The 70,220-nt window shown below is 44.0% G+C and overlaps 7 protein-coding genes across 7 annotated transcripts; 6 read left to right on the top strand and 1 right to left on the bottom strand.

Annotated features, from left to right (window-relative positions):
• Nucleotides 1–6,790: 6,790 nt before the first annotated feature.
• LOC122405025 (39S ribosomal protein L2, mitochondrial) lies at nucleotides 6,791–8,927 on the top strand. Its single transcript, XM_043409475.1, has 2 exons — nucleotides 6,791–7,028; nucleotides 8,216–8,927. Exons 1-2 carry the CDS (start codon nucleotides 6,794–6,796, stop codon nucleotides 8,908–8,910), a joined length of 930 nt encoding a protein of 309 aa, XP_043265410.1. The 5' UTR covers nucleotides 6,791–6,793; the 3' UTR covers nucleotides 8,911–8,927.
• Nucleotides 8,928–9,193: 266 nt separating this feature from the next.
• Nucleotides 9,194–11,179, bottom strand: LOC122405024 (sideroflexin-1). Its single transcript, XM_043409473.1, has 4 exons — nucleotides 10,592–11,179; nucleotides 10,279–10,455; nucleotides 9,610–9,998; nucleotides 9,194–9,438 (listed from the first exon to the last, which is right to left on the bottom strand). Exons 1-4 carry the CDS (start codon nucleotides 10,774–10,776, stop codon nucleotides 9,194–9,196), a joined length of 996 nt encoding a protein of 331 aa, XP_043265408.1. The 5' UTR covers nucleotides 10,777–11,179.
• Nucleotides 11,180–20,505: 9,326 nt separating this feature from the next.
• On the top strand, nucleotides 20,506–23,907 carry LOC122405023. The gene is made up of 4 exons (XM_043409472.1): nucleotides 20,506–20,752; nucleotides 21,806–22,073; nucleotides 22,603–22,863; nucleotides 23,635–23,907. The coding sequence occupies exons 1-4, from the start codon at nucleotides 20,507–20,509 to the stop codon at nucleotides 23,724–23,726; spliced, it is 867 nt and encodes a 288-aa protein (XP_043265407.1). The 5' UTR covers nucleotide 20,506; the 3' UTR covers nucleotides 23,727–23,907.
• Nucleotides 23,908–33,673: 9,766 nt separating this feature from the next.
• On the top strand, nucleotides 33,674–37,929 carry LOC122405409. The gene is made up of 4 exons (XM_043410118.1): nucleotides 33,674–34,202; nucleotides 36,670–36,789; nucleotides 36,979–37,265; nucleotides 37,507–37,929. Exons 1-4 carry the CDS (start codon nucleotides 33,674–33,676, stop codon nucleotides 37,927–37,929), a joined length of 1,359 nt encoding a protein of 452 aa, XP_043266053.1.
• Nucleotides 37,930–42,341: 4,412 nt separating this feature from the next.
• On the top strand, nucleotides 42,342–44,644 carry LOC122405370. The gene is made up of 5 exons (XM_043410052.1): nucleotides 42,342–42,423; nucleotides 42,678–42,802; nucleotides 43,239–43,542; nucleotides 43,747–43,940; nucleotides 44,268–44,644. The coding sequence occupies exons 2-5, from the start codon at nucleotides 42,685–42,687 to the stop codon at nucleotides 44,642–44,644; spliced, it is 993 nt and encodes a 330-aa protein (XP_043265987.1). The 5' UTR covers nucleotides 42,342–42,423; nucleotides 42,678–42,684.
• A 9,790-nt stretch (nucleotides 44,645–54,434) lies between these two features.
• LOC122405449 lies at nucleotides 54,435–55,657 on the top strand. Its single transcript, XM_043410201.1, has 2 exons — nucleotides 54,435–54,942; nucleotides 55,299–55,657. The coding sequence occupies exons 1-2, from the start codon at nucleotides 54,435–54,437 to the stop codon at nucleotides 55,655–55,657; spliced, it is 867 nt and encodes a 288-aa protein (XP_043266136.1).
• A 7,382-nt stretch (nucleotides 55,658–63,039) lies between these two features.
• Nucleotides 63,040–64,120, top strand: LOC122405144. Its single transcript, XM_043409680.1, has 3 exons — nucleotides 63,040–63,493; nucleotides 63,579–63,686; nucleotides 63,849–64,120. The coding sequence occupies exons 1-3, from the start codon at nucleotides 63,040–63,042 to the stop codon at nucleotides 64,118–64,120; spliced, it is 834 nt and encodes a 277-aa protein (XP_043265615.1).
• Nucleotides 64,121–70,220: the final 6,100 nt, after the last annotated feature.

Here is a 70,220-nt window from a genome sequence, read left to right as displayed (position 1 = left end):
ATTCCCGGTAAGAGGAAAAGGACGGATCGTTAGGGAGGACGAGCCGACGGATTTGACTTGCATGCTTCTCTAAATGCTCGTCGACGGGGTACCACCCCCGGTGTATCGAAGAATCCGAGACTCCGGGGCTGACCAGGACTCGAACGGGGGGTGGAAAGCCAAAGACGGTCAAAAGTATTTTTTATCGGTCACCGGCCCGTGCTCCCACGAAAAGGTGTATCCGACCCCCCCCACCGGATGGTCCGGGATTCGGCGATCCGGGGCGACCTTTCGGTCGTCGGGGGTGCTCCGCAGTCCGCCACTACGTAGGTATCCACTTATAAACACGACCCTACTTACTCTTTCCGTAGTCCTGGCCTCGTAGGACTCGCGTCAGAGCGGTAAAAGGGTAGATAGATACACGGCACGGTATTAGTAGGTATTAGGTGTTGGCCTGGGAAAGGCTGCACGTGCTTGCGAGGAATCCCATCCCTCCTGCGAGTTCGGATAATTCTTTAAGTGCTTCCTTTCCCCCTTCGCGCCTCCTCCGATCTCGCCGCTCTTACCCGGGGGCCGATCCTCGGTCTCGACCTAACGCCCCCCCAAACCCCGCGCGCCCCTATCTCGCCCGCGTCCTCGAGTACCCCCGTCAGGCCGACGTGCTCGCGGTGCTACCGCTTTCGGAATCTATACACCCCCAGCTCGGATCTCTTTTCTTCGTCTTCGACCGGTCGCGCGATCCTCCGCAGCCAGCCCCAGACGGCTCTTAGCAATTTTACGTGTGCACGACTTCCGATTCGCCGTCCCCGTTCCGCTCGGACGCCGCCGCGTTCCGCGAGACACCCCCTTAATCTTCTTAACGCGAAGTTAAGCGTCCTCGGAGCTGGATGCGTCGACTTTAATGCATTCGATAATCGGATAGGCTCGAGTGGACGCCTAACGCGCGCTTCCTCGCTTCCTAGATTAATTATCTATTAGCAAAGGAGGGGAGCGAGGTGCGGAGAGTTAACACGTGGCGCGGTTGACGTATCGTTTCCGGTTAATTAGCCGGAAACGGGCGAGATTTTTATTCGTTGCTCGTTTAATGAAAATTGATGGGGCATTCTTTAAAAATGCGATCCATAAATGAGTGTCGAGTTTACTGCACGAAATCCGTGTTGTAGAAGGGTCGGTTGTACAGTGGGAATCGCGCAATCGAAAGTTGGAGGATCGATTGGGAAAGCACGAACGTTTCTCGTTAAGAGTGTCGAGGATCGAGACGGCAGCTCGCAGGCATGTTTTCGCGTGAAATTTCCCGACATTTCAGCCGATTTACGGATTCCCATTGCGGGCCACGGCTGGAGCGCGACGGCAACATAAATAGAGCGTTACTTTCGCAATTTGAAACGGCGAGCTTCGTAATTAGAATAATATTGCCGCACGCGAGACTCGTAATTCCCGTAACGCGACGCAGTTGAGCGACGCCGCGGCCAGTAAATGACATAATTATCGCTGAATGAGCGCCCGTATCGCACAGAGGCTCGCACAGAGGCAAAATTACTTCGTAACACCCAGTTTTCCGCTCGGAAGTTCGTGCATCTGGCTATGTGCGCGCGCGCTCGCTCGCTCGCTCGCCTCCTCGCTGCGACGAACAAAATAATCCTGCAGGAGACACGGGCGAGCTTACACCGCCCGGCATTTTGTTCGCGTTCGCGCGAACGAGTCCTCGACTTTGTCGACAAGGACATCTAGGAAGCCATTAAAAGGGGCGCGATGACGATCCGTCGTGGCGGAAAAGTCAACGAACCGTTCGAAGGTTCCCTAACATCTGGATGAAATTAACTATACCGGCTCTTCCGCAGACAGACTGTCTACCGCAGCCTCTCTCGTCTTCCAAGATATTTGTGTTGTCCTTTGACGACTACGACCGGCTTCCAAGTTCAACCGAGACCGCAGACACGACGATTTACCGGTCGATCGATCGATACCACCGGTTACAACCATCGATGAACGGTGGAATTTGTACTTTGACTCGAGGAGTCTTGATTCGAAGTGGTAGAACTGTATTTTAGAATCTTCTCTCAAGTATTTTGCATCATTGTCACTTTTTAGTTTCAAGATCCTCTTAAATTATAGACACGGGTGACGTTTATTCTGTATTTAGTGGATTCCTGAGTCAAAAGCGTTCGCAACTATGAATCATATGACAGGCAGCGTGTTAAGTAACTAATAAATGGACAAACGCCCAAGTTTATTTTGAATAGTAAGAACTCTTGCCAGAAGTTAAATTGTAATAGTCGACTACATTCTACGTATCCAAATGGCGGAGGAAACTTCAAAGTTTTCGATTACAAAACCAAGAGTGTTTGTATGATTTTAAATGTACCATTGGGAGAATTCAAGCCTTTTGCAATATCGAGGAACACAAAAAATCGTTCAATTTTTTGCCAACAACGATACTTGTCCGTTATATTCGATAACAGTTGAGAAATTAATTGTTCCGTTTGCGGTTCCTACAACGTCGACGTATCAACGAATTCGCGGTTCAACGATCCGTGGAGACGAGGACGATCCTCCGGGTCGTGGGGTCCCTCGAAACGTAACTTCATCAGCACGCCCGTTACGAATGAATGTTTAAAAACAGAGACGCGCGCAGACGGGCGAAACTTTTACATTCGAACTTCGCCCATGGCGGTGGACGGTGGTGAAAAAGTTTCGCGGTCGGGTGAAAAAAATGGCGTGGCGGCGGAATGTTTAAAATTCGGGTACGGCAGACCGGTCGAGAAATTGCTAATTCTGTTTTCCGATCGAAGACAATCGACGCTGCGGGACCGCGATGGCGGACAATGGCTCCGCCGGGCGTATGAAAAACGCGACGCCGCGACGCCGGGCTGGAAAAGCATTGAATTCGTCGCGTCGGATTTATAGGTAATTATTTTTCTCGAGCTGTTCGCGTGACAAAAACCGTCCCACGGATGACGGAGGCGGAAGGTGGAAGCAGGGGCGTCGAAGGGTGGGTGGCTGCGGACGTGTTTCGTCGAGCGAATATCTACGGGCGAACGAGAGCCATCGCTGGGCGTGGAAACTAAAGCCTGATCGTGTCGCGGATGTACATTTTCTACGGGGATCGTATTCAGAGAACGACGCAGCCCCGAGACGGGGGGGTCTGGGCGCGGAGAACGAGCTGATACAGTCGTCAGGGGGGCGCGAGGGTGTATAACGCGACAATTGTCGGATGCGACGATTCGCGCGAATCGCGCGCGGGGACTTAGGTAGGTGAATCTCCGTGAGGCCGAGTGGAACAGCGTGATCCAGGAGGATGAGGACGATGCAAGATACGGCGCAAGGGTAGAGGAAAGTGAGGGACGACGGGGGCGAGGGATTGTATAGATACATCCCTGCGGCGGTGGTTTGTAATATTATGATAACCCTCCCTGGCTGCCTGGCTGCCTCACCCCTACCTCGTTTCCCTCCTACGCGGCCGAGGCTGCGCGGCCACCCTCTTTCAGCGGCCATGTTGCCGGGAAATATGATTATTGTTATTATTTGCACCCTCCTTCGACCGCATCCTCCTGACTCCTCACCTCCTCGTAGCAATCCTCTCATCCTGGTGTTCTCTCCCCGCTGTCTGTCTTTCTTTCTCCAAGCCGTAACCGTCTCTGTTCCCGGTTTCCCGCTGTCTCGTCCTCTGCCCCTGTTGCACCCTCCGCGCTCATCCCTCGATCAAACTCCGATCCTCTCTCCTGCTGCGCGTCTCCTAGGTCCTGCGAGGCAGCTCTTCTACGCTAGGCGAATTGAGAGGAAACGAACGAGAACAGGTCCGAGGCAACCAGCCGTCAACGGAGCTTCTCTCTTTATCGTGCCCGTTTCCGTATCGCCTCTTTCTCGTCTAGCCTCGCGTCTCTACGCTCTATCGGCTCTTTCCACCGTCTCTCGTTCCGCGGTCGCTCGCGAAACTTTACGATGCGAAATGCCATCCCCTGCGTCGCACTTTTCAAACCCCCCTCTCGTCTCTCTGTGCCTCTCCGGTTCCCGGTCGTTTCTCTCTTCTTTTTTCCGAAGCGTTTTACTTTTTATTTCTCGTCGCTTCTTGTCTCTCTTTGTCTACCGCTCGCTTTCACCGTCAGCCTTTTTTCTTTCTGAACGCGCAGTTCATCCGCAACTAGTCCCCGCGGAAACGTTTCATCGACCGAGACCATCGCTCTCGTCTTTCTTTTTTCTCCTACTTTTCATTCGCCTCCGGGCTCTTCCGCGCCAATATTGAGAAGTATTCCTGACAAACGGAAACTTTCTTCTCGGGGCGGACGGGGAACGAGGATCCCTTTTGACCGTAATATTCCCGCCTGCATACACTCCGCTTACAACACCTACGATCTCTCGGTTCTCCCGTCGTAAACGCGAAATGAAAAGAAAAAGAAGGGAATAACCGGATCTTTGGACGGTTCGCCGCGAAATCCGAGAGTCAAACTTAAATATCCCTGGCGCGTTTCCTGTAGCGAGCGCCGCGGATACGGCGCCGACGTGCAGGCCATTTCCTGCAAATTCGACTAATCGTGTTATTCGAGTTCTTTCCCGCGTACATACGTATGTATATAACGCAGGGAGCGTTAAGTGTAACGAGAACCGTGGCGTGACGTAAGAAAGGAAGAAATAAACGAACAACCCGGAGGTGTAGGAGTAAAGGGATAGTGGTATGGGGAAGGCGGGCGCGAACGACGAAGGAACGAACGAGCCTGGCGGAAAGGAAAGGAAAAAGGAGGATAGCAAGGAGGTGGTGGTCTCGGTCTCGTAGCAGTCGCGAGAGTCGTGGTAATAAATGGGCAACACGAGCGCTTATAAGGGGTAGGTAATCTAAAGCTTTCGAGGCGGCAGCGCAGGGATGGGGAACGTCAGAGAAAGCGAGCTAGGTGGAGGTTTCAGTGGGGCCGAGAGACGCTCGGGGAGGGGGTTCAGGGGTTGGGGGGAGGGGGGAGAGCAGGGGGAGCGGTGTGTAGGATGAGAAGAACCGGCTGGAGGAGGAGACCGCGGAGGTAGGGGGATAAGGGTGGTTACGGTGAGGGTGTGAGATAAGGTATAAGGTGGGTAAGATGGCGGACAATTTGCCGCTCGACTACTCTTGCCCGCACCCCTCCCTCGACGATTCTACCCCTCCCCCGCTGGCCTATGTACCGGGTAATAGATGTTCCTCCTTCGCGACCAACAGAGAAACGTTGAACGCGCGCGCAAGCTGCCCCCGTACCCACCACCCCCGTAGCTTCTTTCTCTATCTCTCGTGGAGAACGCTCTGCGTAGGACGCGCGCGACGATGAGAGGGAATCACGCGTGCACGCGAGCGACACGAATACACACACGCACCCACACACACGCCGGAAGCTGGCTCCACGTCGGGTATTCACGTTCGCGGTACGTAGGTATTTTAAACGCTCTCCACACCGTCACCTGCCGCCGCCACTGCACGCCCCTCCCTCCGCGACCCCCGCCCCCGGCCGCCCCAACCGCCAGCCTACCCGCCAGACCGCACCAGCATGCTCTCTCTTAGCATTCCATCCGCCATCTTCTCACTTAATAAAATAATTACCCCAGGCCAATTAAGCGTTCCCTCCCCTCGCGCGATCCCCCCCTCTCCCCCGCGTACGCCCCCGCCCCCCGTTGCTGCGTCTCTTTCGCGCTCGACGGGCATCTCCCTCGTCACGTATTCCCGTACTCGCTTCTTCCAGTACCGCGACCTTCTTCCTGTCGCGAGCGATTTCAGCGTTTCGAAGGCCGTGTTATTATTTTAAACAGTTTGAATAGGGATACCATTAGGCGAAGGAAACGTAAGAAACGGGAACTTTGGTGCGCGTCGATTCAAACAATAATTTTGCGTACCCTGGAGGTAAGCGGATGAGCAGATAACGCTGTTATGCTTCCACTTATGGTCTTGTGCAGGGCGTAACAAAAATATTTATCGAGGCTCTCGGGGGCGAACCCATGTGTCTGAATCGATGGACATTCGTTGATAAGTCTTGTATGAAATACATCTTGGCTTGGAACTTGAAGATCCAAGTGCTTTTTATCCGTCAATTTTTAATTCGACTTTGGATATGTATGTGTTTGAACAAAATCGGTGACCCCAGAAGTATAATCTCTCTTGTCTCGACAAGCGTTTTTAAAAAAAGATTTTGAATCAATCGTTTGTTCGAATTTCGAACATTTCGAATGATTTCCAAGAGATTATAAAACCGGATGCGCGCGCGCTATGTTCAACGGCTCGCCACGCATTTTTCACATCCGTGTAGGGGAGATTTGACGCCAGTGCGTGATAATGCATTTTATATTTATGCGCCGACGAAAATTTAGCGTGAAACGACGGTGCATTGCTCGTCAGCACGGAAAATAATTTATTGATTTCCGATAACGGTGTTTTATCTTTCGTACAAATATAATGGACTCAGTGATGTACTCGACCAACACACCACCGACGAACATCTCCCTCGAACGTCGATCAATTATGTTTCCTTTGACCGGATCCAGGCGTTTGAAATTCGAACATCGTCGTAGAATTTTATTCTCTTTGAACGAGGAAGTTCGAAGTCTGTGAAGTTCGTGTCGATCGATTTGTCCAGGGAACTTTAACGATGTCCTTCGAAACACTTAACAACACACTCGTGATAACGAAAAACTGCACTTTATTTGAAATTGATAGAAAGTAAATCGAACACGCAATTCGTTAGGAACATGTTCAGCGACATCTGTGTACGGCAGTATGATCGAAAGATGTTTTCAACGGTAGGTCTTTCCGCGACGAAACGAAGGAGAACGCGATCAGACGGCAGCACAGTCGCGTCGAATCAAGATGTCCGCCGTGGCGTTGTTCCGTCGTGTTTTTGTGAAACAAATAGTCGATTATGGTATTTTAAACGCACCGGTGACGTGTCAAGCTCAACAAAGAAGGGACCAATGGAATCTTAAGAAACTTCCCAAGCCAGGAGTTAATGGGAAGAGTTTCCGGAGAATTGTTCATTTTAAAGACGAGTACACCGTCGAGCCTTTGGAGGTTACAAATTTGGCAGGCAGAGATCCTGTCTCAGGTGCGTATTGAATTAAAGTTTATCGATTCGCGACCATCATTATTGAAAAACAGAGCCAGCTGATATTAATTTCGACCATAGTAATTTAGTAATTCGAAGTTAGCTCTTAAAATGTGTACAATCGACTCATCTTTCGATACCGGCGCCACTAGTCGGTAAATAAGTTTTTTCGTGATTGGCATATCGCATCGATGTAAATTAATAATGTTGGAGAATTATCTTAATCGTAGAAGTCACGATTACTTCTTAACCTGTTAACTGAGGTAAGATGAGTTCATTCGTAGTTCGAGAAAACTCGAAGTAAGGCGAGTCACTTCGTCATCGAGAATTTAAAAATTATATTTGTACAGAGAGTTCTTATCTTCAACAGGAAACTTCATCAATTTTTAACTCGGTTCTATTAATTATGTGGATCATCTGTTACAGATCATGTATCATGTATTTATTCCTGAAAAAGTAAAGATCCAAAGACAAAATAAACAAAAGACTCAATGGGTAAAGTTATCTGCTAAATTGGGGTTACTGTGCCTATTGTATAGTTTCTAGTAATAAAGTTTGTGAAAATTCTTAGGAAATTCTCTTAGATTAGAAGAATGCGTGAGATCTTTGTTCAAATACGAGGCACAAAATATTTGACGGTGTCATATGTGTTTTATTCCAACTATGAAGGCATTGTATTTTTTATTCTTTGTTCGTCTTTAGCTCCTGCTTATGTATTCATGCCATAATAGTTAATTTAACAATTGCTTAACAGCACTAGTTATAAAGTAATAAAACAGCTCTTGTATGACTCTTACAAATAATTATCATGCTGGTATCCATATTCAGTGCCCGATTTTCAAGAAGAAACAGTATTTTTTCACATAGATAATTTTATCATAGATAAGACGAGTTAACCCTGTATTTATTTGGTATACTGAGTATTTCTGGTTGGGAAACTCAACCTGGTTAACAGGTTAAACATACTGATTGATGGAAATACGTTTCTGTAGTTAATAAAATATTGGTAAAAATAAATTCTATGTTTGCAGTCATCATTCATAAACGAGAATGTTTATGCATATGAAAAATTTTTTTACCAACTTGATCGATGTCACGTCACTCGCTTATCGAAAATTAATAAATATATCGTAGGTTTATAGAAAGTAGGATAATGAGAATATAAATGTATTTTATCGCTAAAACAGGAAGAGTAATAGCAAAAGGTATCGGTGGTGGTATTAAACACAAATACCATTGGATCGACTGGATCAGGGATGGACCCACCGACTTGACGGAAAAGCCAAGAGAGGACAGAGTGCTGGAGATATTCAAAGATGGATGCAGGACGAGCTTCGTTGCCTTAATTGGCGGCGGCCGCGAATTAAGGTACATTCTAGCCACGGAGAATATGAAAGTGGGCGATATTATCAAGACGCACAAGGGTATTCCACGCAATCGTGTCCGTGCTGCGGAAGGAGACGCTTATCCTTTGGGAGCATTGCCTTTCGGGACGATGGTGCACTGCGTAGAGAAATATCCAGGTCTAGGAGGTTTTCTCGTTCACGCTGCTGGAGGTTTCGGAACGATAGTGAGAGAGGAGGGAGACCGTGTAATTGTAAAGATGCCGAGCAAGAAGGAGTTCAGTTTGCACCAAACTTGCATGGCGACGGTCGGTAGGCTGTCGAACATCACGCACGGAACGACGCCTATTGGCAGTGCGCAGAAAAATCGAGAGCTCGGTAATCGGCCGAGGAGCGGTCTCTGGCAAAGGAAAACCGGTAAACACGGTCGGAAGATCAAACCTTTGCCTCCCGTACGAAGGTTCGATAAGGACGGTAAAATAATCGAGGATGAAGTACTTTCTTTTAACCTTAGAACGCTGAACACGGTCGAGCAATAAGTATCAGTACGCATAGAATAAACGATTCCTTTATTGAACTATATTTATTGTCTTCGTTACTTATTCTCAGACGATAATCGGTTCTCGGGCTTCGTCCACAGAGCTTGCCTTCAACGGATAAAACACGTAGATATGTTCTTAGAGTTTCTGTTACACGATGGCCGTAAGCCGGTTGCTCCGTCGAAAGAGTCGCGCGAGATTCTAAACGTTGGCGTATCGCTTCTCAGGCTCGCGATTCCTCGTTCGTGCGTTTCCTCGTAACAGTTTCGGTCTTCAGAGCCGTTCAAAGACCTTTGTTGTAGTACACCGTCTGCACGCTAGGATGAGTGGAACGTATTTGCTCCCGTACTTCCGGTTCCAGTTCGTTCACGTCGATCGGTACGCGTTGCACGAACAGGGCGCAGCAGAGGGGGGTAGCGAAGGTTAGGCACACTCCGCAAATCATGACTTGTATCGGCACGGTCGCCCATCTAGCCTTGGTCAACATTTTTCGTCGTTCCATGAAGTTCATCGCGACGGGCGCCAGTACTGTAACGAGCACAGAATGCAATGAAAATTAATCTGTTGGTATAAAATAGGGATGCTTCACGCGCGTTGGAACTGCTCGTAGCTTATTTTGACCTGCTAGCCTATAAACTGTAGCGTTAAGGAGTCCAACGCGTGGGAAGTGGTACTAGGATCGAAAACGTGGCCGCTTACTCATGCTCGGCGAAGCCATGAGAATACGCGAGAGGGTGACGGCAGTGATAGCCTTTTTAGCGGCGTATTTGCTGTTGCCAACCTTCGCGCCCTCCTCGGTCTGCAATTCGATACCATTCACCAGCTCGGACATCCTCATGAAGGGTATGTTGACGCAATTGGCAGCAGCCACCGCCGCCAATGGTACCAGTCTACCCACCAATGGCGGCGCGTTTCGAAAGAGTCGATTCAAACTCAGGGCGGTCATCACCGCGCCGCACGTTGCGATTCCATAGCTCTTCAGGATCGTGTCCGTCGGTATCGGGCTCGAACCGCTGCGATTCGTGTAATTGACCAGCGCGTTGAACGACTGGTTAACCCATTGCCAGGTTATCACGTGCGCCGTTGTCCTGTAGAATAAGTCTCTGTTAAATTCCTCGCGCTTCCGCGAATAACAATTACGTTAGTGGAACGCGTCTCGCGATAATACGGCGCTCTCAGACTTTATCTGCTCGTCGGTAAACGCGACCGTTGATCGTTAGTCTGTTGCTTAATTAGTCACGCGCGTGAGCTAGTTTCGAGATTTGACGGGGTGAAAAGGTTTCGTTCAGCTCGGTATCAGCTGTCTGCAAGGTCGCCGCGAGATAAGGTTCCATCGATCGAGTACAGTCTAACGAGAGAGATACGCACTTGTAGAACGTCAACATGCAGCCGGTTATCATCATGTTCATTGGCACCTGGGCGCTCATGCGTCCTATCAGCAACATTTTTTCGCCCGTGTCGGGGTGGAAAGCGCTGTCGTACAGGTACTTGCAGTTCCACAGCTCTTTCTCCGTGACGCCCAGTTGCTCCAGGGTACTCCCTTTCCTGTGTTAATATCGGAAGTCTGAGCGATAAACTGACGACTAGTTGAATGGGACCAGTCGATGCGGGAATTTTATGAATTTGACGTTGGCAGTCAATGCGTTGGAGGAAGTAAAATATGCTAATCGGATGTAAATACCTGTATTTGCTGACGACGTCCCGGGCATGTTCGAGGTTCTGGCTGCTAGCGAAGAGATTCGTAGGTTTCGTGACGGCAAGGAAGTGCAGTGCCCTTCCCTTGTAAGTGCTCTGATCCCAATAGGGCTTCTCGATGTCGATTTTCCGGTTGTCCGACCGATTGTTGACATCCTTGCTACTCGACATCTTGCAGATCCTTTCCGATCACGTAACCCGTTCTCTCTCCTACCACCGATGCTCACCTGCCCGTCACCGACCCTACCACCGTCTCCGCCCCACCACACACTGCTACCGGTTTCCTAGAGCCTCGACCGTACCTCGTCGGGCGTCGTCCTTTCGTTCGAGTTCGCGGATGATTCCTTGTTTCTGCGTGATCCTAGCCAGCCGGATACGAATACGCGAACGATACTGTATTCCGCGACACTGACCGATACGTTCTAGTCGTCACGGCACCGTCACTCCATCGATGACCCGGTCGTTTCCCTCGCCCCTTGCGGCTTTTCGATCCATCGCGCTGCACGCGTTTCCCTCTTCCCTTCGGCTCATCCCCAGCGCTTGGTTATCGATGAAAAGCTCGCGCGCGCGCAACCACCGCCCAACTTATCTGCGTTTGTTTCGGCCACCGAGAGATGGTGGCACGTTTCCCTCGAATCTGAAACGAAAAATGGAGTTTCTAGAGGCACCTGGGGGTGCAGAAACAGGAGAAGGGTCGTTTGGACAAATTTATCTTTGGAGATTTTGCAGGTTCTCCTCGATAATCCGAAGCCTGGAGCTATCGATCGTGGCGATGAAAGGGGTGGCTGCTTCAACCCCCAGACGTTGTGAGGACACTCCACGAGATGGTGACACTGTAGCCTCGGATACCGAAATATGATTACAACTTGTAGCATTGTTCGATAAGCTAGATTTCTTAACAATGAGAATATTCGGCGCCCAAGTCACGAACGGTGTCTAATGAATAAAAGAGTAAAGAGAAATAGCGATAGAGAAAGCACACCGCGCCTCGTCGAACCTTTGAACCGCGTCGTCGTGCAACAACTGCGTCGATATGCTAATTCGAGGACTCCGGTTGCAGTTGACGGACAACGTCTGTCGCTGTTACAAGTATCGCAAACATTGACGCGGATTTGACCTTGTTACAGGCTGGTTGGTGCGTTAACAAGGTCATTTTCGATTGCGAAGTTCAGTGACTGTATTGCGATTAAACGTCGAACTTTCTAAACGGTCGCTGGACGCGTCGGTCCAGTTTGGAGTGATAATGGTCACCGATGAGTACTTACGGGAAGCAATCCGATTCTAAGTGTCCAATTTAATCATTGCCACGAATTATTTCAGTTCCACTTAACCGTTCCTCAGCTTCCACTTTCTGCTCCAACTCGTCTTAACGATCAATGGTCCTTACTCTGACGCGCGACCCTGCTTGATTTTTAGCCCGATTATCCCAATTTATGGATCGGAAGCCTAGATCAAAGGCATCCGTGCCATTTTGTGGGCATTAATTTTTTGACCTATAATCTGTTTTGCTTGGTCATAGCGCGCCAATTGGCAGAATAATGATAGGAATTAATATTAGCTGCATACCGATGCGGCTGGAAGTCAATACGCAGCTGGTCCCATTTTCTTTCGATTTAATTTATACTTAGGATCAGTTCTCCACGCCTGACAGTAAAATATGATGTATCGACAAGCAGAGACCATGGGAGGGAATATTGATTGAGACTAGAGATTTATGACAGCGAGGAAAAGAGTCAACGAGACGATACTCCCAAAGAAATGTTTTGTCGGGTTAACGGTAACCATTCGAAGTCTTGCTACTCGATTTAAAATTTATTTAGTTTCCCAGCGTAGAGTATTGGTAATTGCGTTGTTCTTTTATCTCTCGTTCACCTTCCCCGAGTCAGGTAAAAAGATTATATTTGCACATCATTAGTTAATCGTGTCTTCAACGCGAGCCCCCAGCGATACTATATGCACAATATATGCAAATGATCGAGGCGAGGCTTATCTGCGTTTCAAGCGCGACAAGTTTGAATCTGTAATCTCAATCAAATCAGTCGGTCACTCAGGGGACTAGTGGAGACCTATCCTCATTACGCAGAAGTTAGGTTAATAACTGTACTTTATCTTCGTGCCATAAATATATAATATCCTTTTTTCTTATACTCTTGTAACAAAATAGACTACGTAGCGGAGATGAGCAATATTTTTATTCGATTAATAGATGATCAAGAAGATCCGCGTATAATAATTTCAGTTTGTAATTAAAACTTTTATCCTTTTTTTAAATGAGAATTTTCTCAGGCCGCGTAACTATAATATATAGTGCGATGCAAGTAAGTATGCATCGATGTTAGACGCCATGTAAACGCTGTTTAACACGCATGTTACAACATCGATGCAATAACTCAAAGACGTTCGACGAAGAGGCTCTTACCACATCGACGTAAAACAAATGTGTAAACGGCTGTGTAGCGGGTGGGTGGGTGGGAGACCAGCGACCTTGATCGGCCAATTGATTTCGCGCCAAATATAGAATCAGTTTGTTCGTTCGAGTTTTTCTTAACCGGTCGACATTTTGAATCAAGACGTATCTCCTCGCTAGACATTTATCTATTTCGCTCGGTGTGCCGTGCAAGTCCTCATACGGTGTCCCACTTGCGCGACGGGTGTTCGCACATGCAACTGAAACCGAAAACGAAAGGCACGACGCGCGCGCGAATCCAGTTTTCGCCATTACTGGGTGATCGCGAACTACGTTAGCGCCGATCGTTCACGAAAGTATGCTAATTCGACGAGGTTACTCGGTTACGTGTTGTTTACCGCGTGCTCCATTGGTAATTAATCGGTCGAGCCATTATCGTATTCTCACTGACGAGCTATAGGAATAGACCTTACACCTTATGGACTTTCGTGGCCCAATCCCGCCCTGAAAATTAGGTGACTTTAGCGTCATGGATATCATAGGTATCTATAATCTGTAGAGCTCATGGATACCTATAAAAAGTGTTAAACAAATTTATTAAAAATCATATATAAATTTTAAAGAAAAATCGACAGGGGGTAGGTGCCTAAATTTCTCGGCGAAAAAAAAAATTTCAAATCGTTCTGAAAAAATTATTCTCGATTGCAGGGGTCAATTACAATCACTTTTGGTGAATACACATACCTCCGAAATCCTAACAATTTTCGAGAAAAAAATTCGAGTAGGTGGACAAATTTTTCGGCGAAAAAAAAAATTTCAAATCGTTCTGAAAAAATTATTCTCGGTCACAGGGGTCAATTACAATCACTTTTGGTGAATACACGTACCTCCGAAATCCTAACCATTTTCGAGAAAAAAATTCGAGTAGGGGGACAAATTTTTCGGTGAAAAAAAAATTTCAAATCGTTCTGAAAAAATTATTCTCGGTTGCAGGGGACAATTACAATCATTTTTGGTGAATACGCATACCTCCGAAATCCTAACCATTTTCGAGAAAAAAATTCGAGTAGGTGGACAAATTTTTCGGTGAAAAAAAAAATTTCAAATCGTTCTGAAAAAATTATTCTCGGTCACAGGGGTCAATTACAATCACTTTTGGCGAATACATGTACCCCCGAAATCCTACGCAGTTTCGAGAAAAAAATTCATTATCTAATGTCTGACCAGGGCAAGAAGGTTTCCCTGAAATTTCATGCGTATGTTTAAGAAATCATAACTCTTGGCTGGATTAGAGGATCTTAATGTTTAAAATCTTACATTTCCACGCGTTTTATAAGGAAATATGAGTACTGTTAGGATGAAGTTTTCTAACTAGTCCAGGACTAGGGCCCTTCGGCGTTCGAGAACAGTATTTTTCAGTAGGGTGCGGTCTCCATGCTTCACCTAGTGGCATAAATCCGACGTCGCCGGTTATTGACGCGATAACAGAATCCGCTGGACTGTATAATTCAGCTCGTCAGAGGATGGAAGAGTAATTGACGTGCTGACGAGCGCGTTTAAGCGAGTCCGATACTTTCACCGGAATCGATTCCAGCGGATTCCGCTCTGTGCAGTGGCGTTCCAGCGAATCTAACATCGGTAATTGCATACCGGGAGAACCAGAAAACATCCTTGGTCTTCTCGCGAAATAGAGGCCACGGGGGTTCGGATAGGCGAACCGTAAACACCGGCTGACACGACGAATCACCCGGCCCGGTCTCCTTCTTTTTGATTGTTGCAAACAGTCGCTGCCCGCGTTCCATCGCAATTACTTGTCCGCGAAACAATAAAATTAGTCGCAAATTATGCAAAGCAGGAGTATGGAAATTACGGTGGTCAGGGGACCAGAAATTCTGCCGTCGTTTCGACTTTTCCCCGAAGCGTTCTTGGCGCAGGTCGTTCGACTTCAGTTTTTATTTTGCCAGCGAGATAGATTTTCTCCCAAACCTCTCTAGATATTACCATTAAATTTTGTCCATGAACTTTGCCAACGGCGATAATTATATTTTTGTAAACATTCTAAAAAAAAACAGTTACACGATGCTCGATTAATACATTGCAACGGTATTTAATTACGCGTGTCGAAATATTCTCGTGATTGCTCTTTGTTTCGCGTTAATCGGTCGTCGCGCTTTGAACCTCACGGTCGTTGATAGTATATACTTTCACGTGACGCTATCTACGGATAAGGCGATTCGTCTCTTTAACTTCGTCATTTTCTTCATTCACAAGTCGCTATCCAGTCTAATCTACGAGACGCTTAGTCTAATTATAATAGTTACTCTATATGGTGTATACATTCGTTGACAATATTTGTGAAACGAGTTGTACAGATATTTAATTAGGATATTTAATTCGAACGAATTTTATTTTCGCGTTGACCGGTTGTGTTACTATTATACACCCTGTATAAGAGTCGTGATGTAATCCTAATCGAGGGGATAATTGAAACGTTTACCTCAACGTGCTCGTGCGTTTCGAAGTCCCACTAATTGGATCTTCGTTTCGCTTCCTCCGATCGGCGATCGAAGATCAACGATACCACTGCTCCTAAATTTCCTTGTCACGCGTGATCACGACACGATCTGAACTGGATCCAACGCTCGATCGTCGGTTTTTTCGTCGCGTGTGCCTGGTCCGTTTACTTCTGAACGTCGCGTGGCCGCGCACCGAGCAAACTGGATCGGAATCGGTCGCAACGAGATCATCGATTCATATCCTGCCGATGACTCCTGGAAGTGGGCCATCGAATGATCAGGGTAAGCAGGTTACGTTCGAGGATTCGCCTCCAGGGCGCCGGTATCTGGTTCTTATCGAGCCAAAGACTGAAGCTGCTTCTGCGTGCACTTTTTGGGGATGCTCGTAACTGCGAGTGAAAGGCGCATCGTCCAGTCTTTTAATCGTCGAGTTTGCTTTATCTTCTCTTTCCAGGAAAATCATTGATGTTCCCGATGCCACGGAAACGAGTTTCGAGACGTTGGATCCAGATCTTCGGAAAACGATGGAAGAAAGTCTTCTCTCTGTTTAATTCGCGGCGAGGAATGTCCCTGGGTTTCGTGCGAGTTAGGAAAAGAATTTGAATTGATCACTTTCCGCGTCGAAAAGAAAATTCATAAGGATCCACGAAAATAAAAAATGAACAAGGTGGAATATAAAACAGAAGGGTCGTTTTAAATATCTCCAAATTCCTACATCCGTTTGCTAATTCTCTCAGCTCAGATTTGCAAAAAATTGTACCCGATTTTGTTACGGAGAATCGTGTCTTTCCAGGCCAAATTCCACCCGAATTTCTCTCAATTACTCGATGATCGTAAACTAAGGGAAAACTGATTTAACGTTTGGAAGAACGCGACGCGGCCGTGTCTGAGCAAAACGATGGAGGCCGGAAAAAATATACGACGTTCCGCGAACATTCTGAGCTGGATTTTGTGAAAGGTCGTTAACACGTTTATGCCAACGACATAGCCCATTCCGTTTAGAGACCATTCGAGACCTTGTTTCTCGCAGAAAATTGCAGGACCTTGAGAACGATTAGCGGCACGCTTAGCGATCGTTATCAATCACGGAACGTCCCGGAGATCATATCTGAAAGAGAAACTGTACGCGAGCGTTTCGTCTCGGTAATTCGAAATGGAGGGCAGGGGCGAACGAAATGGAAATAAAAGGTAACGTACGGGTACCGTTTTTTGACAAGACCGTGTACGCGTACACGAGGATCGAAAATGGAGGAACAAGTCTAACAGTATCTCGTTCTGAATCATTAAAGCCAGAAGGATGGAAATCGGGAGGAAAATATAGAATACCGAGTGCATAAGTAATGTCGGTTATAGGCATAATGGTCGTAAACGGCATTACGAGTCGTACAGGTGACGCTTGGAGCTTTTTACAGTTGAATAATTTACTCGTCGAACGTCTTAAGAAAGCTGGCATAGTCAGTCGAGAAACGATACGACTTGTAGACAGTAGGGAGAGTCTCTGTCACGATGATAAGCCAAAGTATGCCGATCAAAATGCGGTACATAGAGGCTCGTATGTGTTTTGAGTTGTTTGCCGTGCTATGCCTCGTTCTTATCCAGCGACTTCTAACTTTGATATAAATGAATGAGGTAGGAAAGAAAAGGAGTAGCCATCTGTGCCAGATTCGCGCGCAGATACGAGCTTCCGATTGGGACATACTTGGAATGCCCGCTCCAAGGTCCGTGGAGTTTAGTATAAATACTAGGGCCATAGTCGATCATTGTTTTAATCTATGCTCACAAGATTCAGAGTGTAAAACAATAATTGATTTAAGTCAAAATGGCGAGGCGATGAATGTAGTCTTCGATTTAGGGGCAGTTCAGAAACTGAAGATTTATTTATCGATCTTTCGTCTTCTTCTGGGTGAAATAGCAAAGTTTAATTCTTTATAACACAATGACTCTACACAGTGAAAACAGGGGCAGCATTTTTAAACCTTGCACGTAGGCGACTGACATTTCAAGGCATATCATAATTTTGAAGAAGCAATAGTTCCTTTTATAATTTAGGTGTTTTATCCGGAGCAAATATCTCTGGAATTCACATTGATTATAAGTAAAATAAGATTCCTAAGGTTTGCAATATCAGTATTATCGTAATCATCGAGTTTATTCGACCAAGAGGAATCGTGAAATCACTTAGACTTCGGGGAATATTGCTGCTCGGTAATCAAACCGTGCCAATGATTATGTTCAGATTGATAACGAAAAGTAAAGATTCAGACTTTACACGAAAGTAGACCTTCTAATGGAACCAGTTTTTGTTCCAACGTAACGCGTCGACTGTCGCCGTTCACACGCTTCTAAACATTAAATATTATTTTGTTCATGAAATATGAAGAAGCTCACAAAATAATTGGAGGGTGCACTATCGAGGTCTCAGCTTTGTGCCTAAAAAATGGCGTGGTGTTAAATTTTAATATCGGTGAAAAAAAATCGGCGTTTAATGGGTTACGAGTGAACGCTCGAATGCAAAGTGTTTACACCCCGGAAGATCGAAGTACGCGTTGTTCGATTTGTCGACTCGACCACCTGGTACGCAGACACTTACAAATTGGCAGAAGATCGTGAAACAGAGCCTGGAATTGGACGATGAAGGGTACAAACCGGCCCAGGAAAGAGGTTGCGCGAGCGCCATCAATTAGCTCACGCGCCACGTGGTAGAGGTGTCGGCGCGAAACGTATACCGGCATATTCGCCGACCGTTTCTGGCGACAGACACTTTTATTTCACATCGAGCATAATTATCCAAGCAGTTGGAATTATTGATCTGTTGAAAGTAGGCCTTGGGATCCAAACGATGACTACTGGATCGCGTCGAACTGGTCCAATTAGATTATACGCGAGCTGGCGAGTCGGTGTGAGACACTCGTGTGAAATTCATATTTAAACAGAATTTTTTGGAGACGTTATTCCCCATAAACTGACGTCTGATAACGTTTCTGTTGCGAGAAGGTGTTTTAATAGACTGCTTTCTACTTTACGAATTAGTTGGTATTCCATCGACGACGAAGTGCCATATTAAATACCGTCAAAACATGTTTTCTTCGGTGCAAAATCCGGGTCGCCTTCGATGTTTAAAATTTGTTTTATTTTATAGCGAAAAGTCCTGTGAAATTTTCTTTAGATTTTGTCCCACTGTGGTCATTGGATCCCATTGTATATTATCTGGCAAGAAGTGTTTCGCAACGGTTACCAGGTTTCGCATAAATAATAGACGAGTGGTTCAGACATCTGGGAGCGAATGATTGTTTATGCAAAATGAACGTCGCGTCGCAAAAAGGGGACACGCGTTTGCAATTACAGCTGCGGTTCCTTCGTTCCTGATAAATCCTGATTGTCTCCTGGCTATCAAAATGATTATGAAACGTGCACCGTTATCGTTCGTTTCTCGAACGAAGAGCGTTCCAGTTTCGATACGGAACAATGGTGTACGCGCCTAGGGACGTTTTATTGCGACCGCGGGATTAGGCGACACCTGAATTGGGTGGCGTTGGTAAATCGTCAGAATTAGCAAAAGAACGTTATTTATCGTGCATGCTATCAACTTAACCATTATATATCGTTGCGTGCTCGAGAGTTTCGTGTAATGAAACGCGACAGTTGATTTGTTACGGGATGAAATTTCATTTTGTAGGAGTTCTGAGAAACGAGGAAAACTCGCATTTTGTAGGTTAATAATACAGAATATAATATATTTTAGCATCTGTACTTGTGACGAAATACAGTTTTATAGGTTGGGTCACTCGAAACAGGTTACTTGGATAACCTACTCTTTGGTTATCGGAAATAATGCGTATTAAAAGAGCAATAAAGATCTTCACGTGTAAATTGGTTGGCATTAAGAGCGGCTGTAAATGCAAATTATTTTCATGATACTTTCGACGCGTTGGCCTTGATATAGGACCTCCTTAGGGAATTATGCATTTCGATGAATCATCTATTAGAAAATTGTCTGTCGAAACGATTAATCCTGATGAAACGTTCGCGTCATGATCTATTAGATTCGTCTCATCGATGAGATGTTATTCTCTAGAACTTATAGGTCCTAGATGAATCATAGTGATAATAATTCTGTGTAGTAAATACAAAATAATAAGGAAACGGTATCATTGCAAAATCACAAAGTATATTAGGAAAGTATAGATAATTCGTAATTCTAGAACCACCAACATGGAATCGTTTTGTGTGATATTATTTTATTTCGAATTTCATATTGATTTTGCAAGCCTAAATTCCTATTTTCTAAGGCCATTTGAAGGTCATAGTAGCATGGGGGTCATAGGCCATTCCTCGTTCAACCGAGACTGCAACTTTGCCAGCAAATCTTCTTCGTAAATGGTAGAGATAGTCCAAACAGCCTTAACTACTTTAAACTCAGGATTTCTCAACCTGCAACTCCAAACTTACAGATCACAGGTCCTTTTATCATCAGCACAGAACCGAAAACTCGACAATAATCCAACCCAATGCGCACAGAAATTGAAATAACAATAAAAATCGATTTTTCGAAGATCCTAGACTAGAATACACCCTCGGTAAAAATATTTTACAATCGTAGGAAATGTCCCCGACTCTCCATGTCGCTGGAATCCGGTGTTTGATAAACGCATTCATTGAGCGTGCGATCCTCGTACACTGGCGTCTTTTCAGATGTTGCATCGAGCTCCAGTCTCTGTGCAGCATTATCTAAGCCATGGACCGGTACCCCCACCGACCTAAATGCACCACGTATAAATGGTCAAGACACCTTCTAACCACTGTCAGTGAGCTTGTGGACCTAATCTCGTCTTCCCGCCTCGTTCGCGAAACGAGGCGAGGCGTGCACAGTCGCACCGGTGCGCGTAAACCTGACTTTTCTTCTGCGGCCATGACAACCGGTCGAAGGAATTCGCACGTTGGATAAAAGGGGATCGTTCGAACTCTGAACCGCGGAACGATGAAGTGTGATTTGGATACGGTATCGTGCAGCCACGATTTTTGGGCCACCGGTCGACCGGTGACGATCGGTTGCGTTCTTTTGGTGGCCCTTTGTTTCACGCGGCAAACGCTCGTCGTGGCTTTTGACAATTCGTCGAGCACGTTCCTCGAGCGTTGTCGAGCCGATTGCGGCGCGCAGAAGGATTTCGCGTCGTGTGGGAAGTACAGGGTCGTCAGGTGGCTTCACGATGTCGTGAGAGAGAAGGTACAGTTGGTTTGGCTTTATTAACGATGCGTGTCCGCGAATAAATACACGGTGCAGGGACGTCGAACGCTCGGAACGCGTTTACGTGTAGCGACGACGGCTTTGACAGCATAATCTTTTTCGTTACTGGGTCAAATAAAATTAGATAATACATGTGTGTCGCGACGAGCATCGCTCTCGAAGTATTTTAGACGTTTCGATGCTTTTTGCGACCCTCTTTAATAATTCACGGTCGTAGAATCTCGAAGAAAGACATCCGAGATTATTTCGAGAAGCGTGGGGACAATTTATGTGGTAAAATATTAACAGTGTCGAGATAAATCTCAAATTTATTTATATATTTCCGAACGGGTTTCGAACGATAAGTCGAGTGTCATATGCATCGATAGAGTTAGTAGGTTAACCACGATGATTAATATCTTGTAACGGTGTTAAACAATCATGGTCGACTATGTCTCTTGTTGTGAAAGGTATTAGAATAATTCCATTCAAGTAACGAACTGAACGTTTCAATTTGAAAATAAATCGTTCATTTTTAAATTTCCTTTCAAAGTCGAAATAGTTTTATGTCAAAATAAGCCTCTCTATCGATATACACGATTATTCTATAGAATAAGCGTGCAGATGGCTGTAACTCGGCGTGACGAATTTCGCTACAGGCTACTATTATCTCCCACGTTTGCTTAGAAGCGAGAGTATCGGCTCTCGGGAAAGACAGAGGCGATGATTTTACTTTCTTAAACTTTTATTTTTTAATTAAGATCGTTGAACATTTTAATAAACTGCGATTAAGTTTCCAGGACGCGGACGAAATTACAATAGTAGCCTGTGCTTGTTAAAATTTTACTCTCAAACTCGTTTTCACGAGCAGCTTCTCATTTTTCTGTCTCGATTTCAGTCGAGTGATCATCCATCGATCAATCGTAAAACAATTTAGTAATAGAGACATTAAAAATAAATTATGTACGGGAAGATTCGGGAAATTAATTGTCACGCCTCGGGGCGCTAACAAAATGGTCCCCCCTTGTAAAGTCACGTCTCGTTTCGCTTTAGGAGTTTGGCTACGGTCCGTTCCGCATAGTGAGGATACCCTCCATGCCAGGTCAAACGATCTTACCGAAATTGCGACAGTCCCGAGTGTTCAAAAGCGACGCGATCGAGGCCTTGAACTTCGTCAGGGACGCGATCGAGGATCTTCTGACCAAACGCGCCATCGTCTACACGATCGATAACTCCGCGAGCAGAAGGAGTTTCGGTAGCTTGCCGATGATCATGGACGAGGACGAATTAGAGCAAATGCAGACCAAGGAAGAATCGCAAGGTAATTTCCCGCGTCTAAAAACAGCTCGAGATTTAGAAAGATACACAGAGCTTGGTTGTTTTAAGTAATAACTAATATCAAGTAACCTCAAAGTGGAGTATGCAGGATAAAAACAAATTAAACTCCTTGAAAGCAAAAGCAAATTCGTCTCAGTTGGCTCCGAGGTGCAATCTCAGGACGAATCAAGAAGTTGTTTTTATCTTGAAGTAGCGTACGATGTAAGTATAAAAACTGAATATGCCGAGATAGAAGCGAAATATAAATCTTCTTGAAAGTAAATCAGCCCTGAGGTGCATTCTATTTTAGGACCAGCAAAGAAGAATTTGCTTTTACTTTCGAGGAGCTCGTTCACTTCTTATCCTCTGTTATATCATACTCCGTTTCAAGATTATAGTTTTATCAGAACCACTCCTTACTAACGGAAATCATAGTTAAAAGAATACTGCTAGTTTTTTGAAAATCCGAGTAAAGATTTATTTCTTCAACAACGTCGAATTCGTGCCCAAAACGATTGTCGATTGTTCGACAGGCGATTGGAGGATCTTCAAGAAGAAGAAATCTCTGATCCTCCCTATTCTGATCCTGTTGAACCTGATGAAGCTGAAGTTGCTGCTGCTGCCAATCTTCCTGGGCGTACATTTTATCAAGAAGCTGCTGGTGCTCGCCTCGCTGATCGTGCCGTCCATTTTGGCGCACCTGAAGATCTGCAAGGTGGCGCCACCCCCTCAGCCGGCTTATCCTTATCACACGTGGGCCACGGCGGCGGAAGCGCCCAGCGACTATCCAACAGGTAAAAAGTGGGGCACGTTCGTGCTTCGTTATTTCATACGGTAACGAATTACGTCAGTTACGAAACCCGATCATAGGCATTTCATAGACGTTCAAGTGACCGTGAACGGATCGTAATGGTAATAATGGAAATCGTCGAAAGGACGATCGATGACACGAAAACGAAACGTCCGCGTCTTTCCTTCGATTGCCATCAACTACAGTTACATAACACTCGACGACTACGCGACGCGACGCGGAATTACGGGCTGCACGAATGAAAGAATTCGATAATATTTCAAGCACGATGACTCGGCCACGTCGATGATTTCTGTAATTACGCGACGATCACCGGAGGCACAGATAAGTTTAATGTCGCTCGAGCGTGACAGTTGCTCGCTCGATGGCTCTGATGTCTAATAGTCCTCGTGCCATCTGTCACGAGAACGCTTAAAACTAGAATATTTGTAGCCTGGTAATTACAGTAATCCCCGGATAAGTGAAAACAAATCGAGCTCCAGGCGTATCAGTTACTCGGGTTGGGTCTTCGCCCAAGATCCGAGTTATGAAATATTCGACAACTATATTATTTATTTCACATTCTATACATGTTTCCGAGTGTGTACGCGTAATACGCGTGTTTCGTAACTTCTGCGCTGGCGGCGCTAGTAGTACACAACTCCATTTTGGTCCAATTTTAATAGTCGAAACGCGATCAGGGTGGTTTTAAAACGTGCAAAAAGAAATATTCCCATCTTGATAAGAAAATAATTAACAATGGTTTTCCTCGTAGGTTACGGACAGGAGGATGCGTGGGCCCACAGGAACGATTACCTAGGAGTCCCATACCTCGGTTATCATGGCTACCGCAACCCCTACGGATGAGGTCCAAGTATCTTGACGCATCCCTGACCCGAGTCGTCTCGTTCGTTGCTCCGAACATCCTCGATCGAATCGTAGGCGACAGGTCCCGAGCAAACGAACGATAATCGTACTCCTTCCCCTTTCTTTTTTCTCGGGTGACTTTCGAACGCGTTCTCTGCGTGCCAATAGTCTCCTTTTGGCGCCTCGCTAATCTCGTTTCGTCGCTTCTAAGCACCCCGACGCGATAATTGGCAAACGTAGAAACTACGTTTAACGGCAATTATCGCCAGTTAGTCGTCGCGAATGATTCCTGGCGAATTAACTTTCACGTGGTGTACCGTTAGCGGCGGTGGGGGTCGAGATATCGACGAAAATTTATTATCGAGGGTTCGTTGGGTCAGAGTGGCTTCGTATAGTGTCATTTTTGCGATTCGTATCGAGTACTCGATACCGCGTGGACGCGGTTGATGTATGCAACGAGTACATTCAGACATTCGGAACTTTGACGAAGCGCATCTCGAGCTTTTGTGACTTCGATCCACTTAGACAGAGCGCATAAAGTTGGTTCACTAGATCGTTCTGTAACACTATCTTGTAAATATATCCTATCTTTGTAGACTCTATGAATGTTTCGATGTTGTGCATGGCATGCTCGATCCCATCGCTAGCCGTTAGCGAATGAAGTCACGGAACGCGTATTCAGCAGATTGCATCGTCTTCGTGATGTAGGCGTTGCAAACGAACTCGAGGCGCACGCGAGCCTTTGGTGGTGGTTCCAGGGTCGGCCATAAATATATTGGGTACCGTAAATCTGGCCAGCGGTGTTAGGAAATTTCGTCGAACATGGCGACAGCACCTCGCGTGATGTCAAAGACTTCCTGGATGGTAATGATCGTGCTACAAAGTATGCTTGCGAACCTAGACGCGTGCTACAGACGAAGATCGTTATAACCGGGGAGCTGCGACGACTTTTCGATACGATAAAACTGAACGTAGGAGAAAATGGGAAATTATTAAAGTCTTTGGATCTATGCATCAAAGATGAAGACGTCGAGGAAGTTTACGATCATTCGAGAGACTTATAGCGCAGATTCAATGTTCGCAAAGTGTAGTCTTTCAGGTAAAGATTTATGGCAGGTGGAGGTGATTAGGCGAGTAGTTGCATGAATGGTAAAAAGTTTTATTTCGACTATGCTTGTTGGACTTGCAGTCTGACTTACTATTTCTGGAATCTTGAATTACACCTCGACTCAAATAAATGTTTTGTTTACGTGGTTGCACTTTATTATAATTTCTACGTTATTTTAGACGACTTTAGAGTTCTTCTTGACACAACTCCGAGTTCTTCCAACCGCTTTGGCTATACTCTCGGACAGGCTAATAAATCCCTTGAATTTTTATGTCGAATCACGTTTGACTTTAGCAGTCTTTTACACTCGGAATGCTCCACTTTTCGCTTGCATTTCCATATCTTGAATACGGATCTGGTATCTGGTCACCGAGATACTTAAAGCAAAAGAAGTTAATCGAGGTAATATATCACTAACCTGCGGCTTCCGAGCATATCAACACTAAGTGATTCAAGATGAATATCTAACTTCATGTACCTTCGGTGATTAGACAAGTTTCATTCACAAATAACAGATAAAAATTTTAGGTTCATTAATTCAGATTCATTGTCCCTTCGTTTCACGTCAGTTGCGTTTAAATGTCCTCTCGTGATTGTTAAGTAACTTACCACCGTTTAAACCTAAGCAATACACATCGAGATACGACTAAGTGACCCTTCCATATGAATTTTAAACGTTGTTAACAATTCCTACGATTGCTTAGATTCCCTTAGTAATAATCGTGCGTTCTTCGAACATGAGTTTTGTAAACTACTACCTCGTTCTTATTAAACGGACTTTCCGTACATTTATTTCCTCGCATGTTTACGTAATAGGGTATACTTTCCTATAATGATAAATAAATAATAAAAATTGTCAAAAGGTAGTAGGCAGCACTTATACGAGCGAATGAGACTTGAGGCTGGGCAGTTGTTTTACTTTTATACAAATAAGTTTAATTTAAATATCTTAGAACATTAAATTATTGTATTTAAGTAATATAAGAATGTGTTTAGAAATATTCGGGCTCACAGGCTTCACCTTTGACCCTATCCTGGTCTTCCGGACTCCTTTTCTTAGCCTGGACGTCCCACAGATATACTTATTTCCATTTTGTAGAGGAAGTGTGCATGATTTATGTACGGTGAGTTGGTGATCCTTGCATAATTAAGAGGACGGCGCAGTCTGCTTAGTATTTAAAACTGTAGTCTTGGGAAAACGTGTCTCACCGCTAGGCACTTCTCATTCTGGAGCTTACGTTCCTGAGGAGTCTACTTCTAATCCTGTTCATATACTGTAAACTTTGCAATTTCTCCCCATCGGTCATAACAACTATAACGAAGAGTAACCCGATATGGTACAGAGTTTCGAGGATGTTAAACTCGACAGTGTCATAAAATATCTCATTAACCAGTCGCTATCTAACGGTTCATGCCATCTAATAGCTCCAAAGTGCTTCAATTACGCGTAATCAACGATGATCGACACTGTGGCACGAGCTGTCGCGGTGCACAGCTAATTTTTTGTATATCCACGATCTCCCATTTTGTAGACTGTTCTTTTGCAATTCCTTAGAATTGGAGAACATAGAAAAGGTACTCGATTTTTTTTATTTAACGCAACTGTAGGGCCCTACTCCACCCCAAGGACCCAAAACGAAGTCGTTGCGTTCACCAGAGCGAGCATAATACACGTTGGTCAAGGTCGAGCCAGTGGAAACTCGGAAAGAGGCGCGGATGACCTACTGACAGATTTGGACGCGGGCCCTGGCCCCGGTGCGTGCACGCACGCGTGCTGACCCGCACGCGGCCCGATCGACAGACCGTTATCGGGCCCACGGGCTGGCCGAGGCGGATGTGGTGCGCGTCTCCGCTCGCAAACGAGCATCGCGCCAGCCTGTATCGCGATAGCGAACGCCAACCATTCGCCTTATCGAAAATAGCCCTCGCAATACCGCGCCATTTTCTCTTACATCGATTATCGAGACGATGGGTGGGGGGTGGGAAGATGAACACTTACTTTCCACCCACCAATTAAAGACCTATAACGATTAATTCGGATTTCAAAAGCACCTAAAAACATTTGTAATATTTCTTGGCGGAGTAAATACTAAAAGTTATAGAACATTAAAATTTACGCTGGATTATGATTTTTATTTTAGGAATAGCGAATGATATGAGGTTCATTGTTTATTTGTTGTTTGAAATTTAGTTGGTTAGGGTACCAATACGCTTATGGCGACAATAGTCGATCCGCAAAGAGCGTACTGGTACGCTTATGCTTGTCTAGGGGTTAATAACAATGATCCAGTGGATCGATCGAATCGATGCGGCGGGGCGAAGAACGAGGCAGCGGACACGCAGCCTGAACTCGACCGTTACGTTCTTACCGAGCTGCAAGGGTGCATTAACATAACGGCACGTCGCGATGCGTACTCCCGGTGCTCGATATATGAGCCGTTCATTATGACTGTGATGCGTCTATTTCTCCTTCCTTTTTTTAAAGAAACACAGTATCTGCAATCGTGATGATTTTCGAAAACAAATTTCAGTATCGATTAGTTAAATTTTCACTCGTGACAGCGTTGAGTTAATTGACATTCATTTATCGTAAATCCATTAAAAGAAATCAACTTTCTGCTAATAGTATTTAAATTTCCTGTTTCCACTTCCTCTATAAAGTTTTGGTGTCAACTAGGCAAAACTTCTTCTCGCGAAGTGGGTTGACTTAGGCTCGGTTCTGCTAGTCAGAATGGAGATAGCGTTCGTTATGAAAACGGTGTAAATTCGCTCGAAGAAAAATTAACTTTCTGCAAACAATATTTAAATTGTATGTTCGTTTTCTTGATAAGGAAGTTTCGGTGTCAACGAGATGAAACTTCCTCGTGAACTGTGTTGACTTAAGCTCGATTCTGCTAACCAGAATGGAGAAAGCATTCAGTGTGAAAGTGGTGTAAGTCCATTTTCCTTTATAAATGAAGTTATGTGATAGATAATGTATGTTTCTGGTTCTGTAGCATCGCAAAATGTGGATTCAACACACAGAGATGATGAAGACGCGATGCTTTTGTAATGAAACATACCTTCGAAAAACAACCTTATGAAAAAATATCGAAGTCAAACGTGAAAATATATTGTTCAGATTTGTTGTCGCTTATAATCTATGTATCAAAGAGTAGTTAACACGAAGCTAGTCAATGTTCCTTCTAAGCAGCGCGTCTGAATAACAGTAAGTGATTAATAGCCACGTTCTTGTGAGTAATAGCTCAGTAAGCATCCGTGAATACCGAGCGTTTAGTTTGAATTATGCTTGTTTAGTTTCTGAAATTATACAATGTTGCAAGTAGGGTAGGATATAAGTACTATTCGAAGATAAGTAGCTGGCTGGTAGTATCGGTTATGTTATAATTTCCATCCTACAGTTCCAGGAAGGTTTACAGGAAGTAGATTATACCATCACCAATCAGACCAACTCTTAGACTACAACAAGAAATTTAATTATTCCTCATATTAAAAATTTGAGATTTCCAAGATTCCTAGTCGCAGTTATTAGAAATACAAATAGCTATATTAAAGTTTCGATGATTATTTAACGTTTATTAATAAAATTGTTTTTCCTCTCGTGGGCTGAAGTTTGAACATCGTTCGAAGATGATCGAGCATAAGGTTCGACCAAACGTAGAGTAATCGTAAAGCACTTTCTAAAACCGGTTTGTTTTTTGGTTTCTGGTCGCTCCTACTTCCGACTTCTTTCTTTTGGAATCGTGCTGCTTAACTTTGTCCCAGGTTCGATGAAGTAGGGTAAAGAGTCAGTTATGGATCATTGCTGGATCGCAGAACCTGGGTTTGTGATCTATGATGCTATGATGACTGTAACGAGTATTTCAGGTGAAATAATTTATGCATAGATTCTTAACCTAGTTGTTGACTGTTCGTTGATGGGGTAATTTTTCCAATGGTGTCTCGTCGATCTTCAACGATCAACGCGTTGTTCAGCCTGTTGATTAGCGTTCTTGTTAGTACCTAGTTATTACAATGGCCACTTGGAACTTTTTTGCAGAGTCCCGAATATCGGTAGCAAAGTAGGCCGGAGAAGTAAAAAATCTGCTACCAGGAAACTCCATAAGTATGCATCGAGGTTTATCATCGGCAATTGGTTGGCTATAAATGTTGGAATTCATTAACTGTTCTAAATTGTAGGAAGTCAGCCTAAATTTTTTGTGACATCCATTATTTTATGAATTGAAAGAAATTTAATTCGATGAAGAGTTGTATTAGGCATACCATTAATTATTTTTTAACATTGATCATGCTCGTTATAATGGACTCCAGACGCGAGAAGATTGAATTTCCATATTTACGATTGGTGATCTTATCTGGCGACACCAGGGAAAATCATGTCAATAGTCTCTTGCCTACTGTTTCGTAGCTGCGAGCGATCATTCGATAATATCCGGAGAACGTATCGCGCTTGCAACAATCATCGAACGGACGCGTAGCGCGTTACACACGAGAAATTCTTTAAAAATGAAGAAGGAGGGCAGCGTTCGCGTTGTGACCTTCTTTCCCGACGAAATACATTTTTAGTATGCTTAGGCGTAGCCGGGGCATTAACGTTGAACGATAACAGCGATCCAGGGGAGGGAAGGAGGCAAGATGGTGGGGCACAAACCGGAAACCTCGCTATCGTCGACAAATCGTTGTCGTACGTTGGCGAACATCATCGACTTACGGTGTCTCGAGACAGCCATCCTCACCGTGCAAAACCTGTAATTTTCACCATTTTCTACCAATTAATTTTCGAGCCTTTCTACGTTCCCAAATCTCTAAGAATTTAATTAACATGGTATTATTTAAAATTCATTTCTATTCCTGTAGATTAGAAGTCGTTATATAAGAAAAATTAAATATATTCCATGTGTAAAATGAAAAGAAATAACGTGATAAAACTTTGACGATGATCTATGCATTTTTAAAACGAATTGTAGATTTTCTACGATCGGACCGCTATTTTAAAACATCGCGACTGCGCGATGTCCCGTTCGTTTCTCGGACGTTTGTCACTGAGTCGTGTAATTACGACGCAAAGATGATCGACGCCACAAGAACATTGACGTGTGAATTTTTCTTATTGCATCTTTTCAACCGAACAACTCCTCTGAATAATCTTGCGATTAGTCGAACGACGTCCGGCTCGAAATTCAAAGCGTGTGCCTTTGACCGAGTTTTCCCGTGCCCTAACCGAAACGTGCGCGATCGATCGACGATTTCGAGGAATCGATGGGACAGCCCCGTGAATTTGGGACGAGGCTGCAGAGAAATCGTTGGTAAACGCGTGTGACGCACACTGGACTCGTGAAAAGTTTGTTTGGGTTTCAACGGGACATTTTTTTCTTGCCCAGATTTTTTTTTACAAATATAAAATGCAATTATTAATTTAATAGTAATGAAACCTATCCTAAGTCGTCCTTAGCGAAATTGCACTAAAATTGTTTTTATAAGATGTTGAGAGTCGTTAATCATGAGCTCACAGGCTGTCGCTGCAGGTTGACAATTTACTATCCTTCCAACATTTCAATCGCATGTTCAGCCAGCCATAACATTGGACTGGAGAATGTGATTGCCTTTAGGAGAACAGAAAAACGAAAATGGGTTGTTATAGTCGACGAGATAACGATCGTGATGTCAAAAGCTTTTGGCTATTTCTGCTGGCGTCGACATAGTTGTAAAGTTTGTTTCGCGATTCACGCTTATGTACGCAATCTTTTTGATTAGAGAAAAATGTAGACGAAACCGGATTAGCAACCCACTTATTAGATGTCTGAAGAAGAGGCTATCGAGATAACGTAACCGAGTTTTATAAACGTTTCCGATTATTAATATAATTCCTTCTTTTCTTCTCGAATCAAGTAATGTATTAATAAGAATGGTGTTTGATATCGAGATCAATAGGGATTATAGATGCTTCCTTTCGATGGTTTCTACTAGTATAATTAACTAATATAAATAATTATAGTTCAGACATGTAGGTATATAGTGTTATAAAACAGAAAATATTATTAAGTGTAATGAAACTTGTTATTTAGTCGATATTTGATGTTGGTTCGGCGATTGCACTATAACCATGCATTGAAATCACCAGGACGGCGTTTGTATTACTGTCACGTTCACGATTTCATTGCACAAAAATAAACCATAACACAGACCTCGACGCTTCACGTTCCCATTTACTGTTCATTCCAATTTCATTCTAAACCGTTAATGTCTTTTATCGCGAGAATTATAATCAACTAAAATGAATGTACTCGTATTATACTAGTTACGTTGAAGTTTGATTCACTTTCTACACATAAAAGGCAAGGGAATGTATATCGTAAAATTATACAAAGATCATCAGGGATTCCTTGACTTGATCATTTCATGAAACATCCTAATGTTTAACAATTTCTTTGTTTCTATATAAACAATTCATTCGGGTCAAATTTCACAGAATCAGAAACTCACTGCCACAGGGCAAAAGTCACATTTCTACTAGTTGAGCGATAATTTTGACGATACTGCATTAACATTCATGCCATTTTGCTAATTTATCCTAAATCGCTGTTCTCGGAACGGCGTTCAGAATATTCAATGAACGAACGGTAAATCGAAACACTGTCGCTATCGTTATCTCTAAATCAGTAACCTGAAACACGAGTGATTTATAAAATATCTGCATACTAGAATGTTGATTAAATTTTGAATAACGAATGAAAGATAAACATTTGGCTGAAAAAAATTTCTCAAAATGAAAAGATCTTATTTCTAGTTTTCGGTTTGTTTTTTCACGTAGAGTCATCCTTTCTCTATTGTACCATCGATATTGGAATACTCTAATTTTGTAGAATACTTAAAGAAGCCCGTCCATTTGTCAATAACTGACAATACACAGCTATCAAAGACAAGGCAGTACTTTTGTACTAACGCCAATTCCTAGACCCAGAAACCGATATATTTCATCTTTCTTTGCAAAAGATATAACAAACATTTAAAAAAATTGATTTACCAAAAGCATGACTGGCGCTCGAATGTCAGGAGCCGTTTAACGCGCGAGCGAAACGATCGAAGACGCCGTCGATCCATAAACAACGAAACGACAAGAAGTACACGATGAAAGGGAGGAGCGACGTACACGCGTAGCGTCGTCAACCGAAATTCCAGTCGGTGAAATCGGCCCGCTGACGTTAGACCCGCGTCGAATTCGATCGGATTTGAATGGAGGATGGCGTTCCGGCCGTTCTGGCCGTCGGTGGCAAAAAGAGACGGTGTGGATCCCAGTCGGCGGGAGCGGAACCAACGAACGAACAAACCTGGAAGAGAGGAAGGTGGAAAGGAACGGACAGACGGATGGCCGGGTAACCCAGATCGGATCAGTCCAGTCGATCCAGCGAGGACTCGCCAGTACCGAGTCGACCGTCGCGCACGATTCCGGCGTCCCGATCGTTCGTTCAGTACAGTGTCTCCGTGACAGGATCCCCGATCCCAGGAAACGGACCGTCTGGACCTGGACCACCGAACAACCGCCGGTTCGATCACTTCTTCCAGCCAGGATCGAGGGTATCGTCGCGACGTTGATGTCATCTACGCGCCGTGACAGTGAGTACATTGACCCTCGGCGAACGGAAGACGTTCCTTCCTCGAGTGATCGGCTTCCAGTTTCCCCACCGGCCACCAGTTTCGATTTTTAAGTGTCTCGAAACGTTCGCGTTCACGACGATCGACAGATCGTTAAGACTCACAGCGTGAATAGTCGATGTAGCTTGGAGGTTCGAAGATTGCAAAAAAGTAGAATATCAATGGATGTGGTTCGAGTGTGGAGGAGTGAGTGTGGGGGACGATCATTTTGGGGTAAATCAAACCGAGATCCGAGGGCTCTTTTGCAATTTAATATTTGGTAGAATTATTTTGCGATGGTCGATGATATTTTAGAGGCAATTTTTCAGTCATCGTATGGGGAAACATGTGCAAATGCACCATTGTTTATGTTTCTTCAGATGAAGTGGGTGCCAGCTGTCAAAATATAACACACGCTAATGCAAACTAAAAATTTGTTTACCGAGGTGGTCCATCAGTTTTATTGAAAATTAACACATTAGATGGCAGAGAAGTGATTGTAGTATTATTCTAACGTTCTGTTACCCGAACGGTATTGTCTCTCTAGTATGAGTAATAGAGGCTCCACTGTCAAAGCTTTTAGTATGCACTAGTGATTGTCATACTCTGTTGCGCTCACTCTCATCGTCGGACGATTCACGCGTGGCTGGAAAGGTCGATTCCTCGAACGAATTCATGACCAGCCCCGGCTATATGCAACTCTCTGTATCCATTTCTTGGCATATAGCCTATCACCCCTGCCAAGCGTTTCTGTACAAAATTTAGAATTAGTCTTAAATCAGAATTACCGAATGAAATCAGTAAACATTTCAAAAAACAAAAAATTTACTTCTTAACGAACATCTACTAACCCAGAGCGCAAAATTAGATCATTCTTTCTTATCGATTATCGTAGACAAATTTTAAAACTCTCAAGCAAATACTAGGAATAATACCGCCATGATTCCAAAGAAAGTTCCATCGAGAATACTTCGACAACTAATTTTCTTTCAAGTCTATTCTACTCGATCAAAGTTCATGTTATTCCAGCATCTCATTCAGGAACCATAACCGCCGCAATACGAGTTTTCTCGTTTCCAGGGGACGTCGAGCGAGCGCCGCGGACCGAGATGCAGCTATCCTTCGGCCGTAAAAGTAGCTAGCCGCTAGAGTGAGCCAGAGAGATAGCCCCAGACGATCGAGAGGACAGACCGAGTTAGAGGGGACCATGGGTGGATCGAGAGGCGGCGCGATCCTGGCGATCTTGGCCATCGCGTGGGTCAAGGACCACGTGGCGGCCTTGAACGTGACCGATCACGCGATACACGAGGACCCGATCGCGAACGAGGTGTCGTTCGCCAACGAGTTGCTCGACCATCCGCACAATATGCCCGGCAAACCGAGCAAGTTCGACTCGAACATGGGCCAGACGATCGAGACCGACGACATGTCGCGTTATCAGATCGAGGCGAGCGGTGCAGCGAACGCCACGATGTCCCCTACGGAATCGACGCGCAAGGACCTGTCGCAGATGTTGGACAGACTGTCCGGGATCGACGTGTACAACGTGACGGACTCCGTGCAGATAGTACGGAACGCGGACGACGGATTCGTCGCGAGGAGAGACGAAAAAGGTAACCCACGGACGGACGCGAGCCTACTCGATAAAGTTCGTCGGTACGCCAGAGAACACGTAGTAAAGATACGTCTGAGCCAGGACTTAATTCCTGCTAGAAAAGCTAGAACCTTCTTCAACGGTGAGTCCACGAAACCATCGAGTCACGCTTTCGTAACTTGCGTATGTGTGCACCAGCGTCGCGTGAACTCGGCTGACGATGTTGCTATGGACGCGAGCGAGCCGATTGCTTGTCGCTGGTTTCGCTGTGCGAGGAAGGTGGCGAATGTGGCTTGGGTCTTGATCGTGGGTCCGTTTATCGCGACGAAAGTACAAGTGTGCAACGAAATTGGGTCGAAGCATGGTGTCGTTCGAGCGGAAAATAGGGAAAGATCTCGCTGGAAGAAGTTCAATTCGAATCTCGAGTCGCCAGGCACTTTTCAAGGGCTGTAAGGGTTTTTTAAATTTAAACACAATGGAGTGAAATGTAGACATTGATCAATTTTGGATCTGAGAGATGCATCATTTTTTATTCGGGAGGCGACTTTCAAATAGCAACATCTTGGTCTATTAATTATCAAATTGATGTTGACTCTCTGTGAAAGGCTTCTGTAACGATCGTTGCACAGGCGGTATGGCAATAAGTCCATAATGTTTCTATATTTTCCCGATGTTAGTGGTCTAGGAACATCACATTGTCATGCTAGGAACATCGAAAGATTCTTGTTCTTAGACTTTCACGTGAGCACCACTTTCACAACGAATGCTTTTCTCATTCTGTTTAACAACTCAATTTCAGTCACCAGGATCAGAAGGAAATGTTACCTCTTTATAAAGCAACCTGTGTTGTTTGAGCATTCCCCGCAGAAAACCCTGTTTTTGAACCAACTTTCTCAAAACAAGAAACGTGAGAGGGCGAAGGAAGTGAAAGAGAAAAGAAGCTTAGAAACCTGCTTTCTGCCGGTTAACTTTTACACCTAAATTCTCAAATTTTCTACAGAAGTCTGGAAGACGGCAGGTTTTAATTAATAGGGCGTCTCAGAATATATTCTGAGCTTCAAAACTTTGATTTTCTAAGTTTCAATCTGTACAACGATAAAAGATCTAAAATAGGACAGGTGACATGCACGACCGACGCATTTCACAATTTAAGTTAATGAAATTGCCTTTCCAGATATTTTACACGTTTTTACATTTTGCTCGTGTCGTATCATAAAATGTAGCTACTATCTTGCAGAACAAAACAACTTGCCACCGGTTTGTTTTCCGCTTACAATTTCTAACCGTTTCTAATTAGATAAATTGACCCACAAAGCCTATGAATGGGATTAGAAATTAGAATTCTCTACCGTTTAAAAATGAGCTGATATTTTTATCCCGTTTCTAATTATAATTACTTGGGGGTTCCAGGAAACGTTACGCAATTCTAGTCGCGTCGCTTCTGTTTATTTTTGAACCGTCCATCGAAATAAAGCATAGGCATTGATACATTTTTGGGAGGCTCTTTTTGTTTCGATTCAGATAATGAATTCCATTTTCGATTTTAATCTCTAATCTTTGCAAATTTGTGTTACTATTTGTACTCTATCCAAAAACCATTGTAATAATTCTACAACTTCAACTACTTATTGCATAGCTAAAAAATTCATTAATTCTTGCATGTATGTTACTTGATTTTAGGTAAGAATAATTAAATTTCTGCATGACGGTTGAAAACCTTAATATTCAGTACTCTAAACATAGAGTTACTATGGTCAAGACCCAACTACGCTTAGAAACTAAAAAAAGAATCATGTACACTATCGTCCATAAGTCTAGTCGCATCGAGACTGTCGAATATTAAAATACATGAAGTATTTATACGGTTTGCAACAATTAATCAAGAGATATTGTTCTTTAACAGGCTATTTTTCGACTTATTGATACAGTATAAATAATTATTTAGTTTGGTAGTCTATAAAATATAAAATTTAATATGAAAACATTTAGGTAAAGTAGTGAGAGACAAAAGAATAATATTATATTTTTATATATTTTTGTAACCATTTCAATGTTCAAACTTTGTTAAACTTTATCTCCAATATATTTCAGCAACAATGATAAAATTTATCGTTTCAGTCTATTTCTAAATTGTATACCGTTAAAATGTAATCGACATACATGCGATTATGCTTACGAATGGTAATGTACGTGCACGCAGCTCCATGTTGGAAGAGCATAAAACCGCGTAACAAAAGTATAGTGCGTCGGTTGAAAAAATCGACGCACGCGAACGAACGCTTTTCACGTCACCGATTGGCTTTCTGTGTGTGCGCTAAAAACGGTTTAACGAGGCTTGGTCACCGCTGATTGGCAAATACAATACATAGGTTCGGCTTTTAACGAGTTAGAATTGGAATTGGTATCACGCCGATTCTAAATTTCGAGTGATTTTCAGCGAGACTTGGCTGGCAGTTTGGATCGCGAGAAAACCGAAGACGAGAGAATAGGCTGGCTGCAGCATGGCTTACAGGACTAACCGCAGGGCTTTAATTTGCTGGTACTTTTGCTTTCAGCCATCTTTCAGGGAAAGAGTACCTTTTTAACAGGATTCGGACTTGGTTTTCTAGCGTTCGGCCTGAAGAAGCTGTTCCTACCATTGATTTTCGGTGTGCAGATCATTAAGAGCATTCTGCTCGCACTTTTCCTGCCCAGCATCATCGGCAGTATCGGTAATATCCTTGGTAAAGGTACGTGGATCTTCTCAAACATCATCATAATATAAATTTTCGACCTCACAAATTATACTAGTTGCACAGCACGATTCTAGTACATTTTGCATCACGTACAGTTAATACGCTGTTACATAGTGGGAGATAAATAGTATTCTAATTGAATCGAAAGCGATGTTTGTTTTAATTAACGATCTCGTTTCACAGGCGTTTCCTCTTTCGCGCAATCGACGCAGACCACTGCGCAACCGGACGAGAATTTCGAGTTCAAGGACAATTCCGATCTCTACAACGACGACTACCTGACGCGGCAGCCAGTAGGAACGCTACCTGCCTCGGTGATGTACGACGAGAGCATGATGCAGAAAAACCCGGAAATTTCCTCGCGTTACTCGTTCGTCGATCCCAGAATAACCCACGCGAACGCCATTTCGGATCGGTACTACACCAGACACGTGGCTGCTAACGGGCTCTCGAAAAAACAAGACTTCAAGGTAACGTCTTTCATTTTTTATAGAATCTACAGTTGAAAGTTCCGTCAAACCATCTTTTTTCAAACAAAACTTACACAAAATTCTTAAACCTCATTTTCCACATCATAAAACACTAGGAAACTGACGTCACCAGATCACGCCACCTCCTCGAAACGAGCATTCTTTGTCCCCAAAAATTCCACCATAAAGTTCACTGTATCTGTTAGTAGTCTTTCTAAAAATGGTAATTCCCAAACGACAGGTCTTCCACGAGATCCCGACGAGCTCGCTGATGCTGACCAACTACGATCCCTTCTATTCTCCGTTGCTGTCGCGTCTCGACGCCGTCTTCTCGCGTCTCGGTCACACGACGGAGGGTTGCAGGGAGTACGCGGTGTGCGCGATGTATCGAAGCCCGGCACGATACGCGCCGTATTCGAACCTGGTCTCTGCCCAGCTGTCCAGGGAGCTGAACGAGCTACGGAGGCCCAGCAGCGACAATCCCGACGTCCTCCGGTTCTTCCGGTACATGAAGGCCGCGAAGGACGGCCAAGATGGCGTCAAGTGCGAGGACGCGTACACGAATTGCCCGGTAGCGCGCGAGGACGAGGCCCTCAGGCAGAATCAGGCCATTCTGGCGACCTACCAGGACATCGACAAACTAGTTCACGCGAGGAAGTTGTAAAAAAACACAAACCATAAGGACCATTTTTGACTCTTAAAAATGATTTGCAAGGGTGAACGATCTTACGGGAATTGATCCCAGGACTGAAAGCCTGATCAACGGGACGTTCGTGGTGTTGTGGGGTGTCGAAAATACGCCCACTCGCGTAGCATTGTCGAGGGACGGTATTTCTGTCGTCGGCACGCAGGTATGAGAAGTTTGGTAAAAGGTTTTTGGGATAATTATAGGATCGAGGCAACAGTTCGCGGAAGTAGCGCGGAACTGGGCCGATGATGTTATTTATAAGCGAGATTGACATAGTTGAGACGATTTGGAGCTAGATGCGACGGCTCGAGAGAGATTAGCGCTCTAGAAACCTGGCAACTCGAGTGTAGATAAACGCGTAATGGGACTGTCGGTTGTTTGGGAAGATTGCTCGAATTGGATATTTATTTAAATCTGTGGGACTCGCTTGGTACGTTAGTTTCGATGGCTGGGCGTACTTGGGCATTTGGTTATTTTGAGTATTTATGGTGTCTGACTAGTCCCAAGTTCTGTTCAGATATCCGTACGCTTATATTAAATATTTAGTGCACTGTTCTATGCAAGCATCGAAGTCTCCAAATGCATAGTCTCTACGGATAACTGTTCTCTGTAATAACGCTTAAACTACTCATTTAATTGAAAAATGATAAAGAGAAAATTTGTCCTATTCATTGCACACAACCTGATGAAATAAAGTCTCAATTTTTATTTTCATTTTTTCAAGGTTGTTTGGAGATTAAACTAGCTTTTTCAAACAATATACTACAACTTTTTGTTGGTAGTTTGTTAGGTTAAAAAAGACGAAGTCAACGTGTGTAATATTTGTCCTAACAGTTGTCCTAAGTATCGCTTACATCGAGACACCCTGTATGCTACTTATATGGAACGTCAACGCATTTGCATATCCAGTTATTCCAAGTATCAGAAGTTTCTCTTCTCAACTATTTATCCTGTTAGCGTTGTCGCTATTTAGATATTCGGTTATTCGTTTGCAGCGTTGTTTAAATATTCAGAACATTCCATCGTCCAGGCATCGAAGTCTCCATAAATACCTCGGGCGTTCGAATATACTCGAGTATCCAGTCATTTCGCTATTCATTTCGAGTACAAAGTCATCTCTTTATAGACGTCGTTGAATTAAAATGTCCCAGATTTAACATCTAAAACGTCGCATAGATCGAACGAATTTCAAAGACCACAGTTCCTCTTGAATCATCGTACCTGCGTACCGACATCAAGCTACCGAATCACGTGAAAATCCTCTCGGGATCGGTGCAACTGCGGTTGTCTTTGTGATCAATTATCGTTTGGACAATTAACGCGACTTCGAACAGAGTCGAAGACTCTCGCGTCGCCAGTGGCAAGATCGTTTCGCGCCGCCCGAGAGGTTAACAGTGAAACGAAGAAATGATAATGACTACATCGACCACGGTGATAACGGTACATCTATCCAGCTGGATTCGCGTATATACCTTTGCTGGCATTCAAATGTCCCGCTGTTGCGTAATAGCTGGCTTATTGCGAGCAGAAGTAGGTCCGACACGTGAACGTACGCGACCCAGGATTGTCGCGTAATTTGCTCGAACAAAATTCTAGGTAGCCTTCAGCGTGCATTATTATAACTGAATACCGGAATACGCGGAATCGAATGCTTCGAATTGCGTTGGACCTATCGTTTGTCCATACGAGCATGCCTTTATTCAAACTCCTCAGTGGAATTACACAATAATACCTAACAAACAATATTTTTCAAATATTGGGTATAGAAAAGAGTATATATTTTTCTTTCGAATTCTTTTTTATGTTCACGATTTACGAGAAATATGCTGGTTAGTTACTGCCAGAGCACCCTGAATGTTGACATCTGGGGTCTCCATGCGGGCATTGAAGTCTCCCATAAGTAGAGTGTCTGTATCATAAAGAATGTCTAAGTTACTGATTCAGTGACATAACGATAGAGGATATATTTGTTCCATTTTTAATGCATATATATTTTACAATCATAAAATATTATTCTCGTTTCTTTTAGATATTATTGTTTAATTCCAGCGAACAGGATCGAAATATCTCGTTGCATGGATTAACGATAGGTTTAGTTTGAGCAAACTAGAATTTACAGAAATCATTTTGTTTCGTATTACAGTTGGAGCCTCCTCTCGACTCGGCCGAGAATCTCACCGTCGCGGAACATCGTCGCGTCGCGACGTCGACGACGCCTCGATCTTCCAACGACGGGACGTAGCGACTTATGATTTAGCGATAATCACACTATCGTGACGAATCACAGTACTGCCTCTGTTCTTGCAGCGAAGTCAGGGCCGTAAGATTTCGTTTAGAGGTGGGATTGATTAGGTTGCAAGTATCCGGAACGCAGATCGATGCAAGAAGCGAGGCAGTACTGTATCGTACGACGCGGAGCCCGGGACAGTGGCGCCCTCTTAATTTATCACCGAACCACGCCCACCCTCTCCCCCTCCAGCGTCGCCCGGTGCTCCGCCAGATTAGTTTATTTATTTCGCGGACACGCAGCGACACGTTAATTTATTAATCGATCGTGCGGGACGTGCGAACGTTACCGCACGAATTAATTGTTTATTTATTTATTCGACCAGGTTCGGAGAGTCGACTCGACGCGTATCGAGCCGCGTGTATGTGTGTACAGTGCGCCAATAAATGCTGTGACTCCGAAACAATTTTTTTTTCTTTTTTTTTTTAATCATACAGTTCGTCGTTGCACAGAGGAAGGTAAATTTATTTCGATAATTAACGGGTCGACACTCAATTCTCCACACAACCAAATAATAACGTAAAAATATTTGAATTGGACGTAACGAAAAAATGTACATATAATATTGTGTATATAAGTAAGTAATTCTAATATTAAAATGCATTTCATGGTAGAGTTTGATAACGTTATGAATTCTGAGAATAAAAATGTTAAGGTACTATTACGTTTAATTTACATGTATCTTCATACTTTTATTCTCCGAGTTTATTTCCCTATCAAACTCTCTAATCAGCTGGTAGACCTCTCTGAACCAAAGCATAACTAAAATTTGGAAGTAATTACCGTAATCAAATTAAGTTATTCGTTCACACAGAAATTATTTTCCTACTCGGTGAAAGTGTCTTCCAAAAACCTTGAATATATTTGAAAACTACAAAACAGATCGAAAATCTAACTTAATCGATCAAGTGAATTCTTTCGATTCAAAAATAAAAATGAATTAACAGTACAGAAAAGAATACCTTCCTACGGATTAACGTTGGATTATCTCTATGTTTTACTACCAGAAAGCGAAGTGATTCAAATTACGCAATGCTTTCTAGGATTCCCTAATGTTATAAACTTCCAGTGAAATTTCAACAGAGGCCAAGGGACAGCGGGAAGAACACATAGGTAAGAGCATCAGAGAAAACGAAAGGGGCCCGATGACGCACGCCCGATCGTCGGATTACGAAGAAAAGTCCGTCTCATTTCTCTCTTGCTCGTTCCTCTTTGTTCAGAATCGCCCGGTTCCGGTCCTATGTCCGGGCGACTGCTTTCACTTTTAATTTTTAAACGTCTTTTTTCTCCCACAACAAACCCACGGATCTTGCCCCTCCATCGCGAACCACTCGGTGTTCGTATAAATGAGACGGTTGGACGCGACTGGTTGCGTCTCATTGCTCCAAGTTCATTCTTCCGGTGTTATTGGCCGCGGATTTACTCTGTGGTACGAACACGGGCTTTCCTTAACTGCGATCTAACAAAAAAAGGTGAGAATAAGGGATGATTTACGCTTCTCGGGTAAAATTTTACTTCGTCAACGGACGAATACAATATTCTGTAACACGCAAAGATCCATTTGCAACGTTTGTTCGATGAGCTGCCTCGATGCAATTATTTGGCGCCATATTAGGAAATTTAAATAGTCCTTTTCAAATATATAAACTATCTTAATTTAAAATTTGTATATTTATCTCGTTGATTAAGTTTCTGTTAGCATATCTAAATCGAGATGTGGTGGATATTATCTATGGCGCCCGTAGCGTAAGTGTCTCGAAAAGTATTGAATATTTGCAAATGGGATAACGAAATCTATCGATACTCGGAGTCTCAATTGAATAGTGGGCTCCTTTTTCGAGCCTGCTGTGTTTCAAAATCGATTTCGTTCGTAACCAATTATTTAAATAAAATTTCACCCGCCTCTGACGTCGATCTCTACGTGGTCGGTGTAACGAATGCCATGGCCGCGCGACTGGAATACAAGGTTACGGACCCGGTTCCTTTCCAACGGAGCATCCTCATTGGTCGTTCTGGCTAACGGCACTTTGGTGTCCATGAAACGGTCGCGATCGAAGCCGTGCATCCGACAGACGCTCGACCGCCGTTCGTGAATCACGAGTGTCGTTTTTTTCCCCCCCCGAAATCGTGAAACGATGTCGTTCGTCGACGCGACGCGGAAGCTGGCCAGTTGACGGAGTTCGGTAAGAGATCAATGCCCGATTTTTGTTATCCGGAACCGCACAGTTTCGTCGAGACCAGCGTGTCTCGTTGCCTCCTTTCCGATGACATAGTTACGCGCCTCGATGCTACGATCTATTTTCTTTTATCGTTACGATGACGGGTCTGTGAATCGAGGTAACGTTTCGCGACATCGGACGCTTACGAGGCGTAATCGTTTGTCTTATAACGAGTGTTGTAGTTTGAGAATGGCGTCGATAAGAGTATGTGATCGTAGGTACAACATGCGACTGGCGCCGTTGCTGGTAAACCATGGTCTGGTGTTGTTGTGGATGCTGTTGGTACCATGTGGTTCTGTCACCTTCGAGGATGGACCTACCAGCGAGCAGACCGAGGGACGCGGTGAGTCTAGTGATTTAGTTTCACCTTTCCCTTCGAGGAATTTAAATCTCATCTCGATTACTGGGTATCCCCTTTCTATATTTTTTTTTAACACTGTTTCTACTTAAAACTTGAAATTATTAAAAGAGTTTGGAGGTTCTGAATCCCCACTCTTTAGATCATTAGTAATTTATGTTACCAAATTATAATAATTTCTGAGATCTTCTAAATGCTAGCTGACGAGGTCCTACCAAACACCATGGCACACAGTGTTCTATAACTTCGTTATTTTGTAACATTAAATTACAAAATTCCTACGAAAATTAAGTTAAAACATTATCTAATATGCTACTTGAAAGTTAGCCCAGGGAAGAGTCTAGAATTGGTCTATGGTTATAGATCATCAGGGCACCCTTCACCTGTGTTGACATATACTGATTAGAATCGATTCTTTCAGACAACCAGGTCCCAGAGCCCCAGGAGCAGGTGCCATTCAACAGGACGCGACAGGGGAAGGGAATTTTCGACTGGATCGGTCTGGGAACCGGGCGAAACGTGGACCCCTACATGGCGAAGACGAACAAGGGTTGTTTGAATGGAGATCTAGCCGAATGTTTCAAGTCCCAGGCGTTGAGTTACTTCACCGACTTCTTCGACCAGCCCCACTACGATATGAACGATTACGTAAAAGTCGTGAGGATGTCCAGGGACGTGGTGAAGGAGGTTGGTCGTCAGCCGTACGAATACTCGAACGAACCAAGGTACCAGACATTCCAAAGTCCTTTCACAGGCACTTAAAACCCGCAGGGAATGAAATATGACGTTCAGAACATCGATGATACAATATAGTTCTTATTGTTGAGGCTTTTGAGTATAGGTCCCTATCCCTGAGTTGCTTAGAGACCATTCCCTCTAATTACTGTAAGCTGTAGAAGCCATCAAATTGTGTTCGTCCTGTATTTTAGGTCCAGTGATTCCGAGTGGGACCAACTCACGAAGTTCGCCATGAGGAAGGCCGAGAAGTTCGTGAAAACCGTGGCCATTGAGTTGCACATACCATCCGAAGAAACTGGAGACAACGATGTCTACGCCCCCAGGTTCCTGGATGAAATTGCAGACGAGATTGATACTCTGGAGAACAAAAAGGACACCCTCTTCTGTGAGCACTCTATCCTCTATAAAGAAAACTATTTCCTCCATTTTTAAAGGTTGTGGTTGAAATGACGGATACGTGCAAAATTTTGTTAACAGACTCAAACTTCGATCAGTCATCTTATACAATGAACACTTTTTAATAAACGTCTGGAAGCAGAACTAAATTATTATCTAATGTAGATACATTACAACCATTTCTTTAGAATCGATGGTTTCACGTTTGCACAAATAATTATAAATAATATTTGCCATTTTTTTGTTAAACGATCATTTCACCACGCCCCATCGAGCAATTTTTAATTGAGAGTTCTACTAATACCGAGTTTTACAGCCCGCCATCAGCTGAAGAAGCTCCTGATCCCGATGCTGATCGTTCTGAAGCTGTTCAAGCTCAAACTACTGTTGTTCTTGCCCCTGATTTTGGGCCTGGCGTCCTTTAAAAAGTTCCTCGGCTTCCTCGCGATCGTGATACCGGGTCTGATTGGCTTCTTCAAGCTCTATAAGCCGCTCACTCAAAATTATCATCCTCCGGTGTATAGTCAGAGCGGGATTGGCTACCCTCCTTACTACAAGGAGAATGCTAATAATTATCCTTATGCGGAGCAGGGTGCTCATCCAGCTCCTGAGTACCAAGGTGGTTACCACGGGGATAGCGTGTCCTTTGGCCAGGACCTCGCTTATCGAGGCTACCAGGAGTACCAGTCATAAGGATGCTCCATAATCGAAAGATCGTTTAAATTTTTAATTGGTTCCACGACATAGAAAATGTCTTTTTTCGTTTTTAGATGGGAACAACGTCAAAGTAAAAAAAATACTCTTTGGGCGAAATCGAGTAATTGAATTCTATAAAATTATCAACATATTTAGAGTTGTGTTATCAAAACAATACATGGAACTTTGGTATATTTGAATAACACAATTTTAAATAATTATCGATTAATTTGGAACTGCGTTGTTAGAAAGAGAAATAGAATTTTGATGCATTTAAGCAACTCTGTTCCAAATAATTGTCAATAAATTTATAATCGTGTTGTTCACATGTATAAAAGTTCTCAAAATCTAGAGTTGTTCAAATACGTAAAAGAATATTGCATTTAATGTTGTTTTAATTGGTTCTGTTGGGCGTGGAGAACCTGATAGTATTATGGAAATTGTGTTGCTATACTAGACAGGAGATTTGTTGCTATTTTCGAGGTCTTTGCTTCTGTTACCAGATATTAGAGTAGATTGGTCTTGGATGTGTCAATATTTCTACTGTTTATTCTAGTAATCACATTTTAGTCGTAAGTTGTGTGGTGTGTCGTTGAAATCGAATGTACAAAATTGTTCATACTTGTGATTCACTCAAGAGCTACGTCGAGGGCCGAGAAACCTCTCGAATTGTCTCTATTCGTATGTTTTAGTATGCTCTCTCATATTTCACTCGATCGTGGTGAAATTATCACTCAAACGTCTGAAAGATTGCGTGGTTACGTACGCTGCCATTTTTGAACGGTGTGTTATCTAAGAATTAGGTGATATGTATAAATAATAGCCATGTTCCGATACGTAAACTGTCGAAGACGCTGTTAGGTTGTATATATTACTTAATCGTGTATGTAGTTACTTATAAAACTGTTAAAAAGTACAGTTTACTTCTGCGCGCGTGAGGATTATTTATTGTCTAGGTTATTTAAACATTTTTATGTAAAATATTTTAGCAACTACTGTCAATAAATCCAAGCAATTGGTGCATTTCATCCAACAATTTGCGTCGTCTACCTGGAAAGATAACAGTGATAATTTTAATTTCTTGACAGGTGGAACATTTGTGACGATATAAGTTAACAATAATAGTCTTCTTAGCTAGGATGGATGTAGAAATTAATTTACAGACTTTGTCTACCCTTTGTGCAAACACCACTGGATGGAATTGTGCACAATAATTAGTAACTAATTAAATAAGAAAAAACCCATGCTTCTGAATTCCACTTTAGGTGAATTTCCTTATACAGAGTTATTAACCAATAAAACAAAATCGAATTCTCCACCGATGTCCCTAATTTCTGCTTTGCTTCTTTTCTACATTACGCTTCACTTGTTTATACCGAAAGTATTTTGCTGTCATGTTGTGGAAAGTTAATTTCTCAAAGACACGCGATTAGTTCTCGTTTTCTTAACGGGGGATTTGAAAAGTGGAATTTCCAGTTTCAAACATTTCCTTAAATTTTAAAACTTTGATCAGATGAAATTAACTTTCTACTAATTAAAAATTTCTGAGAAGCAAAATCAATGCCTACTTTTTATTATTCATATATTTTCCATCAGTTGTGCCATTTAATGGCACTCAGAGTCTCCTATTATGCGCATAATTGGTCCGAAAGCGATCCCGCGACGAGTTCCAGAAATATCTGACCTCCGCGAGCGCCTGGTTTCCCGTTTCTTCGCGTTTCTGCAGTCCCCCATTAATTTTCCCAACCGGAAGTGACGGGAAATGGGGCCGTCGACCGCGCAAACCGATTATCCTCGAACGCCACGCCCTCCCATTCCTTTTCTATCGCGCCGGGTTAACGTAAATTACGTCGTTGTCAATAAAATATTACACCAACAATGCTGGAATGGAGAGAAAACCGAGAACTCGCATACCTAGTTACCAGTTCTTCCCTTTTGAAGACAGCTCGCGTCGAAAGGCCAACGGTGATCCTTTCAGATTACTAACTGGAAGCTGAAATTAAGTAAATTTTACTAAAGCAAAAACAGCGTAAACATCAATTACGAGAAATGGTTCCTTGAATTTGTTAAATTAAGAATTTGAAATCAATATAGTCGCCTTAGAATATATTTAATAATCTCCGGGAATTATTTTAAAAGAAGAAGTGCAAAGCAAACCTCGCAAACGAAACCACAGTTATTCGTCGAAACATGGAAAGCAGACGAAAGCTTAAGAACTGCCGTTTTCATTTGCATCATTTTCCTGCATCCGGTTTTTGCATCTTTGCTCACCGCAAAATAGTATGTCAGCAGGAAAACACGCGACGCAAGACTGCGTACTTAGATATGACTCTACCAATAACATCAATTTCTCGTTCAAGTTCCCCTTTACTAAAATTTCTCTTAACAGAATTACTTTTCAAACTTTTCTCTACGTTGTTTCGCAATGTTAAATCATCGAAATTGGTCTCCGTTCCATCAGGTTGCGGATGACTTGGCCGATCTCGCGAACGCGTGAAACTTCCCACGATTTTATAACTGAAAAACGATGACAAATAACACTTATTGTACATTTGGTGTTTAGCCAATTTGTTTGGTATGAAATTACGAAGCAAATTGAGCTAACTAATACCAGCCATTCTGGGAATGTTAACTATTTCATAGTTGCATATTTATTGGCCAAGAAAATATTTAACTACGAGGCTTGTAGCCGACTTCACGGTTGTTCACCTTGGCCCTTTTTATTAATACATCTTTTTCAAGCAATCTAACGAATTCCCAGAGTTCTCGAACCGCCATGTTTCCATTCGTAACTACCCCAAGATACAAATATAGAAGCCTCAGCTTGGAAGGGGTGAAATATGTGAAGGTACATTTTCAAACGAATTTTCATTTCGTATTTGAGCAACTTAACCCAGTAGAATTCCATTGCCTTTTCGCCTAGAAGCCAACGGAATATTAATCGGTGTCGACGTCCAAGCTCCAACGGAGGATCGACGTCTGAATAGACACCGGCGTCGTTTACGTATTCTTTTTCTCTTTTCTCCGCGCGACAGCGGCGTGACAAGCGATTGGAAGCGACGATCAAACCGCGCGTGAAAATCTCGTCTCGTGTTTTCTCTCTCTTTCTCTCCGGTACGAAGGATGGAAGGAACGTGGACGCTGGGGCAACCGGTTCGATGCGATTCTCACTCGCGATCCAGAGAATCGGATGGAACGGATCTGTTGACCAAGTGGCCTCATTCGATCAGAAGACCGGAAGCGGTCTGCCCTCCCCGAGGCGGTACACAGAAAACACGGAAAGCAGTGGCTCGTTGCGTCGAGTGCGTGCCGCTGGCAAAAACCGGCGATTTTGCGAAACCAGTTTTGCACGCGGGATCCCACAATGAAATCGCGCGCTTCCGTCGCGATCACGGTGGTCTCAGGCCACGAGATTTGAAACGAAAGTAAGAACCATCGATTGGAAACAATTATTGCATTTACCGGGTCTCTGTTAGCCATCCTCAACCCTTAGATTTTGGTCCTCTTCGAAGCTTACGACAGTCAAGGAATAGAAATTTCGTTTGACACCAGAGAATGCTCGAGCGCGATCATAACTCACGGATCCCGTTGAAAACATATACCTCCGCACAGCGAATTAAGAAATACCATAATGTGTCCCACTTTAACAGTAATGATTGATTTTGTTTCTTTGAATTCCTGTGGCTCGACAAATCATAGTCTCTACGTGGAGAATTTATCGTGCAAAATCACCGTACCGAATTCCAATAGCTTACGCAAAAATTAAACGGTGCTCGATCGGAGGTAATAAGATAAAATTAAACACGCATTCGCGCCGGAATGCCAACGAGATAGCGATTAATCTTCTCCTATTTTCTTCTATCAAAGATTTATTCGAAGCGGTAGACTTTGTAGACGTTCGTCTTGCAAGTTGTTCGTTCAAGTTCAGGCAGAAGTGTTTGAGAAGCGCTGATTTAAACGAAGCTGTCTAGCATCAGGAACCGTACGGTGGCCGAGGATCGAGGATCGATCGCGATCGATCTGAAAAAAAAAAACAGAATGGCCACCGGCGAGGTTCGCCGGTTCGCGTTGTTCGAGTGTGTTGACGTCTACCTGTTTCGTTAACTTTCTCCCGGTAACCTTGTTCCCTCATTTTTTTCCCTGATGCGTTACCGTTCGTGTCGGCGGGTTTTAGCGCGCTTGTTTCGCGATTCGATCGGCCGTGTCGCAGGAAAGTTCGCGACACGAGTCTGCATCCCTCTGACAAGACGCGAAACAGCCTTTCTGGACGTAGGGGGCTCGCTGCTAAGGAAGACGCCATAGATGAGCTATACGACTAGGTGCCTAAATTTTTCGGCGAAAAAATAATTTTCAAATCGTTCTAAAAAAATTATTCTTAGTTGCGGGGGTCAATTATAAACATTTTTGGTGAACAGACATATCCCCGAAATCCTACCCACTTTCGAGAAAAAAATTCAGTAGCTGCCTAAATTTTTCGGCGAAAAAGAAAATTTTCAAATCGTTCTAAAAAAATTATTCCTAGCTGAAGGGGTCAATTATAATCATTTTTGGTGAACAGACATACCCCCGAAATCCTACCCATTTTCGAGAAAAAAATTCAGTAGCTGCCTACATTTTTCGGCGAAAAAGAAAATTTTCAAATCGTTCTAAAAAAATTATTCTTAGTTGCGGGGGTCAATTATAAACATTTTTGGTGAACAGACATATCCCCGAAATCTTGCGCACTTTCGAGAAAAAAATTCCTCACCGAAAGTTTAATGTCTGATCAGGATAGGAATGTTTCCCTGAAATGTCATGCGTATGTTTAAAACGTCATAACTCCTGAACGGATTGGAGGATTTTAATGTTTCAAAATGCAAACGACGCGTATTTTGGTCAAGAATATGTAGAAATCCTAAGAATATTCAGAAAGTTGTTCCTTAATTCTGTAAAGTATGAAAGACCCCATACAAATGGCTGAATTTTCACATGCACTTAATTTTTACGAATTTAGAAAAGAAACAAGAGTTGCAGAAGGTATGGTAAAGAAGATTGTTAGACTTTATGATTGAAATAAAAATATCAAAAACGATATTCGGTAAGAGGGTCACAGGGGACGGTCCGTTGCGTTTCCCATGACGCTCCTCCGCGGCCTTGATTTCGAGTCGTTAATTTCAATCATTGGATTAACGACAAAGTCCCCGTGTACTAATAGCCCGGTTAAAAGTGAAACTACAGGACTGGAAACGTGCAGATATCGAGGCGCTTATGCTATCCGTGCGAAGGATGTTGACAGTCCTCGTGGACTGCTAATAAATGGAGATGCTGATAAAGATTTTCATCGACGGCCACGGGAACAGGTTTGTCCTGTTTGTTGGTGATATTCGCAGAATGGAAAACACCGATCACTATGATATGGTGTTTGAAAATTCGATTTTTCTGCAAGTGTAATATAATTATTATTTTGGAGAAGCAAGATGGCCACCTGAAACTTAAGTGGCACCCTTCAGAAACAGTCACGGTGCTCTTGATCCAATATTAGTCCTCATATATTGTTGTCTTATTTTTATCTGTACATTAATGTGCAATAATTAATAAGAACGATGCCAGAAGTTAATAGTATAAGCTTGGTGGGAAACCAAGCTTTTTAAAAGCTTCGTATCGTTACGTTCAGCGGGACTTGATCCTACGAGAAACATGCGGCGCGAGATGTTCGACAAACGCCAATGAAAAACCAAGAAAAAGTGTGCCGACGCAGAATCGTATATGGTAACCGATTATTCGCCGTGGCCAGCTCGATCTCACGGTCTCGCGGAGGTGTTTTGGTACTCAGCGAACCGTTACGTGGAATTCCAATCGAACGATTCGTCAGGATCGCTATCTCTGGGCTTGTTTTGCCAGCCAGACAGCGTGGGTGACCGATTTCCGGTGACACCTATTCTTTCGAGCACTTAGAGCCCCAACGATTTGGAATTTGTCAAGAAAAACGACAGATGACAAGATTTGTATTTTTGCAAGGACACAAGAATTGTCATTCTTCAGTGACTCTGATAGAAAGTGCAAGCCAAGTAAAGCGAAGTACGTTTAGTTCCAAGTACAAAAGACACTTATATTGGCTTATATCCACTGTGAAAATGTGGTACTCAAGTAACACGGTGTAAATGTGTGAGACAAATCGTTATCCGACCTGAAAAACGATACAAAGAGTCGAATGATCGAAGGAACGTGTTTCATCTCTTCGTGGTCTACAGTCCGCTCCAAATTCCATCGCCATTACCACTTTCTACCTCAACATAGCTGACCACCCATCGAGCCGAGCGCAACAAAAGCATTCAAATTGCGGATGCTGATCCCTCGGTCGGGATTTTCGATTTGCACGCACGAAGGTACGCGTGGCCGATGGGTTCGACTACTCGTCCGGTTGCGAAAGTAGCCTCCATCGACGGGAACAGGCCTCCATTCAAGAATGAAAAGCGGACGTCGTTGTTTTTCTTCGCCTTCCGTGTCCTCCTCGTCGCCCTCTCTGCGACAAGAGTGCAACTCGACGCGGTCGTGCTGTCGTTTAATGGCCTCTCAAGAATTTCAGAAACGTCGACTCTTCTCGTGCAGAAACACTTATCTTTGCAGACAGAAACGTGACTCCCTCATGTTCCCCTGCTTTCTAGCGCGATTCCTTTTATTACTTTCCCGGCTGTTATTGAATTCTACTATGTTTCCCCGTCGTACATGACGGACGGCTGGGACTCAAAGAACCATTTCTCCACTTCAATTTATTTTCTTTACCTTTTGATAAGAACTTTGCAGAACGTAGGATGTAATGCATAGGTGACGTTTGATGGAGGACTTATCGCATGTTTACACAGGACAACGTCCTCGATTTATGGTAGATTGCTCAAAATTTGCCGTGTGGCATTTAAAATTTCCCGCGGTAACGTTCTGCAAAAAGGTTCCTTTTTTCTAATCGATACTGTTGCGTGGCCACGAAAGTGAATCAAGTATACGGAACAAATGGTCTGCGTTCACGTTCTCTTTTTCGTCCGATTGGGACCGGAGGCGCGCGCGAACCGCACCGCGGTGGAAAGTGTTCCATTGATTAAAACAGGAAGACCGCAGGATTCTTTTTGGAACGGTTCCACAGACCGCGAGGTTGCTTCGAAACGGCTCGGCTGATCTTTCGTCGGTTATGGTAATTTTACTTCCACCTGGTCGGGCGAGTCCGCCGAAGACCTTGAACCTTGTCACGGTTTTATTTAATCGATCAGAGAAATTCCGTGGGTAACTGTATTTTTATCGAGGCTTCGTGGACCGTACGTTTATAATATGGTGGAAGGAATCTAAAAATTATAATAATTGTGCATCAAAAAAATTTAGATACCAATAACTTTATTGGTCGTCTAATTTTTTTGTAAGATTTTCTTCAGATTTTAGTTTCGTTCTTGGTTACTTTTAGTGGAATATAGGGCCCAAGGGTTATCTTAGTTTCGAGCGGAGGGAATTGCGCTGATAATTGAGCGAAATTGCTTCCGCATAGCGGTGTTTTAATCGGACAATGCGGTTCCGTTCAATCGGGTCTGGCTCTCAGGCTGACTGGAGGCCATGCTCGAACTTGGCACACTTCGTCATACGTGGCCGACGAGCGCTGTTCCTACCTGGCGTAATTGTTCCTTGTTACGGCACGCTGTGCAGCGATATTTACTTTCTTTACGAGCGTAATATAACGCCGGCCCGTTGCTTTCTAGCGTGTTTTTCACCTCGATTTGAATCCGCGTACCCGACACGGAATCTGCCCCGTGCACGTGTCGCGAATCTCGATCGTTGTTTTTCTCAAGTTTCCCCGTAACTTGCCGCTAATCGTCCCGCCGGGGAACCGGATACAAAAATGCTCCCTTCTGGCATTAAACGCATAATGGCGCCCGACGTCCACACGATCAAACTTTATGTAGCAGGCTCTGCCTCGGAAACGGACGGATAATTACTATTATTACTAATAAACGTCTTCACTGCGCGAATGGAAACAAGAAGTATGGAAATGCACAAGTAGCGAAGCGTAGATGAAATTCTGTTATTAAGTCCTAGCCTCAAATGTTGGTCGAGGTGTACCGATCTGTTCTCGTGTGGATAAATAAAAACGAAAAGTGTGACAATGAGTAAGTGGTGTGGTTGAAATGCTGTGGTTAAAACCCAACCTCAAATGCTGGACGAGTTTTACTTATGGGTACTACTCTACCCTGTATGTTAAGTGTTCAATAAGGGCAAAACTGAGGACTTATTTTCTGAGGATGATTCCTTTTTGAACTGTGCATATGTTTTAAATACAGAATTAAATCGCATACGATCCAAAGAAAGTTTATTTTTATACGTTCCCTCTTTAAATTCGTGATCTAGCTTCAGTGCAAACGAAGTTAAAATTGTAATCTTGAATAAAATTCGCCCAACTTTGGCGAACGGCCATTTTGTCGGAGTGAGCCTGTTGGTCCTTCGTTTAAATACAAGTCGGCAATTTTCCATTCCCGTGTCGGGACACGGTGTCGTCGAACCCCCGTCCGAAGGAACGTTTTCCTGCGGGTCGATTCCAGGCGACGAGGATCGTGGCTCGTCGCGATCGTTGGGTCCAAACGGCGTGCGTGCTCTAGATCCGTGACACGGTTCTCGCGGTGGGTCGCGGCCCGCCCAATGTCCAGGAACCTCGGTGTGCGTGGCTGCAGCCCGTCCGTGCACGCAGGTCTCCGCCGATGGAGTCCTCGAAGGTGTCTCGGGGAACCTGTTTTGCGACGAGGGGAAGCCCTCGGGTCGGTTCTCTGTTCGAGCGAAGATCTGCGCGTAGAAGGAGGCAGTCGATCACGGGTCCCACCACCCGGTACCCGGCAACCAGTCAGCCGGCCAGCTCGTATCAAAGGCAAAAGTGGGCACCACCCGCTCCCCGTGGATCCCGCTGGGGGGTGGTGGGTCTCTTCTGCCGCACTCAACGCCGAGATCTACGTATATAAAGTGGCCGGGGGAGACACCGGGTTCAGAATTCTCGACACGCTCGATCCACGCATCGAGTCACGCACGCGCGAAGGGACGTCTGCCCGTGGTGTCCAGGTCCGTCCAGGAAGGAAGAGAGTGCCCTCGATCCACCGTTCTACGTATCCCAGGATCGAAATCAAGGTGCGTACCCTGGACGGTTTTTATAACGAAAATCCTGGGTCGTCGAACACCTTTGCATCCTTTCACGGTGGACATTTTGAAATACGAATTTCACGTTCCAGTATAAGGTTCTTTTGCATTCTGTTTGGAAACTTTTCATCCTTTATTTTACAAATTTGTCTATTGCTATTATTAGAATTACGTGACTGAAAGAAAGCTTGACTGGGTCAGAGTGCTTGCAGAGACAGAAGTACATCCTTAATTTTGTATTTTTTATTTTATCAAAATCCCTAATGTTGAATGAGAAACAGTTTAACGATAGTAATTTTTAATAATATGACTTCTTAAATTAAATATTTCTTCTCTTGATCGACTAATATGACGCCCTATCTGAGTTTTGGGGGTTTTGGGAATCCACGAGCTAGCTAAATCTTCAAGAGATTTTGATGAGTTCTTGACAGATTCAAATTTTATTCCCTGACTCACTTATAATATTATGGAAACAATTGTTAGCAATAAAATATAGAAAAATGTTAGTACTCCCAACAGTTATAGAATGCAATAGAAAAACCGTGTTTTGGGGTTCCTGAGAGACCTCCCTTGCAATGTTAAGGGTTAATGCAGCCATTCATTAATAACAAGGGACGATGTAAATGTACGATTGTCTGTTAGGAACACGATGAGGGCAATTCTGGTATATCTGTCGATCTCAAGCCTGGTCATGTGCCTGGCCAATCCGCTGGACAAGCTGGAGAAGCTGAACGTTCTCGAGCAGCAGTCAGGGACGTTGAACGACCGCGCCAAGTACGAGGAGGAGCTGCTACGTAAGCTGAACTCGAATTGCTCGCAGAACCATCTGAGCAGCTGCGTGATGCTGAAACTGGTGACGAACATGAACAAGTTTCTGAAGAAGGCGTCGATCGAGCTGACGGACGACATCGAGATCAGAAAAACCAGCCAGGCTACGGAGGAAGTCGTAACATTCGAGTCTGGCAGGAGCAAAGACGACGAGTCCGAGGTCCTCGACCTTGTCGCGAACAAGGTGTACGCGTTCATCAAGTCCAGGAGCATCAAATGGAGAATTCTGCCCGAGGACGACGTCGTCGTGTCTGCCTCCGAGGATGAGAACGGATCACTGAATCTCAGCTTGTCGATCGAGCGTGCTGACAACGCTGCGGTCCAAGATGGTAATTCTTTAACACGATCTTCTAGTTTTACGAGATTAGGTCATTAGATTGTACCAAATAACTTGACACATAGGCTCGGAACATCTTACAATCTTCCAGACCCATTTCATCCTCAATCTTAACCTTCATCCCCAATCGAGTCCAGAGATCTTAGTTCAAAGTAACACAGTTGACTCGACGTTAGGTCAAATAGACAATAGTTCTCGACACCTATTCCCACTCCGGTTAGGAGTTGTTGCACCTGGCAATTCGGTCACGCCCGACCGGGTGCCAGACTTTACAGCCATAGAAAGTCACCGCGTTTTACCTTCCCCGACGAAAGCGAGAACACGCTGATTCCTGGCATTTGCTTCCAGGTCGTGGGAAGAAGAACAACAACATGGGCCCGTTGATCGCGGCGGCGGTGCTGAAGATGGGCCTGATAGCGGGGCTGGCGTTCAAGGCCCTGGCGCTGCTGGTGGGCAAGGCGTTGCTACTGTCGAAGATAGCGCTTCTTCTCGCGGGCATAATCGGCTTGAAGAAGCTGTTCTCGCAGCAGAAGCACGTCACGTACGAGGTGGTCGCCCATCCTCATCACAGCTCCAGTCACACGGTGAGCTCGGACCACGGCCACGGGGACAGTTACTCGAGCGGATGGGCGAGGAGCTTCCATCAAGGGCCGATCCCCGGGCAGACGGACGCCCACGACTTGGCCTACTCGGCGCACGCAAAGTGAAACCGGACTTATGGCACCCGATGACGCTCCTCAGAGTCTGTTGGGTCTGGCTAGACCCTCGTCCGCCGATCCCCAGCACGTTCTTGCCGTTAGTTTTAATATTTGATTCCCGTCTTCCTGGTCTTCTTCGTTTCTGCCCCTTTCCTTTCTCTTCGTTTCTTCGCTTCTCAGGCGGGCCCGAATTACGCCTCTGACCATGAAACTCGCGACAAACACTCACGACGGACCTGACCACCATCGACGGACGCTACACTCTTCGCTCCATGAGCCTGATCTTTCGTTTTACCGTGACCTTTGACCCGTGGACCGAAAACCGTGAGACTCGCAAAACTCGATTACGCAACGAGGACTCGAGAAAGGTCGATTTTCTTTTTTTCATTTTATCGACCACCGGCGACGAATCGTGAAACGGTTCTGTCGGGTGTTCTGGAATTGCATTCTCACGATTCGTTTGGCAACCGAATCACGTTGACGGACGAGTGACTGACGCGACGCTCCCACTGACACCAAAATGACTCGGACGCACGAACGGGTAGAATTTTGTATCTATACTTCCGTCTCGACATAATTTATAATTAATTTATTCCTCTGCGAAAAGCAGACTGTACCATAATGTTACGCACGTGTTGTTTTTGTTTTTGTATAAATAAATATTTATTGTTTTCTTTTGTAACGCGCGTATATCCTGAATCCGCGCAAACAGTGCGAAATGCGAGCGAATCGAATTTCGTTCCGATTTCTTTCCTCGCCAACAGGTCATCCGCACGCTATGTTTCGATGGACATTATTGGGGTTTCTAATTGAATCATTCCGTTCAGCAGAGAATTGTTGTTCCTTTAAAAGTTCCTTTTCCTTGCTCTGTTGCATTTCACTGATTTAAATATTAGTTAAATTTCACCGATATTTCTTTTTACTATTGTAACTGTAAAATTTGTCCATAAAAGAAACGTTATATTACATTTTAAGATTTATTTTCGAACCACCGATACTTCTAGATACCTAACGATAAATAAAATTCGTCCGCTCACGTGTCGGTACTTTTTTGTTTACGACGTGCGTGAATAATTTCCTCTTCGATGCTATAATATTACGTTACGGCGATATTACACGCCACGTGCAATTTTTTATCCGTCGTTAATTACAGTTATTCCACGCCGTATTTATATCCGATGGAAAAAAGAAAGATTGCGATGAAACTCGTCCGATAGCTACACGGTTTTCGAGCATGACATCGTTTAGATAAATCTTTCTTATTGCGGAATAAATAGTGGAGCGATTTGAAATTGATACGCTGTGAAAAAGGATGCCAAATCGTCAGCACAATTAGTCACTCGAATATGGAAATAATTTAAATGTTGTACTACCGTGTCTGATTGAAGAAGTTCTGCGAATGAATATGTATGGAAACCGTATAATTACGCCATTAATTACGCAGGTCGTTCATTATCTTTGGATTTGGTCTGTTTACTGGAACGAAATCGCTGGAACGAAACTATTACATAGTTACCATTAACAACAATTTTCTGCTGGAGCATAGGTAATAGTCCAAGAATTTTGATATAAACACTAGCAATCACTAGCAATCAGCACTCGTAGCATGACCGATAATTTTGTATCCAACATCGTCTTTTATTAAAAAAGAAATTCTCTGTTGTCACAAAATTTCCCTCGTTCTCTTAATTTAATAAATGTATAGAAATTAGATATCGATATCGTAGCGCGACTAAAATCGCAATGACTGGGGCCAACGCGAAGTGGGTGATCGATGAAGTATTCCAAGCCATACCATACTAAAAAATATGCCGAATGTGTCGTATTCATTGCATCGTGATCCGCTTTGCGGAACTTAGCGGGACTTGAAGGCCAGGTGTGACAGTAACATCGAGCTACTCTAGGAATGTCATTCTACGTGGCAAATATCCAGATCGATTCTGACTGCTCCCAATAATTATTTTATGAAATCGAATCGTCCCTATAAAATAACATCGTGCTCAAAAGTTTTTAACGATAATGTTCCAAAGTTTGAGCCACCATTACGGTTCTTAAACTATCAGACACCCTCGTGTTCAGAATTGTCACGTGTACCAACAGAGGGAGAGTATTTAACTTCGAATATTTCATGGACGTACATATTCCTAAATTAGAGTACTTAAAATCTAATATTTAGTAAGTTTTTAATGCTCTTTGCTAGCTTTTAGTAACAGTTAGGGGTTTAACGAGGTAGCTGCAATAGGAAATGAAGAGAAAGGAGCAGATCACAATACTTTATACATTTTACAAAACTTTATTATTTCCTCAACTGTGTTTTTAAAGAAAAGAGAAAAATTACAAGCCTTTTTTTATTATTTACATGTAAAAAAGTTTTAGAGGTTAAAGGAATAGGTAACTATAATACGAGGTAGGGGTATAGCTGTTTCCTTGAACCTCCCGCTAGGGCGCGCCACTGTTAACGACGCATCAACGTATAGTCAAACTAATTAATTTTGTATTTATCTTAGGGAACACCCAAGCATCTTAATCTCAAATTACAATTTAATGTATTTCTGTTACCTCATCAATGCTTTCTATCGTACAGGTAACCAGTCGAGCTTCCCATACGAAACTATCCGCAATTGATCAGAGTAATTCCTTCTACGAAGAAGAAATAGGAACAAATTTTCGGGATCTCGTAATTAAAAATGTTTCACAGTGGATAACGTTCGAAGGCGTCAAAGTTGATCGAAGGGAAAACTACCGAGGACCTCGCGTTGCACGAGGCATCTTTCATTCAAATAAGTCGGCCTCGTTTCGTCCGACCGCTTTCTCCGCCTCGATTGGGAAGGATCGGAAAGAAGATGACGGCCCGATAAGGGACGCCTTAAGAGAAAGACGGTGTTCCTCCGGGAGATCAACTTTCGGTTTCGGGTACGCGCGGGAAGGAAGCGGGGTCGCCATGATCGTTGACCCAGTTTTCGAACCGCGATCCTCGTAAATCGGAAAAAAATCGACACGTGCCGCGGCGGTTCGCGAACGAAGCCGTCGAACCGGAAGACATTTTGTACCTGTTTACGGGCGGCACCGGAGAGGGAGCCTAACACCGTTCTAACGAAACAAAGGAATCGGGCTCTTTATTTCTTCCGCGCACGTATCGCGTTAATCTCTGCTTAACGATTTTTCTGACTCTTTTTTATGGAAATCGAGCAACGTACGAACGTTGCGCTACTTAATTTTAGATATTTCGTACGAGCGTAATATTCCAGTGATATTTTATCAAATTTAGAAATAGTTATATTTTAGCGATGATTAAATAATATGGAATGTTTCGTATAATCTTAATTCATGTCACTATTTTTCGTTAAGAACTTATAACGAACAATGGACCAGAATATAGTCGCCTATTACTAGCGCCGCCAGCGGAGAAACGATGAAACTCAGCTACTATACTGTGTTAGAGTTGGTAGGTGATGTACGGTATATTTCCTATATAAGTATAGTAGTTTCATCGTTTGTTCGCTAGTAGAACTAATAATAGAAGGGACAATATTTTTTCGCCAATTGTTTAATCTACCTTTCAGGAAAAGCGGGAAACAGAACTACTCAAAGACAAGTATCTTTGTTTTCCATCTTTCAGTAACAATGTGACTGTACTTGATACTTTTCACTATCTTTCTAAAAGAACATAATAACGTAACAATCGATAAAAGTATTACCAGAAGAAATAACAGTATTAAGGAAGTCTGACTATGAGGTCTGACCCAATACTACTCGCGACCCAATACTACTTTTCTCCGCAAGAGTACGTAACTTGGACCGCTTATTACTTCCACTGTCTTTCGGCGACAATGTATTTTCGAGTTTAAACCAATTTTTCTAAATAATCGACGTTCCGTTTCCCGTTCAAGCGGCGCGAATATTGTTTTTGACGGGGACCGTCGAACGAGGATTCTCGATCGGGACCCCGGTTGACCCGATTTCTTTTCAAGAGCACGTTTTCGCCAGGATTCGGAGAAATTTACCGCGAGTGGAGAAAGTGTCGGATATTGATTGAATCCTCGTATTACTGGCCACGAGGATGCGCGTCTGCTTCTGGTAACGGTGTCAGCGAGTCTGTGAATGATCGAACGCTCGGAGCGGCGAAGTCGACACACATTCCCGCGTATCGAGAGGAGAAAACACCTTTATGATGGACTTCTAACGTTCGCCACGCGGTTACGGAAGCGCGGAGAGAAAACGCGGACCGATTAGAAGCTCCCATTTTTACCCGGCAACGAGAAAACTTGCTGCCGGCTCGCATTAATTTATTCGTCGATAAGAAAATAATGCCACGAGGATAATTGCGATCGTGGAAGTTTGGAGAGAAACTGTGCGTTGATTGGAAGCTCGAGTCTTTATACGAGGAGCTAAAGAAACCTTCTCTTGGTATTAAGCTGACCTTGATTCGTTTAACACAGCGTATAAATCAATTCATGATCGTGGAAGTATTCGAGAGAAACCTTGACTCGATTATCCGATTACTAGCGTGGAATAACTGTGAACTAAATTTAATTTTAGTCTATTCGTGGTATAGAGAAATCAGAAGTCTTTTAACATTTCGGTTCGTTCGGTGGGATTCAATATGGCTACTGTAAATGAATTTGCAGTCGTGGAAATAAACTGCGAATCAGTTAGAAGCTTCAATTATTCTAGTCTGATAAAATACATAAATTATCACTGCAATAGTGGAGAGAGACTTGTAAACTGATTAGAGAATTTCTATAGAGAAGAGAAGATATTTTAACTGGGAATAGGAAAAATCTGGTATCTGTACATCTATTTATAAATCGATCTAGAAAGTGCAATATTAAAACTCGAAGCTAGTTTAAAAAATAAATATTATTTTGCCTCAGATTTTCCTAATTCCTAATTCAAAGGATCGAAAGAATGGCTGAGAAGAGAGGTCCCTCGGTACGAGTCGAGATACGCAATCGATCTATCGTTTGCGATTGTTTTCGATATCGAGAATCCCTCGAAACTCCCGTCAGCCCTCCTGCTATCGCAGAAAAGAACGAGGGGAGATCGAGGGAGGCCCCGGATCGAACGCGAGTGTCTCTTCTCGCGTGTCGATCGTCGATCTGGTTTCAAGGATACACGATCGTCCGTGTGGCGTGGCGTCGTCCCGAGGAACGAGCGAACGGTTTCGAATCGGGCCTAGTTATACCTACCAGCCGACGTTACGTATATATATACCGTATCGAAGACTATGCAAAGGGAAGTGGAACAGAAGAGAAAGGTATGAGAAGAGATGAACTAGTTTCCGTTGGCGATCTCGCCGGGAACGATCGAGCCAGACCGATCGTTCCTCCCACCTGTGGTTCCCGGATCGAGGAACAAGGACGTCCAGGCTAAGGGGTTGCTGCCATCCATCCCGTTGGACAACAGAAGAAAAGGGTGAAAGAGGCATACAGGAAACAGGGGGAAATTTAACTATAAATTTATATTCGTACTGTGATTTTTTTTTAATTTTCTCCTCACATTGTATCAAAATATAAATTTTTTGAGATCCACCCAGTAAACTCAGGGACCATCTGAGAGCATACAAGCTTTTCATTCTAGACTCGTCAAGTTCTAGCTTTCAAATATATGGAGAAATTCGTTGTCGATTCACTCAATGTATTTTTAAGGGTGGTTTTTAGATACCCCAAGGTATATTGTTACAATCTTTTGCCACAGATCTCGCGCATCAGGTGGCTCCGGTGACATAAACGCCATCTTTTACGACCCCCCACAGCCAGAAATCGCGCGTCGCGAGGTCTAGAGAGCGTCTGGCCATGCTAGAGGCCCTCCTCTTGCAATCCATCACTGCCAGTCGCATACATCTACCGGCCAGACGTGCATGGATAAGTCACGGACGTGTGCGTTAGAGGGTTAATCGAACATGGTTGAAAGTTTTTTAGAAATTATTCGAGTTACCTGAAATTAAAAACGGCCCGAACTAGGCCATGTTTGGATTCATTTTCACCCGGGAAAACTTCACAGCTTCGTCGGAAACGCTCCCGTAAAAATATCGTGCAAGACATTTTTTTTGACGATGGCTCGAGACTATTCCACGGAGTGAAATTTCAAATTTTTTTACTAAAAGTTATTTCATATTCTATGATAGTATCTTTCAAAGTGTGTCGATACTTTTCACTGGGAGTACTCTTCGTGGCTTTCCACGATTTTTCTTTCACTTCGTCTACGATAACGAATTTCTTCCTTTTTACTGTTTCCTTCGTTCGTAGGAGTAAAAAGCATACGCACGAAGCAAGATCCAGTGAACAGGGTCACAAGAAACCATGTTGTTTTTGCCACGAATCGGATAGACGAGAGAACATGGAAAAGCGGAGATCGGTTATTGGGCCATGACCATGCTTCCCGCCAACACGGATGTTGGGTGAAACTCTGGAAAGTAAGAGTATCAAGTCCGGTTCCACATTTAGTTTATCCTTGAAGATCTATTTGAATAAGTATATCGATCAGAATTAACTAGCTGTTCTCTTTTGATTAGATTTTATTCACACATAATATAGGAATCATAAAGTATTAACAACGACATTTCATCTTTCTTGAGTGATTCTCTTCGATTCCCAAGAGGAAGCCATCGACTCCAGTTTACCAAACAAGGCGTTTCGAATTTCCACGGCCTCTCCATTTGAAATCCGCGATCGAAGTAGGCTCCGCGTATTAGTGCACCCCGTGCGAGCAGTCAGCTCTCTCAAAAAGTCAAAAAACCGCAGGGAAAACGGCGATCCTGGCTAATTGGGCGCGGAAAGGCGCGCGGGAGGTGCGCAGACGATTCGAAATCGGCCACGTTCTCTTCCGCTCCACTAAAGCGCGGAAAGAGGGAAAGGAAGCCGGGACGGGCGGAACAGTATCAAGAGGCGCGTTGATATCCAGTGATCTAGAATAACCGGCGAGAGATGCTACAGGGGATACCAGGGAAAATCGTCGATGGTCGAAGGGGGACGGGATCGCGCGAGGCGTCGTCCGCGTGCGAGACGCAGACGGCCGCTCGCTCGGCCTCGCAGCCAACCGCGGCGTAACGCTCTGAAACGCCTCGAAAACAAGAATTAAAGGAATCGCGAGAGGATCGTCCGAGCGGACGAAAAATTGCAGGCTAATGCACACGCCGGGAACGGAGAATGCCTTGGTTGCTCTGCTGCCCCGATGCTCTCGTTGCTTTTTTCGTGGTACAATCACCGCGTGCAACTATATAAATGAGATTTGATGCCAGTCGCGATGCACCACTCGGACCTCCGCCGTAGGTTCCGCAGGATCAGTACACGGGTTTGGCTTTGTGTTTTGCGTCGCGTGTCGTCCATCGTTCTGATCGAGGTTCGCGTTGTTGTGTCGCACGTTGCACGTCAGATAATTCGGGACTCGAGATGGATTGGTTCGCGAGCAACCCCAGTCTGGGGTCACGACGTTCGTTGGCCGTTTGTCTGGTGATCGTCTGTGCGATGTCCGGCGTCCGGCGGGTCCTCGCCGCTGATGGCGACGACGCCAAGGACGCGTGGAACGGAATCTCCAACGGTTGCTCGGCCACCGACGCGAACAACGCGTCCGTGTCTTGCTACGGGGTGAGGATCGTCAGGAAGATCATGCACCAGCTGTTGGAGAAGTCCAACAAGGAGCCGAACATCGAGATCTTCGACGGCGTCAGCCTGGTGGAGGTGCCTGGCGGCGGGCCCACCAGGAAGGGCAAGCTCATGAAGGGATTCGGGAGCATGGGCTCGTTGGTGCAGTTCTTGGAGGGACGGGAGCTGAGAATCAAGCTGCCCAGCCTTCTGCCGCAGAACATCGAGACTGCCCTGCAGGAGAGTTTGCCGGCTGATCAAGGTTGGCTAGAGGATTCCAGGGGGTTGGTTAGGATCAGGGCGCGGGATCGTCATCGTGTAACTCGGTGCGTCTGTTCTGTTTTCAGCTAGGGCAGGCGGCGGTGGTGGTTATGGCGGTCTGGGAGGCGGAGGCGGTGGCGGTGGCGGCAAGAAGGGCGGCGGCGGAGGATACCTCATTATGGCGATGATGATGGGTGAGAAAGAATAATTTTATTGGCTGTAATCCTGAAGAGAATAAGATTTTAGTATCTCTGGAGGAGTTGTTGACTGGGTCCTCTGAATATTTTCCGCAAAACTGAGAAACAGGTTTTCTGAAATATCGTTGTACTTACCCCCTCCCGTTCTCTGGTACCCAGGAAAAATGATGGCGGCGATGGGATTCGGGGCTTTGGGTCTGCTGGCGATGAAGGCTCTGATGGTGTCGGCGATGGCGCTGATGCTGTCGCTGATCGTGGCCGTGAAGAAGCTGACGAGCGGCCATGACAGCGGCGGCGGCGGCCACCACGTGGTCTACGCTCAGGACGTCGGCCACCATCACTACCGCAAGAAGAGGTCACCCGGCGAGGTGGACCAAGATCTGCCCTACAGAGGATACGCGCACCTGTTCAACGATCTACGGTTGTCCTGATGCTCCTAATCTCCGACGTGGATCCTATTCGCTGGGTGAACAACTTGACACGAGTGGAGACATTTAACGATAGAGTTTAGACACGACAGGACGACTAATGACAGTGACTTGCATCGACGGTGACGAGGGGACGACAGGACGACGGACTCGGACGCAGAAAGTGACGACGTATCGCGTGATCGTGGGACATGTGATGAACTAGAACTCTAGACTCTTCCGGGATCCGGAGACTGGACTGAACGGACGCTGGAGAAACCAAAGTACACGTTCGAACGCCTTATTTATTACTTCATTCTTTACGCTCATCCAACATTCCTTCTTTTTGTATTTATTCATTTATTTATTGCGCAAGCCGAATAAAATGTGTAATCGTTGTGTAAAGGTCGGGTGTTGCGTTTATTGATACCGAAGTCGGTCTTTTACGATGGGAACTATCGAGTATTATTATTTTGAGTATTGTACTTCGATGTAACTGTAAAATTTTCCTCCTTATATTTAATCTTGATAAGGACAATCATAGATTCTTCTAAAACTCTTGCATTAGGTAAAGATTTGCTTCTATCGAGTAAAGATATGTTTACTGATGTTTCTCAAGGAATATTTATAGAAATCGTTACGTTAAAAATCGAGTTCCTCGTGTATCGAGGATCGATGGACCAGACGGGAGCGTGTTCGAGTAATCGCGATCCCCGAGCGCAGGAAAATCGAACATCGAATCGCGCCAACGAGGAAAGTGTGCCAACGAGTCGTCTGGCGTCGTGCGTTGCATATCTTCTTTACCCGAGCGTTTCCGAAGCACGCGATTAAACGGCCGCGTATCTCTCCTAATCGAACGGATTAACGATCGTGAAACTACAAAAAAATGCAACTTTGTCAGCCATCCATTTGTCTTTGTCTGTGGTAAGGCTGTGGTATTCGAATTCTTGAATAGTTTGAGCACTGACTATGTGTTTGGATATTCGTAATATTCGACTAGTGTACCGTGGCCCATCAATCAAAACTTCTAAGTTTATGTTAAACACTATTTGAACACTTTTCAAATATTTGAATACTTTGAATTCATCGATCGAAGAGTGAAATATTTGTTGAAAACTTACATTATTTCGTTTAACGAGTAATGTTTGAAATTATTACTCGAGTAAAGTATTTACCTTCTGCCTGCGAACAGCACGGTCGAGCAACAGAACGCAGAACGGTGGGTGAAGAGCAATTTACTCGTGTGCCGTATTTCCCGACCATGAAATCAGCCAATTAACCGCTCACCAATTAAATGCTTCGGCCAGAAATATCGAAACGTGAGAACCTGAACCGCGTTCTTGAAATCGTAGCATGGAAAATTGCAGCGAATCGACCTGTGTTCCGTGCTCTGGAAAACTTTCCATCGAAGACTTATCATGCTCAAGTGTCACTCAGCGATTCCACCCTAGGAAAACTGATCGCCGCGTTGATAATTCGAGTCTTTCTCGCGAAAGAAAGGCTCGCGACGAAGCTACAAGCTCTCTCGTAGCTTCGAATCGGAGGGGGGACGGTCTTCCTATGCACCTTTTCCCGTCACTGACCCCCCATACCACGTCGCCATCTTCCCCCACCGGTCTCCTCGATCTAGGCCCGTTCACTGCTCTTCTCGTTCGACTGGAGGGGGCAAGACCCACTGGCACACATTCCGACCGCTTCCTTTTTTACGTTTGGAATATCATAAAACGGGAAGATCCCGCTCGAAATCGGCTCAGACCGCGGCTGGACTTCCGCGCAGGCGCATCAGGACGATGAACCTGCGCGGGTGCGACCAGAGATGGACAGAATTCCTATCTGGATAAAGGTTTCCAATGAGGAATAAAAGATAAAGAACTTTTAACTTCGTTGAATGAAAGGTAGAGTTCGAATCATGGGATGAAATTGTATTTCATGTTGTATGTAACAACAAGCTTTTTATTATTTGCATTTTTAATTCATTGACTATTGAATATTGACTATGGTGAACAGGTTATGAGTACGTTCGTAATATTATCAAATAACAGTTGTAAACAGTAGATGCTCTGAAAGTACAGTTTACACCTGTTCATTCTGCAACAAGATCGAACTGGCGCTTTCGATATTAAATTATCGAGAGTAATGCAGCGATTCTCAAACTTGTTTTGCCCTGGTTTCATTTATTAAATATATATTAATGAATGTTAATAAAAATGAGGATACTCATAGTGGTTCCCCATAGTTCCACAATATTATTCGTTTACAGTGTCCAGCCTCTCAGTGACTCCCTCTAGTTCTCCAAGTTCGTTCACGACATCCACCTTCCTGATGACTTCCTGTTCTTCATCTATGCAATCTGATCTTTCTACCTGTGGTTCTCTTACGGGTTAATCCGCGACATTCAACCTTCTGAAGGATCTTTATAGTTCTACTATAGTTTCGATCAAGACATACAACATCTTATTGACCTTTTATACTGTTTCTATGCATTCATCTAGGATATTCTTCCTCCTAATGACTCCCAATAGTTCTACTACAGGTCATAGTCCACGACATCCAACCTTCTAAAGGATCTTTGTACTTCTACCATAGCTTCCATCAAGACATGCAACGTTCTATTAACTTTTTATATTGTTTCTACATTTTCGTCTACAATATTCATTTTTTTAAAACATGTTTCTAATGTCTCTATAATTATCCTCCACGTTTGTCCCAAGATATTCCATCCCATATTCTGGTCCCAACGTTATTCAAGTGCACGGAGTCTCATTTATGAATGATCATTCAGTGCTCCAAAATGGCTACAATCTCCATCGAGACTCGTAAACGCCGAGTACACCGAAAGCCTTTTAACGCCAAATATTTCCCCGTGTTATCAAAATCGGTGATTTCGGTTTCGCGACGCTTCCCCTCGACGAGTGACAGGGACGATTAAATTTATATAGCGCCGTAAACTCGAGCGCGGTCGTCTGACGTCACTGGCGTCGCCCAACGGAAATCGAAAGTTAGATCGTTTTCGTGAATGGACCCGTTGGCGAAGTGTAGCCCAGGAACAGGGCCGTGTCGTCCTCCAGGCCCGTTTCCGGCAGAACGGAAGCCTACGCTGGGAAATTTCTACTTCTCGAAATTCCGGACCACGCGCCAGGTGGCCTGCGGGTCGTTGCAACACACGACCGTATCAAACGGTCGTCGATCGAGTTCGTTCGTCTATTAATATCGCGGTTTCTGGCACAGAAGACGATCCCCGTCGCGAGAGGAGCCGTTACATTCCACGATCATTACCGATCGACCGACGGAAATTTAAAATTCAAATCCACGGCCACCGGTTGTATTGGCCGATTTTTTCGACGCCCAACGTCGACCGCGTCGATGATTCTTGCCGGGGCGTGGGCATTTCGAGCGTTAGACTGTACAGAGGACACTTTCAGAACACTAACGGGCAAAATTTGTGTCAAAACGGATATAAAAATCAGCCACGATCGGAATCGATAAGCAGATGAGTCACTCGAACGTGAAATTCGTCGACCAACCTTGACCGGAGTCGGACCAAATTTATACGATTTTTTATACTCGTAAAATATTACAGTTATGACAAAAAAGAGAACCTTCGATTAATAATGCGACCACCAAAGATTTAATATATTAAATTTTTCTTGTCTCTGACCTTGACCCAGAATCGACTGGATATCGCTAAGATTTTCTCCGTCGATAGCGTCGCGAGACGGGCGCCATTTTCCCTGTCGCTGGCGGAAAATGTCCGCGTCACGAAGAGTAAAACGCTATACTTTATTGACCGACTTCGCGCGCGTACTTTCTCGGCGAACTTTTGGTCCGCGAACGATCGTCGAAGCAGCGACGAAATCACAGGGAATTTGCAAAGAAATCTCGCGTGCACGAGCCATGGTTCTGGGTTAAGGCACGCTGCTATTAGCCGACGACGAGTGTCACCGGACGTTTCTCTGGTCCCGAGTGAAACGCGGTATATTAAGCGTGTTGAGTAGAAAAAAAAAAATGTTAATATCGTCCATAATCGTTGGGGAGGTTCGTCGAAGAAATTCTAGTCCTTTGTTTTTCGCTTCAGATTTTTCAACGTCCACTAAGAAATACTAAGCTAAACTTAAATTTGTCCCTATCCTAGGAGTCTTACTTCCCCTCTTATCGCGCGATAATGGCGAACAGTGCTCACAGTCGACATTTGCATAAAAGGTAAAAGTTTGTAGGCCAAACGAGTCATTCATGAACCGCTGGATAACATATTTTCCTTAATTTCACATTTCGCTTCGCGACGCGTTCACGAATAGAGGTCGTTTCTATCGGTTCGCTCAGGATGCTCCTAATATGTACGTTCTATCGCGTGACGGTTGTCCGACAACCAGGAATTAACGCTAAAACTGAAAGTGGCCGCATCTCGGAACGCGAGAAACTTGCGCGGTCTACTGACACCGTTTCCTCGCGTTCAAACTCGAAAACCTGTTGGCAATTTTGTAAAATCTCTTCCCGTGGCTTCGATCGCGCTGTTGTGGGCCCGGTAATCGCAGGAACGAGTCCAGAAAATCCTACAGAGCGATCCTCCTCCAGCTGCAATTCACCCTAAGGGTGGTTCCAACAAATATTAATAGAGTTTTTGAAAAAGTTTTAGTTACTTCAATATGACAGAATTTATTACATATTGGATTCTAATAACCTCATTCGAGTTTTTCGATTCTCACACTCGATTCTGCTTCTCTATGCGTAAATCTGGATCTTCCAATTTCTACTTTCCAAGAACGAGCAACAAACCAGTTCTACTTCTTATCTTGCCTTGTATTTCATTTCCTTCTCGATCTTCGTTAACGTTGCACTTTGTATAGGCAATTAGGCTACTGAATTTCCATCCTGCGTCGTTAAATTTCTTGAGTTCTGCATTTCAAATCAATATTTAAACAGCAAAAGAAATCAAATTTTACTTCTATTCTTTGTCAGCAATTATCTTGCTTAATTTGTTCAAATATCGTGTTAATTTAGATCTTCCAGTTTCTTTCTGTTTTAGGAATAGACGATAGACCAGAGAAGTTTCTCTGCCTGCCTTGCGAATAAATTTCCATTTTGTTTTTCGTTAACCTACTTCGAGGATTCTCTGGTCCTACGTTATCGCATAAATCCCGATCTTTTTCAGCCGCTTCAGCATTCTAGTCTCACTCCGTCGACGATCCAACGCGATCGAAATCGATCTAGATAAGAACAGCTTGGCTCCGGTGAAAGTTTACATAATCCGTAAGAGCAGCGTGAAACGCGCCTAATTTCGCGATCCCCTTATCGCCTGTGGCTTTGTCATCCTCGCTAGAGTTTCTCGTTCTCGAAGACAGTGATTCTCAAAGGAAGCTCAGCAAAGCTTCTTCGAACAATAGCCAGTAAAACGAATGCAAAGTAATTTATTCGTGATGTTCGTTCGATCGACATATTCAAATTTTTATTAGAATCGCCTTAGTCTCCGGGCCTTACACTAACAGATCTTTACGATCAATTTAAAACGCTTCGACCGAGAGTTCGAGTCATTTTTAGTATTACTAATTAAAATGATTATACAAACGAACCATCTAAAGTTTATTTAAAAGAAAATAAGGAGATGTAACGACAGAACCACCAATTCCAACCAGTCCCAATTCCTCCAGTTGCCAGAAAAGATTCTTTACCCACCCTCGGTTGAAGGAACCCGATCATTAAGCAAGATATTACTGCAATACCTTCCTGACAACTTAAACAAATTTCATGAATCATTATATTCTACAATCTAGAACTATAAAATCGTAAAAACTTGGGATACAAAATTTGACACATAGAATTTCCTTTCAAGATTCCAAATTATTAAAATAATTATATTTATTTTCAAGGGACAGATCGAATAGATTCTGGTTTATGAATGGCAAGTAAACGTTGCTTTACACGAGCAAAAGTTTGTTCGTAGTCGAAAAGCAACGATTTTGTTGATCGAGGCTGGGCGTGTCCGATGGCGTCGGCGTTCCTCGTCGTCGCTCGGCGGTAAAGGAGAAACGTCGGTTTTACTTTTTAAGAGCTCTCGGCGGTCTGCTCTCCCGACGGGAGTGAAGGATCGACGAAAGGATTCCGCCACGGCGGCCGAGAAAGGATGAAT

This window comes from Colletes gigas, unplaced genomic scaffold, assembly GCF_013123115.1.
Source record: "Colletes gigas isolate AHSC1104 unplaced genomic scaffold, ASM1312311v1 Colletes_gigas_Sc00004, whole genome shotgun sequence".
Taxonomy (NCBI): Eukaryota; Metazoa; Arthropoda; class Insecta; order Hymenoptera; family Colletidae; genus Colletes; species Colletes gigas.
Note: the sequence above shows the minus strand (reverse complement) of the source record. Positions and strands in the feature narration are given on the sequence as shown.

Coding starts and splice junctions, on each gene's coding strand:
- LOC122405409 (XM_043410118.1), top strand. CDS start 33,674: ATGGGTGGATCGAGAGGCGGCGCGATCCTGGCGATCTTGGCCATCGCG. Junction 34,203..36,669: donor AGCTAGAACCTTCTTCAACG/GTGAGTCCACGA, acceptor TTGGTTTTCTAG/CGTTCGGCCTGAAGAAGCTG. Junction 36,790..36,978: donor CGGTAATATCCTTGGTAAAG/GTACGTGGATCT, acceptor CTCGTTTCACAG/GCGTTTCCTCTTTCGCGCAA.
- LOC122405144 (XM_043409680.1), top strand. CDS start 63,040: ATGGATTGGTTCGCGAGCAACCCCAGTCTGGGGTCACGACGTTCGTTG. Junction 63,494..63,578: donor GAGTTTGCCGGCTGATCAAG/GTTGGCTAGAGG, acceptor TTCTGTTTTCAG/CTAGGGCAGGCGGCGGTGGT. Junction 63,687..63,848: donor CATTATGGCGATGATGATGG/GTGAGAAAGAAT, acceptor TCTGGTACCCAG/GAAAAATGATGGCGGCGATG.
- LOC122405025 (XM_043409475.1), top strand. CDS start 6,794: ATGTCCGCCGTGGCGTTGTTCCGTCGTGTTTTTGTGAAACAAATAGTC. Junction 7,029..8,215: donor AGGCAGAGATCCTGTCTCAG/GTGCGTATTGAA, acceptor TCGCTAAAACAG/GAAGAGTAATAGCAAAAGGT.
- LOC122405023 (XM_043409472.1), top strand. CDS start 20,507: ATGAAGTGTGATTTGGATACGGTATCGTGCAGCCACGATTTTTGGGCC. Junction 20,753..21,805: donor ACGATGTCGTGAGAGAGAAG/GTACAGTTGGTT, acceptor GTTTCGCTTTAG/GAGTTTGGCTACGGTCCGTT. Junction 22,074..22,602: donor GACCAAGGAAGAATCGCAAG/GTAATTTCCCGC, acceptor ATTGTTCGACAG/GCGATTGGAGGATCTTCAAG.
- LOC122405024 (XM_043409473.1), bottom strand. CDS start 10,776: ATGTCGAGTAGCAAGGATGTCAACAATCGGTCGGACAACCGGAAAATC. Junction 10,456..10,591: donor GACGTCGTCAGCAAATACAG/GTATTTACATCC, acceptor ATATTAACACAG/GAAAGGGAGTACCCTGGAGC. Junction 9,999..10,278: donor TGCATGTTGACGTTCTACAA/GTGCGTATCTCT, acceptor CTTATTCTACAG/GACAACGGCGCACGTGATAA.
- LOC122405370 (XM_043410052.1), top strand. CDS start 42,685: ATGCGACTGGCGCCGTTGCTGGTAAACCATGGTCTGGTGTTGTTGTGG. Junction 42,803..43,238: donor CGAGCAGACCGAGGGACGCG/GTGAGTCTAGTG, acceptor CGATTCTTTCAG/ACAACCAGGTCCCAGAGCCC. Junction 43,941..44,267: donor CAAAAAGGACACCCTCTTCT/GTGAGCACTCTA, acceptor CGAGTTTTACAG/CCCGCCATCAGCTGAAGAAG.
- LOC122405449 (XM_043410201.1), top strand. CDS start 54,435: ATGAGGGCAATTCTGGTATATCTGTCGATCTCAAGCCTGGTCATGTGC. Junction 54,943..55,298: donor CAACGCTGCGGTCCAAGATG/GTAATTCTTTAA, acceptor ATTTGCTTCCAG/GTCGTGGGAAGAAGAACAAC.